We start from the raw sequence: 72,089 nt of genomic DNA, 5'->3' as shown, positions 1-72,089 counted from the left end.
TGACTTCAATGATGCTGATTTCATACATATACACTTGAGTTGTATATATTCTTATCAAATTTAATCTTATTTAAAATCCAAGCTATAGTTTTTGGAATATCAAGAAGAGATTTTACTATCGATTTTGTAATCCTCTGTGTCCCTTCTCTTAATGGGGTCATAGGTAAATACTAGGCTATAAGTCTGCTGACTGTTATAATCCTAGCCAATAACCAGAGGTCAGAATCAAATCTTTGTTTAATTATATAAACATCTCAGTAGCGAAGTTACTCTGTTTTGGACCTTCTCATTAATTATTGGTTCTTCTTTCCTCTTATCTTGTTCTGTGCTTATCACTTCTCTCCCTCAATCTACTTTTAGCAGTCTGCTATTAAGCAATTATTGATATCTTTGTTTATGTAGGCATATTACTTAGTTGTACATAGTTATATATAGCTGTTAGCATTTTAGGTGTATATAGTTTTTACTGACTGACCTTTTTGCTTTATAAATTAGTTCCATTTTTATGAATTTATGTTTGCTTTACTATAAAACATAGTAAAAGAAATTAAAACAAAAAAAAGGTTCCTAGTTTGATTTTTGGTGCCTTCTGTGCAGAGTCTGAATGCCCTCCATGTTTGCAAGGATTTTCCCTGGATGCTCTGGTTTCCTTCCACATTTTGAGACTGATACAGTTCCTTTATGCACATTACATGAGATGGTTTGGAGACTGTTTCAGTTTCTACATGCATATTACCTGATATGGTTTGTAAACTGATTCACTTTATGCATGCACATTGCCTAAGATGGTTTGGAGTCAGATTCATTTCCTGTATTCACATTACCTGGGATGGTTTGGAAATAGATTCAGTTCATGCACATATTGTTTCTCATCAGATTTCACATGATACAGATCTGGAAGTGGTTAAAACCCTAGCTATGTTCAATAAAATGAATTATCACATTATAGTCAGTCATATATCCCAATTGGTGACCTTTTCTGAGCATGCAGAATACTTTAACCAATTAGAAAAGTTAACATTTGAACCAAATATCCATATGGGTGACTTCAGCTATCCACACTTAAACTGGCAACCATTTACTGCCAACAACAAGTATGCCCAAAGATTTCTGGTCCTTGGAAATGTCAATGCACTCAACCAGATTGTCTCCCTACCCATTGATGTGTTAATCTTCCTGATCTTGTCTTCAAAAAGATTTCATCCAATCACACTAGCCTGCTGATTACCCCCTGCCTAGTCAAATCTACCCATCTTGCTGTGATCTTCTTAGCAAAAACCCGTTTTCTGGCTTTGCATAACTCCTCTATATTCAGGGATTACACTAAGACCAATTATTTACTATTTACTGATCTTGTTGAGGATCATGAATGGTGCATCTTCTAAACAAATCTAACTGAGGATACTGCCTACAGATCTGAATTTTACTCTCCTTTTTATAAACACATTCAGACATCAGTACCAGTCTGGAGTTAGCATGATGGCAAGTTTAGAACTAAACCCAAATGGCAGAACCACCTCATCAACAAACTATAATAAAAAGGAAAAAGCTCATAGACATCACTAAAAGCTGTCCAGATCATCATAAATAAAATTTAAAACTGGAAAGTAAGTCTCTCAAACATATTAGGAAATGTAAGGCCAGTTAGGAACTTAGGATTGCAACTAATTCAAAAGATAACTACAAGGCCCTCTTCAGCTACATTAGGAAGGCTAGAAGTAATCTACAATTCTGTACTGAACTTATCTCAAACGGCACCTCCTTGTCTGATCCCAAGGACATTGCTAATATTCACGCAGACAAGTTCTGTTCCAACTGCACCTCCCACCCCTCCATTATCCCCATACTCCTCCCCCTCCTGATATCAATTTGGACCCAAGTCCTTTTGACACTTTTCATGCTTCTGTGTAGCCTGACAACACCCCAGAATACCTGCTGAAAAGTGTGAAGTCCTTCTTAACAAAACCCCCTCCATCAACTTTTCAACCTGAGTCTCTCCACCAGTTAAGTCCCTGAGGACTGGACAGTTTGCAGTTGTGGTGCTGTTGCATAAAGGTGGTCCCTCTACTGACTCTGGGGATTACAGGCTCTGTTAGTCTCAGTAGTACTATTTGGAAGGTTTGGAATGTATTACATCGAAATAAACAATTTTATAGGTGACATTACTTTATATCGCTGGATGCACAACAGTATGGCTTTGTAAAAGTCAGATTGTACCTACTCAACCTAATTGAGTTCTATTAAAGGATTACTGAGGCCATGCATAAGGGGAAAACAGTCTGTACTGCTTATCTAGACCTTGCCCATGCCTTTAACACTATCCCTCATGCTGGAATTATTAACAAGCTCTCTCAACTCAAAATAACCCAGTCATATTTCTTTGGATCAAGGACTTCGGCAGGCATACACTACATACACGACAGCATAAACTTGTCTAGCCAGGGAGGTAGTAAAACCATAAGGAAGAAAGAAAAAAAAGTCCTTACAATTCCTTCCCTGTCCCCTCCCCAGTCCCTTACCCACCTGAAAAACTTGCCTCGGCTGACTTGCAAGCATGAGGGAGGGGATATGGGGGTGGTGACCTGACTGGACTTCCTTATTATTGGCTGCATCTGTAAGTGGCAGGCTACTTAATTCCCAATAAATACAGCTTCAGTCAATTGATTTTCCCTTTATTACTTTCCTTGTTACTGGCTGCTGCGTACCTGCGTTGGCTGGACTGGTGGTATTCTGAATCCCAATCCCAATTTCTGGTGTGTCTAGATCATTTGTGGTTGTTCATTCATAACTCGAGGAGTCTTGCAGCTTGCCTGGAATATTACTGTGTTTGTGGCGGTATTTTATCTGTTTGCGCACCCCATAAAGTGCATTCCTTTACCAAAATCCAATTGGTGCGTTTCTGCCATTGTGTGCATTTTTGCTTCATGCCATCTGGTAACTAGACCAAGTCAGAATCAGACGAGTTAAGGATGAGCAATGGAATGGATGGACAGAGAGCTGAGACTGAGCAGATTTTTTTACGAGGCGAGTGACAGTGACTAATCGGTGGGTTCATGATTCAGACAGTAGGTTAGTGTGTGTGTGTTTGTAACAGCAAAAATGAAACTGGGTGAGCATGTGTGTGTGAGAGAGAGAGAGAGAGAGAGACTGGGCTAAAAAGGGACAGATTTTGCAGTGTGTGTGTGTGTGTGTGTGTGTGTGTGTGTGTGTGTGTGTGTGTGTGTGTGTGTGTGTGTGTGTGTGTGTGTGTGTGTCTTCATGTGTGCATATCTGTAGAGGCAAGAATGAAACTAGGTGTGTGTGTGTGTGTGTGTGTGTGTGTGTGTGTGTGTGTGTGTGTGTTTGTGCATGTCATACCTCTCAGCTGTGTCACATCACTACAATACAAAGAAAAAAAAATCATTTGCCACAAATCCTCAAGAAATATCCTTCCCTTCAAAGCAGAAATTAGGTGTATAGCTCATTTACAAAAGCACAGGGGCTTTATTAGGAAAGCTTATCACTATTTTGGAGATGTATGCTCTCAACTAAACAGATATTTGCAGAATTTCCAGATTTTTGCCTCATATCTTTGGTCTGGTCCTCATAAAACATGTGGTTTTCCAGCTAGTTAGTGAGGATAGCCAGGTAAATAATGAGTTTCAGACTCCATAACCTTCAGAAAACGCACTCTAACCCAAATCCTGTTCTAACAACTTTCTAGGTTTATAAGAGTAACATTTAAAATCTGTCACTATTTTTGGGCCTTTGTCCCCCCATTATTTTGGGCTTTGTCCAGATTTCTTGCACAAAGAGGTTGTGAGATATGGTGATGAGAGTGTCTCTGTTTGGGTTGTCACACTAGGGGAATTAGATAGGGAATTGTGAGTCTAGATGTATATGTGTGTGAGAGAGAGAGCATGTGTAAGGGTAAATAGGTAAGTGTCAACAAGTCCAAGTGACTGTTGGTGGAGGCTTGCTTGATGCTATCTGGTGTGTGTATGTGAAAATGAGTTAAAGCCCTAAAAAGTAGGAACATATTTTGCAGAGTGTGTGTCTCTGCATATGTGCATGTCTGTAGCGGCAAGAATGAAGCTGGGGAGGGTGTATGTGTGTGTTAGGTTATGTATGTATGTATGTATGCATGTATGTGGAAGTGTGTGTGTGTGTGTGTGTGTGTGTGTGTGTGTGTGTGTGTGTGTGTGTGTGTGTGTGTGTGTGTGTGTGCATCTCTGCAGGGGCAAGAATGAAGCTGAGTGATTGTGTGTGTGTGTGTGTGTGTGATACCTCTCAACTATGCAGATTTTTCACAGAATGTCCAGATTTTTGCATCATATTTTTGCACTTTCATAAAACATGGTTTTCTGGCTAATCACTGAGGATCGTCACGTCAGAAAGTGCATTCTAATACGAATTCTGTTCTATCAACCTCCTCTTTTTATAACAGCAACATTTAAAATCTGCCCCTATTTTTTGGGTCTTTGTCTCTCCCCATTATTTTAGGCTTTGTCCAGATTTCTTGCACTAAGAAGTTGAGAGGTATGGCACTGATAAGTGTCTTTGCATGTGTTGTCATACTAGGGGGAATTAGGGAATTGTGAGTCTAGATGTGTGTGTGTGTGTGTATGTGTGTGTGTGTGTGTGTGTGTGTGTGTGTGTGTGTGTGTGTGTGCGTGTGCGTGTGCGTGTGCGTGTGTGTGTGCATGTGTGTGTGTGTGTGTGTATGTATGTGGGTGTGTGTGTGAGCGATCATGTGTGTGGGTAAATGGGTGAGTGTGTCCACAAGTCCAAGTGACTGCTGGGGGAGGCTTGCTTGATGCTGTCTGGGGTTGTTTGTGTGAGAATGAGATAATGGGCTAAAAAGTAGGGACAGGTGTTAAATGTTGCACTTATAAACCTAAAAAGCTGCTGGACTGGATGCATGGTAATATACAGTGTGTGTGTGTGTGTGTGTGTGTGTGTGTGTGTGTGTGTGTGTGTGTGTGTGTGTGTGTGTGTGAGAGAGAGAGAGAGAGAGAGAGAAAGAGAGAGAGAGAGATGATGACCTAAAAAGTACATATTTTAAATATTGCTGTTATAAACTTAAAGTTGCTGGAATAACTGGATCTATGTTAGCATGCATTTTGTGTGGGTCTGTGACAGACAGACAGATTACAAATGCCCAAAAGTAGGGACAGTTTTTAAATAGTGATTGCAAACTTGGACAGTTGCTGGAATAATTGGATCTGTTAGCATGCATTTTGTGAAGGGTATTGAATCTGGATTCTGGACCAAGCGAAACATGATGGTGGGACAAAGGCTGATAAATAGCTACAGATTTTAAATATTGCGCTTATAAACTTAAAAATGTTGCTGGAATAACTGTATCTGTGTTAGCGTGTGTGTGAAGGTGACCCAGTAATACGGACAGATTTAAAATATTACTCTTATAAACTTAGAAAGTTGGTGGAATAACTGGATCTGAGTTAGCATGCATTTTCTGTGCGTTTATATCACGTTATCAAAAGATGAAAATAGCGAATGCTAGTTCGTCGGCCCAAAAACATCTAAACATGAAAATATCAAACATTCAGAAAAAATTTGCTGCTCCGAAACACATACACACAAGCACATCAAACAAACAGCAACCACACACATACAATTAAATTCCTACATGTAACACTAAACTAAACTAAACATACACTACTATCTACCCACTTACCTTAACCCAAACCCTAACCCTAAGGTCCTTCACTATTGTACACTCACCTAACCCGCGCCCTAACCCTAACTCACTTAAACCGCCCCTAACCCTAAAGTCTATCACTATCGCACACACGCCTAACCCACGCCCTAACCCTAACTCACTTAACCCGCCCCTAACCCTAATGTACAAACAATTGCACACTTACCTGAACCCAACCCGTAACTTTCCACCACAGCGTTAAGAATAGCGAAGCCTCAGAAACGGCCAACCAAATTCTTTCCCAAGGAAAGAATTCACTGTTCTGCAGCTTCGCTATTCTTAGCGTTCACTGAATAGTGTTCAATATCAGACCCTTTTCTGTGTGGTTGGAACAACCAGATCTGTGTTAGCATGCATTTTCATGTCAACAAAGACCCAAAACTTGGGGCAGATTTTAAATACTGCAGTTATAAAACTGAGAAAATTGCTGGAGTAATTGTCTCTGTGTTAGCATGCATTTTTGTGTGTGTGAACATAGACCCAATGATAAAAGACACATTTTTTTTTAAATGTCTTTTAGAATGCTGCTGGAATAACTCGATCTGTGTTAACATGCATTTTCTGTGTAGTTGGTAGAATAACCAGATCTGTGTTAGTATCCATTTTGTGTGTGAGCAGATCTAAATATAGGGGCTCATTTAAAATACCGCTGTTATAACCTGGAAAAGTTGCCAGAATAACTGGATCTGTGTTAGCATATATTTGTGTGTGAACAAAGGCCCCAAAATAGGGGCTGATTTTAAATAATGCTGTTATAATTTGAAAAAGTTGCCAGAATAGCTGGATCAGTGTTAGCATGCATTTTCTGTGTGGTTGGTAGAATAACTGGATTTATTTTTGTGTTTGAGCAGACCCAAACATAGGGGCTCATTTTAAATACCACTGTTATAAACTGCAAAAAGTTGCTGTAAATACTGCATCTGTGTTAGTATGCATTTTCTGAGGTATATGAAAATTGCACAAAACCAAACATGAAGGGTGGGGTGGGGGGTGGGGGGCAAAGGCCCGAAAATAGCAACAGATTAAGTATTGCTCTTTCAAACTTAGAAAGTTTACAGTTTGCTGGTAATAGTTGCAGAGTTTCACTGTTTTGCACTTTGTTTTATGTAGTTCCTAGTGCACTGTAGTTTTAATAACGATGCATATTCTACATTTCTGTTGTATTATACGCTGAGATTCACTTTGGTTTGTGTTTACTGTTTAGGACATAAGTAGTACATTCATCTTCATGATTGTAATGACATACCAAAGGGAAAGCCTTTAAAAAACTGACCCAGTTCTAATTCATGTCTTGACTGTCATAGCCTTAGTCTAAGGTGCTGTGCTGTTTTCTCAGTGCTGCAGGCAATGTTGACTGAAAATTCTTGATACAAATACATCAATTGGGGAGAAGTAGTTGAACTTTTACTTGTAACATGAAGCAGCCAGAGTGAAGGACAACAATTCAGAGGTGTGTAGCACCATTAGCTTGGATAGAATTGCAGCGTAAGTGTTATAACTTGCTATCCTGTTGCTATTGCTTTAACAGATGTATAATACAGCAGAACAAGAGAAAATCCTGCCTTCTTGTGTTTGGTTCTTTTTGCATTACACTGTGGCTGTCGTGGCATCTTACATTATACTGTGGCCATTGTGGCATCTTACATTATACTGTGGCCATTGTGGCATCTTGCATTATACTGTGGCCGTCATGGCATCTTGCATTATACTGTATTTAGGTTGAGTGGTGTGGTGACCTTCTGTGTAAACATGTAAGTTGACTGCAGATTTTCCATTGCTCAGCAGATCTGATGCTGGGAAAAGTTGTTATCATTATTTTAAAACTTCTCTGGATAACCCATCCATGACTGAAATGTTGGCAAGGTAGCCTGCTTTAGGCTTCAACATGCCTGGAATATTAGATGTACTGGTAGCTAGAAATCTTGTCCATTTTCCTTGCCCCAGTAGAGAAAAATACAGTTACTGAACTTGTACTTTATTGAGCATCCAGTGAGTTTTGTATGCATTCCTGCTGCTTAGTTTCATATTAATGCCAGCATCCAGTTTGTGACTGAGTCTGAGATGTAGCTGGGCTCCACTAGCCTTCTCCATGTTGCATGACTTTGAACTACATGTGACAGTAGAACATATTTTTTGTCTACTGAAATAAAGTTCTGGGCAAAAATGAGCCCTGGACAGTCTGTTTTTCATTGGTATGTTGCCTGTAGAAACGTAAGTTTGCATTATCCTGACTGTAGTAGCAGTAGGCAGAGGAAATGTACATTTCTGATTGTGAGTTTGTGTTGTAGGAATGGAGTCTACACTGAAATGAAAACAAATATCAGGTGTACAGCAGAGGAAGGCAAAGTGTGCTCATCAGGAAGAGACAGCACAGCTGCCAGCAAGTTTAGCTGCCTTCCTGACTCGGTAAGTTAAAACCCACTGTGCATAACTGACCATCAAGTGTAAACCACTACAATGTACTGGGCTCCAAATTCAGCCTTATAATTGTGACCAGCCTTTGATAGGCAACAATAAATAATGACATATTTGGTATGTAGTAGGCCATTTTCTTACTTTTTATTCATCACTGAAACTATCAGCATTACCATCCAAGGCACTGTATAACTGAACATGTCAATTGATGGATTTAGGAAGGATCCTTTAAATGGGAGTTCAGTGCACATACAACAACGATTTTTCAAGCATGTTACTGCCAGCTTTGCTCTGATTGTCATGCATATTTTGCCATTGCTTCTGCATTATGTAGGCAGCACTTTTTGAAGGGAGAAGTGTAGAGCTGCTTATATACTGTGTAATGATTAAGGCAACATCAGGCTGGCAACATCTCTGCATTTATTTTACCAATTAAACGTGATCGCGTCAGTCATGTATTGCACAACACCATACACTAAGTGGGTTCTTTTCAGCAGGCAAGCCGAAAAGCTATTCAATCCTGTGGTATCTGCAGTGGTTTCTGATGGACAGTACAATACTGGGTAAGTTTATTTGAATGTGGAAAGCTGCAGTAGTCCTTTCATCATTCAGAAATGATAAGATTATTTGTTTTAGGCATGTCATGGAACCATCAGTGCCTGTGGCAGCAGCAGAGCTGGGTGTTTTAGACATGTACTAGAACTGTCAGTGCCTATGGCAGCAGCAGAGCTGGGTGTTGTAGGGATGTCATGGAACCATCAGTGCCTGTGGCAGCAGCAGAGCTGGGTGTTGTAGGCATGTCATGGAACCGTCAGTGCCTGTGGCAGCAGCAGAGCTGGGTGTTGTAGGCATGGCATGGAACCATCAGTGCTTGTGGCAGCAGCAGAGATGGGTGTTGTAGGCATGTCAAGGAACCGTCAGTGCCTGTGGCAGCAGCAGAGCTGGGTGTTGTAGGCATGTCATGGAACCGTCAGTGCCTGTAGCAGCAGCAGAGCTGGATGTTGTAGGCATGTCATGGAACTGTCAGTGCCTGTGCCAGCAGCAGAGTTGGGTGTTTTAGACATGTTATGGAACCATCAGTGCCTGTGGCAGCAGCAAAGCTGGGTGCTGTAGGCATGTCATGGAACCATCAGTGCCTGTGGCAGCAGCAGAGCTGGGTGTTTTAGGCATGTCATGGAACCATCAGTGCCTGTGGCAGCAGCAGAGCTGGGTGTTGTAGGCATGTTATGGAACCATCAGTGCCTGTGGCAGCAGCAGAGCTGGGTGTTGTAGGCATGTCATGGAACCATCAGTGCCTGTGGCAGCAACAGAGCTGGGTGCTGTAGGCATGTCATGGAACCATCAGTGCCTGTGGCAGCAGCAGAGCTGGGTGTTTTAGGCATGTCATGGAACCGTCAGTGCCTGTGGCAGCAGCAGAGCTGGGTGTTGTAGGCATGTTATGGAACCGCCAGTGCCTGTGGCAGCAGCAGAGCTGGGTGTTGTAGGCATGTCATGGAACCGCCAGTGCCTGTGGCAGCAGCAGAGCTGGGTGTTGTAGGCATGTCATGGAACAGTCAGTGCCTGTGGCAGCAGCAGAACTGAGTGTTGTAGGCATGTTATGGAACCATCAGTGCCTGTGGCAGCAGCAGAGCTGGGTGCTCTAGGTATGTCAAGAAACCAGCAGTGCCTGTGACAGCAGCAGAGTTGGGTGTTTTAGGCATGTCATGGAACCATTAGTGCCTGTGGCAGCAGCAGAGCTGGGTGCTGTAGGCATGTCATGGAACCTTCAGTGCCTGTGGCAGCAGCAGAGCTGGGTGTTTTACGCATGTCATGGAACCATCAGTGCCTGTGGCAGCAGCAGAGCTGGGTGCTGTAGGCATGTCATGGAACCATCAGTACCTGTGGCAGCAGCAGAGCTGGGTGTTTTAGGCATGTCATGGAACCGTCAGTGCCTGTGGCAGCAGCAGAGCTGGGTGTTGTAGGCATGTTATGGAACCGCCAGTGCCTGTGGCAGCAGCAGAGCTGGGTGTTGTAGGCATGTCATGGAACAGTCAGTGCCTGTGGCAGCAGCAGAACTGAGTGTTGTAGGCATGTCAAGGAACCATCAGTGCCTGTGACAGCAGCAGAGCTGGGTGTTTTAGGCATGTCATGGAACCATTAGTGCCTGTGGCAGCAGCAGAGCTGGGTGCTGTAGGCATGTCATGGAACCATCAGTGCCTGTGGCAGCAGCAGAGCTGAGTCTTGTATGAAGAAGTCAAGCAGTTGGCAGCCAGAGTCATGGTAGAAGAAAGTGTTCCAAGGATCTGTGGAAGGCAGACTCAAAGGTGCAACATTGGTGCTGCTGACCCAGAGGAGTACAGTCGAAGGAACATGTTCACTACATTCCTGGATAATGTCATAGGCAAAATAAAACACCAACATATAGAATGCCATCCACATTTCCTTACACTCCTGCTTTGGATTAGGAATTGACTGTCTATCAGAACCTATACTGTTAGTTTTACATTTGTTTTATTACACTGCATGAAAAGCTCTATACCTTACTAAGAATTGTATGCAATTCTATCCTACTTTTGCTACCTTCCACTTGAGTATAACTGTTTATTTTTTTATTTATTGTCTGACCATGTGACAACTGTGCTGCATTCAGGTTACTTTGTAATAAAATCTGCTACAGCCTACATGACACATGCCAGCCCACTGCAGAACTCTTCCCCTCTAATACATCATCAGAAGGCGGGGCTAAATAAAATAAAATCACGAGGTAATTGGACAGTTGCTCAGCATACAGTAAACAAAAATACCAGTTTGTTAAACTTAATAAATATAGGTTGACTCAAGTAACTAAAGTAAAAACTATAGATTTTTAGAATAAGAAAGCCCACTTTACAAGATGAGGGCATGATTATAACATAAATAAATGGTTAAAAAACTTTGCACTTACTTGATTTTAATGTAAATCCCTACATTATCTACCGGATTGCTTATTGACTACCTGACAGATTCCTGGCTGTGAAAGTTGTTTGTACGCTCTGAATGTAACAAGTGGAGTGCCACAGGGGATTTGTGCTATCACCTCTCCTGTTTGGCTGTTATTTTGCAGACATCCAAACCAAAATCCTAAAAGTGTCGTTAAGCAAGTTTGCAAATGATTGCAAGTTGGGTGCTGTTATCAGTTCATCCACTGATACCAAACAGCTCCAGCAAGGGCTGGAATGTGCACATACATGGTGTACTGAAAAAAGTTTCAAGTTAAATGCAAAAAAGTGAAGTGTAGTAGCATTTAGTAATAAAGCTGTTCCCACCTCGTTTGTCATAAATTGCTCTCCTCTTCAGACAGAAATGGTCATAAAAGATCTGGAAATTCTTCCAGGAAATTCATCTAGCATGTCTAATGAATTATGAAGGGAATATCTTAAAGAATCAAAAAAGTCATCCTACCCCTGTATTTTTCTTTTCAGACCAATCATTGAATACAGTGCTCCCTTTGATATGTAGAAATCCAAGCATTTCAGTGAACTGAAAAGGCTCCAAAAATTTCTGGCCAAGAAAATGAAAGGTCTAAAATCCCTCAAATATCCTGAAAGGGTAACAGGTCTCTCCTTAAACTCAGTAGCCTATTAGTTGCTCTGAGGTGAGCTGTATCTAGCTTTTTGAACATGAAAGACTCAATCCTATTTGACCTCCTATTTCTTTATAAAACCAGTGCTTCTACAAACACCCACACCAGAGTCCCAAATCTACACAACAAAATAAACAAGACTCATTGGAGGGATAGGTTCCTAACACAGGGTATTCCCAGCCCATGGAATAAGTTGCCACTAAAGGTCAAAGTACTATTTTGGCTGCCATTAAGGCTAATCTTGATGACCGGATGGGTAGACACAAATGTACACCAGGCTTATCATATAAGATCCTGCTCGATGTATAAAGTAAGCAGTATTAGGTGCTTGACAAGGGTGCCAACAACGTTTAAGCTTGTCAACTTAAAGATGCATATGGCTAGGCATCTTATGGTTTCCCTGATCTCTTGCCTGGTATTATTCCTATATTCCTATGTTTGTATGTTCAACATTCTGTCATGGCACATATTTGCCATCTTCCCGGCCTTACATTTTACCTTCATTGCCATGACTTCTGACAGGTCTCTGCTGCCCACGTGTACATTAACATTCACCCACCTCTCCTTGTTTGATGGACTATTCATTATAATCTGTCATTTCCCATTTCCCTTGTCCAGATTTTTAATCATCTTGTTGAATTAGTTTCCAGTCAGCAAAGCCATCTTCTGTGCCTTAGAGAGGCTCTTTTCTCCTCTGTTTCCTCCCCATGTCACTGCTACTCCTATTTATAACCTTTTAATTCCTGCTCCATGCTCCATGATGGCTTCTTCACTCAGAGTGTTGCACCTCATCATTTTACCATCCATTCTCTATATGTCCTATGAGGTCTATGCAATGTTTTCCATTTTGGCTCCTTCTCCTCTAATTCCTGACATATCACTGCTCTTCCTGGCTGCCTTTTTTTCCTCTCCTTCTCTTTATCTTCTCCTGCTTGCCTTTCCTTTGTTTTGTCCTCATATTGGGCCTGCTTACCTTCTGACTGTGCCATCAGACCCAGTGCTTATACTTTCCATTTTCCTTCTGTTCTTTCTGTGGTGCTGGTTCTCGCAAGATCACCTCTTACACTGTCTCTCATTCACAACTTGAGACTACCATTTGACTATATTTTTTTCACCTTGTCTTCATTCTCCTTGTTTTCTCTTTACTGGCTACTTTTCCCATATCCCTCCTTGACCTTATTGTTTTTTGTTTGTACTCCTCTGATAGCGTCTGCACATATCCTCCTAACTTCTGCCTGTTTTCTATCATTTCCCACCCCACCCTGTCTCCTGGTCTTCTGATATATCCTTCTGTTCTGCCTCACCTTCCCTTTCCTGCCTAATATTCAAATAACTACCATCTATATGTCCCATACTCTCCCTTGAAGCTTCCCATTTTCCTACAGACTCTACATCCATTGTCACCCCAAACTACCTAAACCAGGCCTCTGCCTCTCATGCTGAACACCTCAACCCCTCTCTTGCCCCCTTTTGTGTCCAGCTTGTACTGCTTCTTTCATCCTGTCCTATTCTTTGATTTCTGCTTTTCCTATCATTTTAAGCTTTTAATTTATTACCACATGACTAAGCTTTCAGTCTTAAGAGCTGTCAATGACTTTCTTATCAAGTACCAGCAAGTGAATAGGTATTCATGATGTAGCAGTTGAGGGATCGAGACTTTATCTGCCTTAATATCTTACTCCAAAAGAATGAAAAAAAATTCACCGTTACTTCTTCAATCTAAAGGTGGCATCTTATATACACTGCAGACAAGCAACTCGCTTCTAATTCTGTTTAGTTAAACATCCGACACAAAAATAAGCTTACTTTTTGCTTTACAGCTCACTTCAGACATTAAGAAATGAGACAAAAAATAAATAAATAAACTGAAGTTAGTAAATAGGAAGAAAATAGATATAAGTATTTGGAGCATTCACAGAAGTATGTCAATGTTTTGCAATTCGATGACACTGTGTCAACATTAACAATGTTGATATAATACCAAATTAACTAATGCCACTAATACCGAATGAACTAATGTCACTAATTTCATGAGTATACATTATCTAGCCATCTAGCCATCTATCTATCTATCTATCTATCTATCTATCTATCTATCTATCTATCTCTAGATAGATCGATGCATAGATACATTTTGTGGTTTCAAAACAAGGCAGTCGAGGCAGAGGCACTTTGCCCATGAAATAAAGGATTTTTATTGAAACAGAAGGCAAAATAGTTTAGTGATACAGATTCTACTTTATGACATGAAGCAAAAATAACACAAAAACTCTGCATTCTCTCATACTAGCTTAGGTTTAGTCCCAAAATAAACTCTAAACAGCTTCCTCTCAGCTGTATTCTCATCTGTTTCTGTACTGTCTCAGGCTCCTTCAGGCTGTCTCATCTTCACAGCACTCTTCCCAAAACTACTGTTCCAGGCATAGAACTTGCCTTGTGGTGAGAAGCCATCTTTTCTGACCTCTTGGGTCATGCGTCTCCTTTTTATATTAAATTAAATATGTGATTGCTTGTTTTCAGTATAGTTTAAGGGAACCTATGTACCTAATGTAAAGACATAGCTACCTTTTCTTAAAGAACAACATGACATTTGGTGTAAGTAATATTTATAAGACATCATTTTAACACATCATATCATTATACTGTGTATAGTATTATTCATATTTATACAACATTAACAATTCTGACACATTACAGAGTGAGAAATTCCATATGTGCTACACTGTCACCATCCATAATATTTTTTGGTTTCATCCATTCCCCCCAAAAATGGCTGTAGGCCACGGACCGACCATTGCAATCTGTTGGGTCAAAACTGACAGGTTTGATACTGAAGCTGTAAAGTTGCACTGAAAGCCTCCATTGACAAAGCTTAGTATTCCAGTCCCATAGCCTGGGTAACCACATTAGGAAGGGTGCATAATCTTTGACCACTGTACAGTTCCTGCTCCACAGATGATACTTTAAAGACCTGAATAAATGATTTAAATAAATGATAACTAATAAATTAATGAAATACTTAAAAGTGCCACCTTGATTGACAGACATTCTGCTTTTGATAGTAGAATACTTGATTTCAGCTCTGCTTAGCTTGTGGCTTAAAAAACACATAGATGTTTTCCCTCAAAATCCTGTGAAAGCACTGGCTCTGGGCCTGCTTCTAATGCATCAGTACAGACTATGAAGTGTTTACTTAAATATGGGGATGCTAAGACAGTTTACTTCATATTTTAAAGCATTATCTGACTGTGGTGTCAATTTACTTTAAAAAGCATCTTCTTCTTTGTCAGATTTCTAAGAAAGCATATTATAGATACAAAATGGGGTACATATTTCTGACAGCACCCAGTTAAGCTCAAGAATCTTTTCAATGGCTTCTTAGTACTGGGAATAGGCCAATGCCTCACTGTTTCTGGCTTTCCTTTTTGGGACCTGACAATCCCTCATTCTATTGTATATCATATATATTTTACCTATATTTTGCTTAAGTTGCGGTTGGGGGCAGTGACTGTCAACCTGGCTTGTCTCAGAGAGTCCAACACATCCTGTATCTTAGTTATATGGATGTCTCAGTCATCACAGTGTGTTATGACATCTTCTAGGTATATGACAGCATATCTGATGTGGGGCTTTTAGTATTCCACCATTCATATTTGAAAGGTCATAGTGGCAACAGGTAATGCAAAACGAAGAACAGTGGGTTCAAAGGGTTGGCTTATTTGTGGCTTCAGCTGTTAAATGAATTTGCAACCACCCCTCTGTCAGATCTAATGTGGTTAGGAATCTTACCTTCACAACCTTTCTATGAGTTCATCTACCCCAGGCAATGAGTAGCTGTGAAATTCTGAAATGCTCATTGGCTTCCTAAAATCATTAGAGAACCTGACTATTCCATCAGACTTTGGGACTAACACTATGGGGGTGTCTGACTTGCTGTTTGACTTCTGTATCATTCCTGTCTTAATCATTTTTGGACTTCCTGTTGCAACCTTTCTCACTGTGTATCCTGAATTCTGTAATGTTAATAATTTCTTCTGGAATGGTCACAATATGTCGCTGAAACAGTTTGGTTTTTTCAGGTAGTTTTGAAAACAGTTCCTTGCTGCTTAATAGACATTCTCTTATCTCAGTTCTGTGGCTTACATAGTATGTCATTTATCTGCAATGCAGGAACGGGGGCAGTTTTCTTTCTTTACCTGTTCCATCAGTTTTGTCTGTTAAGCTAACTACAGAGGTTGGCACGTGTTTCCATGGTTTCAGAATGTTGATATGGTCTTTCTGTTCTGAAATTCTCTTACTAGTCTATCTAACCCTGCTGTTTATATAGTTTATTCTTTCTCTTGTTTCAAATGGGCCCTGTCTCTTACCTAAAAAAATGTTTTCTGTGGAGGGGACCAAAATTAAAACCTGATCTCCAGCTCTGAATACCCTGCTCCTTGCATTTGTATTACATACCCTTATTGCTTAACCTGGGCTCTTTCCATGTGTTTCTGTATAATGGACATCACAACTTTCAGCCTAACTTATTAGTTGATATAGCTTTTCAGTGACACTTTTATTTATTTTTTCTCTTCTTCTCCAAGATCCTTAGATAATATCTAACAGTCAATGAAGGCACCTGCCATATAATAACTCCAAAGGGCTGAACTCATTTAAGGCTTGTGGTACTTTTGAGATGGCAAACAAGAGGTATGTTATTAACTCTTCATAGTTTTTTCATATTCCTTTGTAACTTTCTCAGCATGAGTTTTTGTTGTCAGTTTAAATACTCCACCAATCCATTTTTTGTGGGATGATACTCTGAGGTTTTAAGTTGCTTGACCTTAAAGCATTGACACAGTTGCTGTATCATACGGGGCATAAACTATTTTTTCCTTAGGTGTCCTTACACTGGAAAATAATAAGGCTAACTCATATCTAAAGAGTTATCGTAACCCTTCTTAGGAGAATAGTCTCACGGTACTTAGTTGCATAGTGTAGCATAAAAAAGATGTACTAAAACCCATTGCTGGATTTTATCAGTGGCCCAACAAATACCATAGCAATACATTTCAAGAGGCATCTCTATAATAAGCACTGGAATCAAAAGATTTTTAAAGCTTAGGGGAGGAGCCTTCTTTGGGCATATAGGGCATAAATGCAGTTTTCAACTTATTTGATTATTTCTGTCCAGTAAAACCTTGCTATCATCAGTGATTCAGTCTTGTCCATTCCTAGGTTTTATTCTAGTACATGACTGTTTACTACCCTCATTTAACCTCGTCACTAGGTTTCTGAACGGTTTCGGCACTTATGACTGTTGTACTACTACACTACTACTCCTTCTCTGCCCTTACTCTGTACAACAAAGCATTTTGTAATTCAAATAAAGAAGTAGGAAGGTTTTGTTCAGTGTCATCTTCTCATTGTGCCTTTTTAAAATGTATCCAGCATTCTGAAGGTCTGCTAACTCTGGGGTTTCTTCAAGCTCATTCTGCCATGAGGTAGAAGGCACTGATTTCCCTTCTGCCTATACACACACTACGTATTACTGCCTAACTCTACTCATATGAAAGGCAATTTATACCAGTTCTGTTTAGTGCTACTTGCTGTCTCTGCCTTGTTCATTTTTTCTTGTTTCTTTCATTTATGAACCTTATGCATAGAACATGCCATCTTCTATCTACAATCTCCATATTTTGACCCAACAGGAATATCATTAGGGTTCATAGGTTTATACTAGGCTAACGACCACTAGGACCCTTGCAAGCCTAGCTGTGCAAACGAAATGTGACCCACAAATTTGATTTATATTTGATTTATAGGGGTGATTTACTGATGTCCTCTGTCCATCAGAGACATAGGTGCCAGGCCAGGAGTGAATTTCCAATTACTCGTCCATTGGTTCAAGTTGCATTTAAATAGGGACAGGGAGAAACTCTGATTCACATGGATGGGGAGCCTGATCCAGAGAATGGGAATTCTCTAAGAAATATATCTGTCTGCCAACATGTCCTATTTATGTTGCAAGCAAAATGTTGGTCTTTTACTCTAGTAGTTCTAATGCTGTTTGTTTTGTGGATGTGCAAAAGAGTCATCAAAACAGGGGTGCATTGTATGCCAGGCAAAGATCACCTCTAAGAAGTCTGTATGACACAGAGTAAAGAGACAGGGCTTTGTGATGATCAGCTTTGGGCATTTTGTTTACTTCCTGTATTCTTTTTGTAAGGAACATTTGTGGATGTTCTGGTTGCTCTGTGTGTCTGGTCAGGTACATACCGAAGGGGGCATTATACTCTATGATGGGCCTAATGAGGGCCGAGTACAGTGGTTTGATGACTTCTCTGGCTCTAGATGTCGTGTCCTTGCTTATAAGCTGGGCAACATATATGGATTTTCCTACTACACAGAACACATGTTGGTCGAAGGCTAGGTTACTATCTGCATAAATTCTCAGATACCTGACTAGTGAAATAAACATTTAAGGTTGTTTTATTGATGATATAGTTACCCAGGGTGGTAGACTTTCCAAAAGGTATTATAATGCATTTCTTGGTACTGAGTTTTATGCCATGGCTTTGGCACCAGGCATTTGTCTATATTAGACCTTCCTGAAGGGTGTTCTTGTCTTGGGGGGATTCAATGACTGCTCCCAGTGTGCAATCGTCTACAAACTTGGTTAGCTAGAAGCCTTTGACATTGGCTTTTGCATCCGAGCAGTATATACAAAAGAGGAGTGGGCCTATCACAGAGCGCTGGAGGACTCCTCTGGTGACCAGCCTCTTTGTGGAGATGGCCTCACTGATTCTAACTTCCTGGATCCTATCAGTAAGCCTGCTAGCTATCCAGCATGTTATAAAGGACTTTATACCTAGTTTTGTAAGTTTGTTGACAATGCCTGAATGGGGTATTGTATTAAATGCTTTAGCCAGATCTAGGTAGGCATTATGCACAGTTTTTCCCTCATCCATTGCATTAGTGACCTTTTCAAAGAAGTCCATCAGATTCAGTAAGCATGACCTTTCTTTGACAAAGCCAAACTGGGATGGCTCAAGTGTCTGGAGGTCCTTGTTGATAATTTCCATGATAATTCTTTCTATGGCTTTGCAAATAAGACTAGTCAGACATAATGGGTCTGTAGTTTCCATGATCTGATGAAGGTCCTCCCTTATGAAGGGCATGACAGTCTCAGTCCTCCATTCATGTGGCACAAAGCCTGTTTTAAGACTATAGTTAAATAATGACTGCAGATGTCCTGATAAGTCATATTTTAGACTATTCAGGAGGAATCTTAGGATGTTATCAGTGCCCATTGAGGCAGGGTTCTTGGCTTTAGTGAGTGCAGCCAGTACATGTTCCATAGTTATAGTTGGAGGGGTTATATTTGAGGGTATTATTGGGGGGATGGTGAGAAGGGGGTAAGGTTGAAACTGAATTTGTTCGCTAACAGTTCACTATGTCGGCAGGCCTAGTGAATGTGGCACCATTAACCACCAGTTCAGTACATTTGTGCTTCCCTTGAGATTTCTGATATTGCTGTAGAAGGCCTTATGGTTATAGTTCACCTGGGAGGGTATCTTAACTTCATATTTGGCTTTGATTGACTAAATTAGCCTTCTTAGGTGCCTATTTACTTTGATCAGAGAGTTTTTATCTTTATGAGAATTTCTGTTCCTGATTGTTGCCATTTTTCTTTTTTTTGTCGTATATCCTGTTTAATTTGGGATGCCACTAGGCAGCTTGTTTCTGGAGCTAGTTTGGGATTTACGTCTGGTAGGTAGAGCAACCTCTCTGCAGTCATTGACATGGTTGTACATGAGTTTCTTAGAGCAATTCAGCATAGGCTGATGTGTTCTTGAGGTTTGGAGTGGCACTGAATTTTGACAAACCATCACTTAATAGCAGGCAATTTGGTTTGGAATAGTTCCTAAATATTACTGGTTTTAATGGGATTACAGAGTTGATTTTGAATTTAAAGGAGACAGCTTTATGGCTGGACCTTACCAGAGAGGATGAGACATTGGGGGAGGGGGGGGCGGTGTAGCAGTCTCCCATATTTGTAAGCATGATGTCCACTATGCTGGATCCTCGAGTGGGCATATTCACTATTTGGTCAAGAGTGTTTGTATTTATAAAGTCCAGGAATCACTATGCCTGTAGATTTAAGGCCATGTAGAATTCCCAATCTTTAGAAGGGTAATTAAAGTCTCCCATGAGTAGGGTGTTGGGTCAGATGGTAAGTGTCTTCAGTAGGCCCAAGTATGTACTAAGAGCTTCTTGGGACATGGAGGATGGCCAAAAGCTGGTTAGGATATGGTACAGGATTTTGTCTATGGTGATCTGGATCCTGTTTGACCACCCTAGAAGTATGCTTGTTATTGAAGTATATTTAGACCCCTCCACCTTTAGCCCATGTCTGCGCAGCTACTGGTATAAATATGTGGAAGGTGCTGAAACCTTTCACTGCTGAGACACTCTCTGCCACTTTAAACCACGTCTCAGTAACTGCACAGACATATATATTCTCAAGTGTGAGGAGGACTTGGAAGGAGTGTAGTTTTTTTTTATTTAGGCTTTAGTCATTGAGCAGTAACACCTTGACGTTCCATTGAGTTGATTTTGCTATGTTGGTAGGTTTTTCAGTTTGACATTGCCTTAAAAGGCACTATGGGGGTGGACAAAGCCTTAGCCAGTATTTGAAACCCAGAAGGGAAAGATGCAGACCATCCTTGGCAAAGCAATGTGGGCCTATTGACTGTATCCCCCCAAGCTGACAAATATTGGATCCTCTTAGAATAACACCAGAAAGACAGCCAGTTGTTGAAATCAATCATTTTGCTCATATTGTGGCATCATCCTTGGTAATGGTAATATGCTGCTCAGTGTCAGGCTTGTACTAGCTTGAGACACATAGTCTGAAAGCTCCATAATGTCTCTTTTCATATAGTCCAGGGAGGTACATCTTAGGTCATTAACACCTATATGGACTATGATGGAATCATACTGGTTCCTGTGGTGTAATGACTTGAGTGCGTGCGTACTTGCATGATTTGGTTAGAGGTGCATCAGTATATCTTACAACAGAGTTCCATTTGATTTGAATCCTGGGAAGTGTGTTTGCTTACTTTAGGGGCTTAATGTTTTGGGCTCCACTAAGACTGACGGTATGCGTGGTGTTAGATGTTGTTTTTCATGAGTGCCACTGGACTTCTGAGGCATAGCTTTGACAGCGGGTGACCTAGGTGATCTTTGTTGTTTAGGAAGATTACTTTTAAGTGCCTCAGCATGTTAGTCTACATGTGTGTTGTGTGCTATCTGAGATGGGGGTTGTGTCTGTGTGTGGTTATGTTCATAGTTATCTTGCCTCCTGTAAACTTTACCATCTCCTTTATCTTTTATTCTTTATGTTGCTCTTCCTTTGAATGTGAATGAATTGCCCTCTCAGTTTATTTCTCTCTTCTGTGTTGCTCTTCTGCAAAGGATTTGTTTTCAGTTTTGTTTTTTTCATTACAGGTACCTTAGATTCTTCCTTTATTTGAGGTTCCTTTCTTACACTAATGGAAATGCATTTACAACTCTGAACAAGTAATACTTCTTTAACTACACTAGTGTAATATTTCTTATTGCTACATTTTGCCCTCTGAACAGCCACCATCTGCCTAAAATTCTTCATTTTTGTGGCTGCCTGTTTATGTCTGACAGAACATTTAGAATTTTGCTCAGGTTTTATGTTTACTTCTATCTTTATTTCCCTGGAATACAGCCTTTCACTGGACAATTCCTTGTCATCAGTTCTGCTAATCAGGCTACAATAACACTTTTACGCCTTGCTTTATCATGCTTTCAGATTGCAGTATTTACTGTCTAACCCCCTTCTTTTTATAGGTTCTGATCTTGCAAGCTGCTCTGCCATAGGTTCATACTGACATATCTCTTTAAATGGTATAGATTCTTTCTTTGTCTGTATCCTTAGCCACATTTTTGTACCTTTAGGATTTTCTGATACTATGCCTTGAACCTTTTGGATTCATACGGTCTTATGAATGGTCTAGGGGTTGCACCTCCCCCCTTCTGGATTAGAAAGAGATGTATCTCTAGGCTTATTCATTTGCTGATTTTCATCCCTACACTGATAAGGTGGTCTGTGAAAAGGATTACCTTCTTCGTATCCATTCCACAAATCTATAAAGTTGGTAAAATGTTTCCATATTATCATTTAAAGCATTCATTTTGGGGATTATAGCAACAGGATGCGCTATCTTTTCAACCAGTTTATTTTTCTACTTGAATAATAGGATATTGTTTCCTATATCCATGAACAGGTACTTCAACTGCTTTTGTAGTAAGGGTATTCATTTTACATACTACTCCTTTATAAGAATAACCATACTGATGATATCTTTACACTTCCTTTTATCTGGTAAGACATTATTAATTTTGTAGTAGGGCAGTAGCAGAATGCTGACTCTTTTTTTAACAGTTAATTTATCATATTTCATAGGGTCAATCAATATCAACAGTAACATACTTTTCACTTATTGCAGTTTTCATGTGTATAACAATATGATAATTTTGTACCAAATATAGCATGTCACCTCTTTGCCCATATCTAAAGCAGAGAAAGTATGCCTACAGTTGATATTTTCTGTTTAGCATTATTAGTACAAAACCTAACTATATGACCCCCTTTCCCATATTTAAAGCAGAGTATGACTACAGTTGACATTTTCTGTTTGTTATCAGAATTTCACACAGCCTTTATCACTGGTTTAGACTGTTCAGTTTTAATAGTAGCTTCATTGCATAACCATCTTTCTACCAGTACAACAGCATTTTTAGCGTCCTTAGGGTCAGTTTTGAACATCCACTCTCTTAAAGGAGCAAGCAAAGCCCTTTAAATCTGTCAATGACTAGCATTTCTATTATTTTACTTTTAGTATGTTGATCCAGCCATAATTTAAGTACAACCCTGAAATCACATAATTGCGATTTTACTATTTTGTTAAGAGAAAATGTCTAGCAATGAAACTTTTGAGCTTGTGCCTCTAAGGTAACAACAAGCTGAGCTACCAGTGCTTTTAAATCTTATCATAGCCCTGATATTCAGTCCCTTCCCTGCCCACGAAAGCCTTTAGCAGTTCACCACTTAGCAGGCTTGATTGAATTCTAGCCCTTTCACTCCATTCCCGTACCTCCCGGTGGGCATACCATTTGAGGGCCATGGAACACACTGCAAGGTCTTCCTCCATGATTAGTTGTTTAAGAGGGGGAACTGTCATTGGCACTGCCATTGACTTGCCATCTGCTACCATCACCTCAATAGTAGCTATAGGTTGCAACAGTTGCTGTACTGTTGTCAGATAACATGGATGTACTCACACAAACAACATTCCTAGTCCACACAATGATATTGCTATCTCTACAACTATAAAAAATAAATCTTCAAATTTCAGAAAGCAAAAGGCAAGCTCAGGATCCTTGTTGGCACAGAAATGTGTTTGCCACTTTGCCCACTACACCCACCAATGTTGTATCAAAACAGGGCAACATAGGTACTTTGTCTATACAATAAAAGTGTGTTTTTATTAAAACAGAAGGCAAAATAACAGTTCAGTGATCCAGACTCTTTTTAGTCTTAATAACACACAGACGCAGCAATCGCTCATAGTAGTTTAAATTTAGTCCCAAAATAAATTCAGTAGAACATCTGTAGAATGTCTTATGCTCCTACAGGATGTCTCTTCTGTTTCACAGCACACTTCCCAGAACCACTGTTCTAAGCACAAAACCATTCTTTTTATACATTATCTAACCAGTTAATTGCTTGTTACAGCACAATATAAAGGAACCTCTCTAATACAGAGACAGTTGTGTCTTTTCTAAAATAACATTTCATTTTCTGTATAGCAATCTTTACAACATTATGCCAGTATGCACCTATGTCAGAGCAGCTTGCAAAAACAGAACCTGTAGAAAGAAGGGAGTTAACACAGTAAAATGTCACAATTTTTAACGCATCATATCCTTGGCTTTAGGTGATTGACACCCTAATAGCATGAGCAAAAATAGGAACAAGGGTTGTGGGTGCATGTATTATAGTACTATTTACAGTATTATTTACATGACATCAGTTTTAAATTCTGCGGTGGTGCAGCAGTAGCGTTGTTGCCTCACAGCAAGAGGTTCTCCCGTTCGATTCTCGGCTGGAGTGTGGGGAGTGCCTTTGGTGTGGAGTCTGCATGTCCTCCCTGCAGTTGGGTGGGTGTTCAAAAGACATGTATAAATGGGCTTGCCTTCGTTGAAGGTTGAAAGTCAAGCTGGCACCTCGGCGTTCGTGAAAATCTACTGCCAATCATTAGCGGACCGGAGTTCCGCTGTGGCGACCCCTAACCGGGAAAATCCAAAAGACAACAACATTTAGATGACATCAGTTTTGATACCTGCTAGGGTGGGGACTTGCCACACTGTGCTACTAAAAAAAAAAAAAAAAAAAAATATATATATATATATATATATATATATATATATATATATATATATATATATATATATAGGGTGGGGGTTCTACTGAGTAACTGCCCAACAGGTAAGGGAAATAGCAAAAGAACCTGAGATGTTATAAAAAGTAGGACTGAACTGAAATCCTTGGAAGAGTAGCAGAAAACTGAGCACTCAACAAGGACAGTTTGAGATGAAAAATAAATATGAACAAACCCAAAAATAAAGGGAAGAAAAAAGGCTAAAAAATAAGGACATATTTTAAATATTGTCCTTGTAAACTTAGAACACTGCTAGAATAATAGTTTTAGCATTATCATTCATTTTCTGAAGGCTGTGAAATCTGAAACTCAAATGTCTGTCATTATTTAGTGATTTCAGTCCTCAGTGATTTGCCAGAAAACTACACATTTTTGAGTAACAGACAAAAAATATGAGGCAAAAATCTGGACATTCAGTAAAAATCTGCAGTCAAGCGGTATGTTCTTCCTATTGATTGTTAATTGAGATTTAACAGAATATTGGGAATGTTCTTCTGTTTAAGCCTCATTTAATTTTCTTTTCAAGCATAATTGTTTGTTGTGCTAGGATGGTATCTTTACATTTGGCCATTATTATTAGAAGTGAAATGTTAAATATAAATGATAAAGTATAAAATCAAATACATGTGTATGAGTATCACTGTTACATGACAGAAAAATAAAAAAAATGTTCCTAGAAATGTAGCAGCAGAATGTCTGTCGTTGAGTTGTATCAGAATTAGCAACAGCCTGGGAGCCAGTAGTACAGCTGAAAGGCAATAAGTTTTCACATCTACAGGACAGCTGCGCCCTCCTGGTGGGAGGTGGCAATAGCCATTCTTACCAAGAGGGGGGAGGGGCAATAACTACTAATATTAGCGCCATTTGTTGTTATCTGTACTGCATGATGACGTGTGAAGAGCATGAGAGAAGGCATTCTGAGCATGTTCCATTCCTCACAATAGAAACTAGGGATCAGATGGAAATGAAATCTAAGGCATTTTCATCTAGCAACCTTTGGCTGCACAAATTCCATATTACTTCCATTTTCAAGAACCAGCATTAGCTTCCGAAGACTCCATTTTGTGGAACAGTATGTCTATTTAGCTACTGGTAATGACTCAGTGAATGACAAACAGAGACAGGAAAGGTACAATATAGGTTAAGCTGGAACAGCTATAGGTGAGAACTCAGTGAAAATAGCTTATTTACAACAGGAGACAGATGTATGAGGGTAAACATGTAACTGGCAATGCCTAGATGTATGAGGGTAAACATGCAGTTGGCAATGCCTAGATGTATGAGGGTAAACATGTAATTGGCAATGCATGAACACTGTAAATGTATTGCCCCCCCCAGCTTCTGAGAAGTATGGCTGCTGCATGCAAATGAACGTGTTTATGGAGCTCATAATCAGTTCATGTGCTAAAAATATAGCATTCTAATGTAGTAGGAAAACCATATGGAATATAGGAATATTCATGTCCTGACTGCGTAAGTCTGTTAGATTTTTAGACTATCTGTTAAACTCTGTCCAAATTAAAAAAAAAGAATCTGCAATATGCCACACTCCATTACTCAGTAAGTTATTCCTATTTTCCACTTTCCATGGCAATCCTTAGAAGTCACCCTTTAATCATACTATACATTGGTGAAATGTGGGAAGAAGCAGGTATCCTGCCTTGGATCTCAGAAATACTGGTGGTATTTCTTTATATAGCATGCAGATATCATGAAAACTTGATGGTCTCACTGTACAGTGACAGCTTCTCCATAGTTAGTGTTGCATGCTGGTGTGGGGCATTCCTTTCTGGCATTGTAAAGTAGATGTTCTGTAACAGTTCTGATTCACTACAGTGATCTTCACTTCACTCCCTTACTTTATTATTGTATGTTACCTAAGCAGGCTTTCTTTTCCTTATTCTCCCTGCAGCCATAAAACTCATCGCTTTCTCCCCATTTTGCCCCCTGTTGTTTATTGACCATCTTCCCCCCTTCTGGCTGATAGGCCAATTAATTTCCCATTGCTGGAGTAAATGTCGACTGGAATGGGGGCCATCATTTAAACAACCATTAGGGGTGGGCTAAGGTTTTTGCTTGCACCGCCATCCCCCCATATGTACCAGCAAATTGCCAAGGAGGGGACATACAGTGGGCTGCAAAAAAGGGCATCCTCTCCCTTTCTCAGGGGCATTTTGTCTCAAATAGCATCCACCCCTCCTCCTGAAGCATGAGCAATGATTACCCTAATCTCCACCAGGGAAATTGAACTACCCATTTTGCCCCTAAGTGTGCACATTCTTCCCCACATCCCAGATGAAGCAAGTGGGCTTTGTTCCTTCATTCTTCCCTCTCCCTGCCTGGCGTCTGCAGTATCGAGTCTGCCAAACCAATGCCAATCCCCTGGGCTGCAGTCAGGGCTCCATCCTCTGCTCCACAGAGCCAGGCCCACTTAGTCTCATTATTTTTGTGTTACTTTCCAGTACCAAGCTGAGCTATTTTAACAGTTTCCTGTGAAGCATTACGATTTGCCTGGCCAGTATTATGCATTCTGTATTATGCCTTAACGTGGCCAGCCTACTGAGGTACTTTGTAGCTCTTCTGATGGCAGTTCCATATGTATGTGTATATGACATTTGTGTTATCAATGAGTGTCTTTCCATTGATCTCTGCTGAAAATATCCCAATTACCAAAATGATCATAATGTTTTGTCATGAGATATGATTGCTCTTCCGTTGGAGTCCTTTTGTTATGTGCACATCTTGTTTGCTATTTGTTGTCACCACTGCTTACTGCATGCTAAGTTCAGCAACCTTCAGTTTTGCTACTGCCTTTTGTGTGTTTTTGGTGAAAGTGAAGCATCAGATTTGTGTTCTGGTCTTTGTCATGCCATTAAGATATTACTGTGCAGTACTGCTTGTTTTCCCTGTATGCCGAAATGCACTGAAACAGATGAAAATAAATGCACATTACTGGTATGTTCTTTTTTCTGTGATAGTTACAGAATACTGAACTACCTAATGGTTAAAAGTGAAATTGTCAGATAGCAAACAAAAATAAAATGGTAAAATAATTAACTTATAAGGATGTAATCAACTTAAAGCACAAGCAAGCCACAACATTTTGCTTTGGTTCCAGTGCTTAATCTCCGCACTGTCATGAGATTACTTCTGTGTAGCACATACCAAATTAATTGGTAATCATGTCCACAGATAACAAAATGCTAAGTTAATACTCTTCTATGGGATGCACCAAGGAGAAAGGCTAAGTTTTCATGGGTTCTAAAACTGACTACTAGTGTTACAGGATCCATGAAACCAGGGCTTCTCTGAAACCATTTTAGAGCTGTGTACAACACCTAGTTTTGTGCTTATGTTTCTTGAACCACACTGATTCATTATCTTTGACTGTAGCTCATGATGATGTAAACAAGGCAGTGGCAGAAGGGGTCATATCATGCAAGGCACCTGGCATATTTCTCAAGCTTCCATCATGTGATGTGTGTCAAAATGTGTGACAGGTAAAGAAATCTGTGACACATGATTAACATAATAATGGAAGTATAGAACACAGTGGAACCAAATGCATTCATGTGCAGAATGTATCTCTAACATGCAGCATTCTAAATCGATATGAATTCTTACTTTAGAAATCCATATAGCAGTATGGAGTATTGTCTTTTTGTTATAATACCCAGGGGGTTCCAGAATGTGTGCCATACATCAAAGCGTGGCATTGGAGAGGTATGATATCTACTTTTGAATAGGCTGATCATCTTATTTACTGTGACTGTTACAACCTTAGTAGAAAACCCCCTGAAATATTAGGTTCTGAAACCAAAAACATTAAATTAGAAGAAAAAAATTCTGCCAAACAGTAGGAGTGCTGTGTTTACTGTTTGGTTTAAAGTAATGTGTACAAGTATATTTGCGTGTGTATGTGTGCTTGTGTCTAGGTTTGTGTTTGCATATGTGCATGATGTGCATGTATACACACACACATGGTATATATATATATATATATATATATATATATATATATATATATATATATATATATATATATATACACACATATGTATAAGTATATAAATATTTAGCTCACTAGTTTAACATATTTTTATATGTATATACATATTTAGCTCACTATTTTAACATAGTGCTACCTATGTTTACATGCATAGGTCCTGAGAGATAAAGCAGAGTTATCTGTAACAACAAAAACATGTTAAGTGGTTTTCCAGAGATATGTAGTGAAGTTCAAAATGTCTGGATAATTAAAGCAGATCCCTTTATAAGTTTAAAGACTGAAGAGAGCATCTCACTCCCCAAAATTAATTATAAGAGTCTTGTCTCCAAGGAGACTCACACAATGACACTTTAATTCTGAGCTGCAGAGAGGTCATCTTTCTCTGAAACTTGTTTATGATCCTTCCTTCTGGGTATTGTAGTTTGGCATAAAAGCTTCACTAGACTTAAGCATTCAATAGCCAGTTCTATTGCTCTCAAGGGGGTTTATAGCCTTTCTTGGCATAAGAATGACTAAAAATATCCAAACTACTGCCAACGTGACAAATAACCCAAGGCTATCACATTGTGCTTTAATAACAGCTCTGTTTGCTCTTAAATTTGCATTTTATAACCCAAAGCATATACATCAAAAAGAATTATATCTAACCCAGTTAAACAGTAATGACTGGATTATTTCCCTGGAAAAATAGCAAATGGATTTTTTTTTAAGAGAGAGAGAATGATATCTGGTGTTTTTGTTTTTTGCATTCTGTGATTGTTTCTTCCCCACTTTCACAATGCTTTATTTATTCATTCTCTGGTTTCAAAACAACAACAAATAATTTCTTCTATTACAAGGTTTCTGCCTTTTTTAAGCCAAACAAGAGACAATTATATTAAACAACATATTGTCAGGTACCAAAAATACGTGGAATGGTATGATAAGAGAGTGAGCCTCAAAGAATTCTACAAATAGGCACCTTAGAATTAATGTTGTACACAAAATGACAATTTTTTTTAAATATTGTTAGCTTTTCTAGCTTTCTTAGACTTTATAGTTATATTTATATTTATACTTGTGCATAAATGCCTTATGTCAGATATTCAGATATTCAAATGACTTCACCTTGATAGGATTGCTTGCTTTTTCTCAAGGAAGCAATAATATATAATTGGGTAACTCCAAAATAAAGAAATTAATAGATTACTGATAAAGCAATTAACATGCTTGCTTATCTGTCCACCCTTTTCAATCCCTGCTTGCAATGTTAAAAGAGCTGATGTTAATGTTATATGACTACTTAAAATATTTAGCTTTTTGTTTGTTTGTTTTTCTCAACGTTTTCCCTGACACTGCTTTTATTTAACAGGTCTTCAGCCACCGACAGAAATTAATTTACAATTTCATCTAACAAAAAGATCCCACTTTCTTGAGTTCTGACTGAGCCAGACATGATCCTAAAACATTCACATCAAAAGCTGATCTTCAGGTTTCTTATATTCTATGTGATGATGATTCTTTTTTTAATAATCTTTATTGAATTATCACATATGACAAAGGCAGTCATATATTTACAGTAAACTCTCAGTTAACTGGAACCCAAGCAACCAGCAAAAAAAAAAACAAAAAGAAAAAAAAAAAAACAAAGAAATATAGTACAATTTTCATGTGTTGCACTTTTTGTGCCCCCTGCAGAAACATACCTTATGTTTTTAGACTTTTAGAGTTTTAAAAAGGAAGATAGAAATAAATTCCCCCTCTCCCCAACCTAAGAACAAGTCAAACCAAACAAATAGTATAGGGTACAGAATTAGTCAGGCCTATTTTAATAGTAACTCTCAAGCAACCAGAAACTACAGTTATCTGATCTCTACCAATTCATGTGGGTGTTGGTTAACTCAGAGTTTACTGTATATAAATGAAAACAAACCATATTGGCATATTCTCATTTGCACACATTATATATCACATACTAACTCGTCTACAGAATAAATTTCACATCTTCATAAAACAACACCCATCCCTCCCTCTCTTCAAAAATAATTTGGATAAATGGATAGGGAACCATAAATCTACTCCTGGAGTACTGCCCAGATCCCTTATGGACATAGGCAGTCTGTAAAATGACACAGGGCTCCAACACCCAAAGATCCAGTACCCCAATACTACCCCATCCCATATCTGGGGAATTAAGATATAATACTGTCATATCCTGGGTATTATTGGCTAGGTTTGGAAAGGTTCTTGCACCATTAGCCTATTAATCACCTATGAACCTATATAATCTTCTGTGCAGTCATTGTCAAATCAGCATAGCTCACCCAATTCCTGCCTTCCCTTAAACCTCATTCTTCTTCCAAAATATTATTCTGCATTTATTGTTTCCATAATTCCCATGTTTTTTATGTAATTTGCTCTTAATCTTTTCTAAAGATCCCACTTCCAGTTCTTTTATCTCTGTTGCTATATTCACTACTTCAAATACAGTTGATTTAGACTTTGATTTCTATTTTCTAGTAGTTACTTTTATGGTAGCCATCATAATTAAACTTAGCAAGGCCTTAATATCTCTAGGCAATTCAGATCCTGTATCCCAGCTCAAAAAAAAAAAAATTTCTTTAGTTACACCAATTTGCTCACCAGTATTTCTGATAGAGTAGTTTGTATGTAATTTTTAAAGACTGTCAACTAATTACACTCCCAAAAAATATGTTCCCAATTATCTCTTCCACATTACACCTCCAACATTTGCAATCTACCTGAGGAAAATTATAAAATATTTAGCATTATCATTTACTGTAATTTCTTTGAAGCATGAATAATACAATATGCTCATATGAGTTGTTCATACATGTTTTGCACCTAGAGTTTATTTTCTGTTTAGCAGATAACTACTATGACATAATTTTATGCATATATATATATGTGTGTGTGTGTGTGTGTGTGTGTGTGTGTGTGTGTGTGTGTGTGTGTGTGTGTGTGTGTGTGTGTGTGTGTGTAGGTGGGTTTATCTTCATTAACTGAAAGACAACTTACCCGAATTCCATTTTACCAACACGACTTCAATGAAACCTTGAAAAAATGAAGTCATGAAGTACAGAAGTTCTTTCACCAGGAAACAAACCACTTGGCCACCAAGGTGAACTTTACCCTTTTCCCCAGGTAGTGCAAACTCAGAGTAGGTATATTTAGTTAGATGTGTGTGGGGCAAAGGCCCCCACTTGGTTGGGTTTAATTTTTGTGCATTTTATTTTTTTAGTCTGGTGGCTAAGTGGTTTGTTTCCCAGTGAAAGAACCTTGGTGTTCATGGTTTCAGAATTTTAAGGTTTCGTTGAAGTCGTCTCGGTGAAAACAGATTTGGGTAGGTGGTCTTTCGGTTAATGAACATATATATATATATATATATATATATATATATATATATATATATATATATAAAGAATATGACCAAACTGTGATGGTGTAAAGAGATATTTAATAACACTCACTTATTTTAAAACCAAAAAATAAAAATGTAAAAGATGAGCGCTTTTGTACCAATCTAGGTACTTCATCAGATCTAAAATAAATGACTATAGCTCATTATGTGAATTTGTTGAGTATCTCAATGCTAGTACAAATTTTTTGAAATTTACTTTTAACTCTTCAAGTGAGGCCGTCTCTTTCTTGGATGTACAAGTCTTACTGACCCCTGATGGGATAGAAACAAAGATGTATAGTAAACCTTGCGGAACCAATAACATAGTACATGCCAAGAGCATGTACCCAAGATTTGTAAAAAATGTACTTAAGGGGTAGTTTTATAGGTCTGCTAGGCTGCATACAAAAGATTATGAGATGTATGAATCTTTTGAAATGATATCGTGTGATTTGAAAAATAGGGGCTATAAACAAGATGATATATCTGAAGTACAAAATGAGGTTGTCTCATATCGAGATACCTGCTCTAAATCTTATCTGAGCTCTGTTATTGAATTTGTTAGTAATAAGACTACGAATCCCTTGAGCATGACAAGAATGTGTCTCACTTTTTCTAGTGATTCATCTGATATCTTTGATGTTATCAAAAAACATTGGAAGATATTACAATCTGGCATGAAATGCAGAGAAGTGTTAGGTGAATTACCACAATCTACATTTAAGAATCAAAAATCTATAAAAAGAATGCTATGTTATAAACCAACTAGGAAAAGAGTCCATAGTTTGGGTACTGACAGGCTAGGAACTTTTTCTTGTCATCACTGTAAAATGTGTGTATATATTAACAATGATGATATGTTTGTACATCCAGTGACAGGACGTGTCTTTGAGTTAAAGGTTTGTGCTGACTGTAACACCTGTAATATAGTGTATTTAGCCTCATGGGAATTGCGTAAAATGTTTTATGTGGGAAAAACAAATATATGTTTGAGGGATTGGATACGTGAACATTTGTATAGCATACACAGAAATTATAACAAAAATGCCCTTGCCAAGCATGTTGCTTCAGCAGGGAATGATCATTATTTTAAATTTCTTGTTTTAGAGACAGGTCAGTTAAATGCTAGATGCGGGTATATAATTACAAAAACTGAATGTTTAGAAATAAAGTGGATGTTACTTTTACAAGCTACAGGCAGTAAGGGGTTAAATTAATTTATTCCTCTGAGACCTATTTTAAAGTCGCATGATCTACAACACTAATTGTTTGATGCTATTTAAGCTTGTGAGTGCTATTTTATTTTAGATCTGATGAAGTACCCAGACTGGTACGAAAGTGCTCATCTTTTACAATTTTACTTTTTGTTTTTAAAATAAGTGAGTGTTATTTATTAAATATCGCTTTGCACCATCCCAGTTTGGTCATATTCTTTATTTTTTGTTATATTTCCTGCAACCAAATTGTGCTCCATTGTTTCTGTTTTTGCCAATATATATATCTATCTATATATATATATATATATATATATATATATATATATATATATATATATATACATGCCAGATTTCATTGCATTGGTTTATTCTCCCCTAGCCCCTCCCCCTCTCAAGACCTGGAACTGGGTAATTGGGTAACATCATTTTTAAAGGTCCTGGCCACCATTTTTGTTTCCCACTGCAGCAGCTTGGTTCCCTGGAGTATGTCCCACTAGTAGCAAGTGTAATTCTCAATGTAATTTGGCTGAATTTACTTTCTTTTTAAACTGCTGCATTTTATATTTATACTATATATATATATATATATATATATATATATATATATATATATATATATATATATATATATATGGATTCACTTTATATCTCGAAATACTGAAATATCGAATTTCAGTATCTCGAGACCATGAAACCGAAGCCACAAAACACTGAAACAACAAAACCCCAAAACCACAAAATTCAAAACACCAAACAAACTGCACACACTACACCATACATACGCCACAACACCCACATCACAACATAAGCAAACAAAACTACACACATACACAACTCATACACACATAAGCCCCCATACCCCCCCTACTTATATACTAACTCCGAGATCGCATAAACAGTAAACAAAAGCAAACTCACACATGCACATTCTCCAGTCCCTCACACACACATCAAACATATCAGCACACTCACATACACTCTAACTCCCACTCAAAACCCTTACAAAACACTCACTTACCTGACATAACACCTAGATCCTGACACGCCACCACACACCATCAACACACAATCCCGGACAATACGTAGTGTAAGGTCATAACCGCAAATTCAAGATATTCGAATTCGCGATTATGAACTTTCGCTATTGTAAACATTCGGCTTTATAGTCTCGAGATGCTGAAATTCAACATTTCAGTATTTCAAGATTATAAAGCACTCCCATATATATGTGTGTGTATATATATATATATATATATATATATATATATATATATATATATATATATATATATACACACATACACACACACACACACACATATATATATATATATATATATATATTTATATATACTTTATTTTTAAACTGCTGCATTGTATATTTTTAAAAAAATAATACCACTCCTAAAATGTTGAATACTGAACTAATGTATTTCAGGAGAACGTATTTGCAGTTGGTAGCTTTTTTGTTTTTGTCAGCGTGTGGTGTTTTTTTTTCCCTTAAGTATTGACTCAGGAATTGAGCTGACATACAGTGAGATAGATACATTACAAATGGATTAGGATATACATTTAGAAATATTGTGAGAGAGAAACTTTTTTTTCTTGTTTCTGTACCAATAAGAATCTAAACACGAAAACACGAAAAACACACTGTGAACCAAGTAAGGAAGACTCTAAACACGGATTGAAAAGTGAATACTGTAATTGCCTTGTTGGTCTAAGGCTCTTACGAATGACCTTGCTACTTATAGCGTAACTTATCTTCTCAGTGCAGGTTTACCTGTATTATCTGGAATATATTTCATACTGTTATGTCTTAAAACATGCAAGTAAGTATTTTGAGTTTCCACTACTGTTACATACAATTCCAAAATGGACCAATTAACTCGTGGTTTCACTGTATATTAATATTAGATACCAAGATAGGATATTGTTAGGGGGCTTAAAGCTGATTGATTATGGTTAAGTTACAATCAGTGCACAATTTAGAGAAATATATTACTGAGCTCTCCTTATGCTTTATTTTCTCTTTGTTTTAGTTTGTAGTGGATCCTGACTTACTCTCAGCCCCCTCCTCTGTGTGAGCACAGATATTATTATTCCCCTTCCAAGTCTCACTCTTGTTAAAGGATTCCAAGAATGGAAACTACACAACATAAAGTGTTGGTGATCAATGTAGGTGCCTAAAAGAGTATTGCTGCAGCTACCCTCTTATAGTAGTGGTATTCATTCTCTGTAAGTGGGCATAATACCAGGGCCGATGGCTGCAAGCCACTTCCAAATATTCTCCCTCCATCAGCATTAATTAGAATAAATGCATTTGTTTGTGTGATAAAGACTAGAGAACATAGTGTAGATAATAAAGATGCTGTGCCTGTAACCTGTAAAAAAGAGCGACATCAATGATAGATTTTATTGTCTCTGTCTAGAAAGGCACAGTTAACAGCATTTAATAAATCTACAGATTATTCAAATCTTTCTAGAAAAGAGTGTTGTAAAAAACACAGTTTTGAATACCGACAGGTAACCCACACCAAACAAAGAACTCTGAATGACTGATTGTTTTTCTTTCCAAAATCATTTCGTACTCCAGGGGCTACCCACTCTGCTCCACCTCTCTATGCTTGGGCTCACTACTCTCCCCTACCCTACCCTACCCTATCCAGTTTCCCATCCCCCCATTACATGTGGATTTATTCCAAACAAGCCACACCCTTAAAATCAATTATCCAATCACATTCCAACCAGCACTCCATCCCTCTATCTAATATCCGTGCCCCACCCAATTAAGTTAAACCCTTACCTACTAAGACCAAACAATAACTTCAATTAATAGCAAAATCAAAACCCCCTAAGTAAAATCTACCCTCACAATAACCTCCTATTACCTTTTCACCCTTATAACCAATCCACCACACCCCCTTCCACTACAAATCACTGTACATACGGCTCATCCACAACAATCATAGAAAATTATGGTAACCTTGCAGTGCTCTATTTTCCTAATGCTAGCGATCTTAATACAACTAAGCTCTTATCACTATGAGCTTAAATATTATACACAGTCAGAAACCCCCCTTGTCCCAATTAGTCACAATCAAAACCGTCTGTTTTCAAGATATCCCCTAATTTATACAATTACTTAAATACAGACCTCACTCCATTTAGGGTACTCCCTCAACAACTTTACTCACATATATCCATGAAATATGACAAATTTCTAACCAAATCCTCAAAACAATCCTACACTTAGTATCTCAACTTATTCTTAGTGGAGATATTCACCCAAATCCTGGCCCAGTGTCTAACTTATGATTCTTCACCATTCAACAACTGAATCTACTAAACCTCCCCAGAAAATAATCTGGCTGACTAATACTTAACATAAACCTATGAAACATACTCAACAAAATCCAAGAACTCCATGCTACTCCATCACTTTACTCTCCAGACATAGTTCTAATTACAGAGACCTGGCTTAAAGCAGATATCAACAACAATGAAATACTCCCCCTGGGTACAACATCTATAGACATGATAGAAAAAATAAAAGAAGTGTTGGTATTGCCCTACAATCCAAAATAGCCTTACACTCAAAATTATTGACCATCCCCCTCCTGCTTTCAACAATGCAGAAACCCTATCAACTCAAAGAAATATACAAACATAATCACAGCCTATATTCCCCCACCCCCGGCAACAATAGTAATACATTAGAATCTATCTTACACTGAATAGAAAAGACCCTCCCCTAGTAAACAATCATAACTGGAGATTTTAATATCGACTGGTCCTTCTGTAACTCATCACTCCTTATCAAGCACATCAACCTCCATGGCTTCACCCAGATAATTCAAGCCACAACTAGAAAAGATAAAGTTACAAAAAAAGGAGTCCATCTTCAGTTGAATCCTTCCCATCTGAACTATACAATCCCACCATTCTGGATGCCTCCCAGACTCTCTTAGTGATCACCTCCCCACCTTCATTCTCTGACACCAAATAAATCCAGTAAAAGTCACCTCTTTACAACAAATCCGCTACACAAAAAACTTCAACTCCCAGGTCTTTATGTCTACACTCAAACTATGTGACTGGGAACCTCTCAAAACTGTCCCCCTAGATAAAGCAGTAGAACACTTTAACAATACCTTTTAAAACATTGTAAATAAATTAGCCCCACCTAGAACTGTCAGAATTAAATCCAACACTGCTCCTTGGCTTACCAAAGAGACAAGATCACTTTTAAAAGAAAGAAATAAAGATTGGGAAATATGACTCCACAATAAAATGGCAACTAACTGAGAAAAATATCTTGAACTAAGAAATAAAACCAAAAAGCAAACCAGACTTGATAAAAAACACACTATACTGACATTCATTCTAAACACAAAAATAATCCACACAAGTTCTGGTCTGCCATTAATAAAATTCTGCAACTAGGCAAAAATGGTATACCCTCCCCATCAATCAGTAACTCTACTGATAATATCGCTATTCAGTTTAACAAATACTTTACTGAATCTATTCTAGCCTTCACAAGCAATAACTGCCCCCTCATCCTCTCCCATCCTCATATCCTCACCTCAGAATAACAAATACTTTTCCCTACAACCAGTCCCAACAAAAACTATAAAAATACTTAAATAAACTCAAACTCACAGCCCTTGCAGCAGATAAACTTCCTTCTGAATTTCTTAAAATTGCAGCTGAATCCATATCATAACCATTATCTATACTAATCAATCAATCCATCTCTGAAAACCACATTCCTGCCCTCTGGAAAATATCTTATATAGTTCCACTCCACAAAGGAGGGAACTGTACTGAACTTTCAAACTACCAACCTATTGCCATCTTGGCACTGTTACCAAAAGTACTGGAAAGATGCATACACTCCCAGATTCTAAACTATCTCCTAGAGAGCAAACTTCTTGCCAATACGCAACATGAATTCTGCCCTAATCACAGTACTGCCTTAGCCCTTTTCAGCTTTACTAATAACATTAATCAGCATAGAAATGAATGCTACCTAGTTTCTTCCATTTTTCAGGATCTCTCCAAAGCAGTTAATACTATTTCATATAACAAACTTCTATCTTCACTTTTTGAACTAAACCTAAGACACTCCACACTTAGTTGGTTTCAGAACTATTTATCAGGCTGCAGTCAGGCAGTTAAATGGCAAAACAAACTATCTCCCCTCCTTTCTGTTACCTTAGGGGTCACACAATGATCTATACTTGGCCCGCTTTTGTTTACCATAGTCACCAACAATCTACATACAGCCACCCTTCATGCTACCTTAGTACAATATGCGGATGACTCTACCCTCATTTGTTGAGCCCCCATCACTCCAGCAACATCAAAAAATTACACAGGAATCCTTCACTTCAGTGGAATCCTGACTATGTAATGCACAGCTCATACATAACCCAAGCAAGACTAAGCTAATACTGTTTATTTTTCAAAATCCACTGATCCCCCCCATTCTTAATCACATCAAGTAACAATACCCATATTACAGCTGTCACCCAAACCAAACTTCTAGGTGTCACCACAGACCAAAACATGAAGTTGAACTTGCACATTTCCCAAACAATAAAAAAGTAAATAAAACACTCAGAACCCTTTACAGATGTAAAAAATACATTACCAACAATACTAAGAGTATTATTGCTAGAACCCATCTAGTCTCCACCCTACTGTCTGCATTCCCAATATTTACCAACCTCAACAAATCAGACTTAACTAAACTAAACACTTGTTATAACAAAACAGCAAAATTCGCAACTGATTCATCACTGCCAAGCCCTTAAACAACTATCCTGGTTAGAACTACCCAATCTCCTCACCTTTTACCAGCTTACAATTGCCCATCAGAAACTTTACCATCTGGAAAAAACCCCCCAGCCCTACAAGATATATTAAGCCACTATTCAAACAATTGTTTACTAAGATCCAGCAACAAATAACTAATTAACATTAACAGAAGTTGGAACAGTGCTGGTGACTCCCTGTATTCCAACTACATTGCAAAAATCTGGAACAGTGTGCCTCTTAATATCAGGTCCACAACCAACAAAATCATCTTTAAAAAAACTTCTCAAATCCCATCTAAGTAGTGCACGAATCTGTACATGTTCTGAGTCAAGCTAAATAACCTAACACAACAACCTAGTTCAGAGGGTGACATCCTGCATCTGCTAATATGACACATAACTCTAACCTAAGCCAGTCTAATCTGATCAACACCTTAACCCATTCCATTGAACCAGTGTTATTATGTTGTTACTACCCCACTGTGTCACTGCTCTTCTCTCTATGTCCTTTTCAGGAAATGCTATTCCAATTACATGCATTTAAAAATTTCTTATGTGCTGGATGAAGTTGAGGTGTTACAGACAAATGACAATTTCTATTGTGTTTGTATCATTTCTAAGCTCTCATGTATGCTGAATTGCTGTAATGATTATCTCTACAGGTACCTTTATTGTACCTCATTGATTTTGAAATGTCTTAGGTATACGCTGTCTAGATCATTATTACGTTACTGATTTTATATACTATTAGTAGCCACACTGAACTGTCTTGAATGCCATTGATATTATTACTGTTATTCCTATGTATATTGACCTATATACTGTTATATACTGTTATTAGTTATACTGGAACTTTTCTCCCCGGGCGTCCGCTGAAAATGGACAAAACTGTCCATTCGGACTTTCCTGGTAAACAAATGTCAAACAAATAAATAAATACATATGTATACATATATAAACAAACCTGTCAATGTGTTAACCTTTTAATAGACAAGAAGGTCAACTAAGAAAACTAAAAACTTTTGCAAATTTTGAGCAATACTTGTAACAGGACATCCAAGTTTTCCTCAGAAGAGCAAATGTGTGTGAAATATTAGTCTAGTGGTCAAAAGACACCACTAAGTAATACGAACAAAGAAGTGGTGGAAGTTCTTGTAGGACACTCAAAACTTTCTTTGAAATAAAGGGTTCTGAAAATGAAGGTGCTATTATGATAATTCCTGCTAAGGACAGGACTCGCATAATAATGGCCCATGGGTCTCTATGTAGTAGATTTGATTTGTCTATCTCTTAATTCATGTTTATTAAATGGGTGCACTCACTAGTTTCTTAAGGTCTTTTCTTAAAGTCATTTTGCATGCATGGTCAAAGAGATCATTTGAGTTTAGGGAAGTAAGGCAGAAAAAATATGTAAAGTGTTTCTCTATTCCCTAACTAACTTTGTGAATTTGAGAAGCAAGGCATGCTGTAGAATGTTCTGGAACTCAAACACATGTTCCTGATAAACATTTCAGTTAGTGAAATGTGCTCCTCCTTAGCCTATGTTTCTAGTGTTGTTCTCAGTCACATCATTTACAACAAGCAGTACACGTGCTCATTTATTGCAAAGAATCTGAAAGAGATGATAACCCTTTCATTGAATTTTGTTGTGCATTTCCCATCTTGGTCTACACTTGTCACTATAACACTTGGAGTCCACAACTCCTTCGCTTTAGTTAGTATGCAAGTAAGCACTTAGCTAGTCATCACTACAGGTAATATAAAGCAACATGCCCTCACTGATTAATAGGTAAATGACTTACATAAGCAGATCCATCTACCCTCATTGCTCTATTCACCTGTCACCAAATATCATCATGTATTGACACTGGAGATGCCCAGTCCCTTAGGATCTACTCCCAACATTGCAATATTGATATGTGTCAAATTAACCAGTGCTTTATATCTGAAACAAAGAATGTAATCTTTAAAATATGTTTAAATGTAGCCACTCACACCAACATAAAGCCAGTGCAAAGTCTTCCATTTGGAGACTCTGCTGGCTATTCGGGTCTATATTATATGCGCGAACACTTAGGTTGTCGAATACAACATGATCGACACCTATTCAGCAAATGCACAAGTCAGCGAAACCTCACAACGCAGAAAAACACATCACCAAATACTTTTACTTGGCCAACACTGTTCCACCCACTAACGAAAACAAAACACACTTCCCACTACACCGCTCGCTACATACTGCCCACCCAAACAAAATAAATAAACCACATACATACACTAACCTAAACCCTACTTCTAAACCTATACTAACCCTTGCATACATTACTTTCTATGCACTTACCTTAACCCGCACCCTAACCTTAAAAAGCTATACCCAAACAAAATAAATAATCCACACATATACACTTAACCAAACCCTACTTCTAACCCTTGCATGCATTATTATATATGCACTTACCTTAACCCGCACCCTAACCCTAAGGTCCGTAACTATTGCACACTTACCTTACGGAGCTACACCGCAGAAGGGCCAACTATGTCAAATCGGGATTTCAAATTTTCCGGTTTTCAGCATTCACTGTACTCACGGTTCACTTATTAGGTGTCGATCATGCCATATTCGACAACCTAAGCATTCGCGCTTACGATATGGACCTGGCTATTCTTATCTACCTTCCATGCGTAGTTTGTTCTAGTTAATAACTAGATATGATTTTAATAAATATTCCCTGCTTGTCTGCCATCTCAAAACCACATAAAATATGGCCATGGAAGTTTCCAGCTTTCTAATTGAAGCTTTCAAGTAAAACACTAAAATATTCTCTCTCAACTGAAGAAGTGCAGAAAAAATATTTTCCTTATTTTTTTCACATAAAATGAGGAGAGCATCACTCCCTACCTGAAATACCCAGTATGGGTCCATCATTTTGTTCTTTCCTCAGTCACAACATTCATGGCAGGAAGAACCATTTTGTTTTCTAAAGGGCTAAGAATTTGTTAGTGCTTGGTTCTGATATGGGAAAAATTAAACATTTCTATGACATTTTAAATCTTAAAACATTTTGTTTGTATTAATAGCTGTTAGTTTTACAGTTCCAGCTTTAATTCTCAGTGTAAGACTATAAGAGGATCATGTTGAAAACTAGAGGTGAAAAGGATAAAAATCACACAGATTATGAGCTTTCATTTTATCTTACAAATGTAGCTATGCAATGCTAGCATTCTTTTAATACATACTCCATTTTATTTAAGTCTGTATAGCATAGTAAAGGTACAAATATGTGCATCCAGTTTCACACGAAGTTTAGACTTTAACAATAACCAAAACAAAAACATAATTTGACTATTCGATCTTCATTGCAGTTTTAGACATTGTCAAAGAAATAAATATAAAAAAACGAACACTGGAAGCACCGAGAACAAATAAAAAGCGTAATTTAATAGTAATAAGGTAAGCGCTTTCACGATAACAGAATCGCTTCATCAGACCATAAAACAATGAAAACACTCTCACTAATATAAAAATTCAAGCCAATCAGAAAGCATCAAACCAAACTCACCCACACAGAGCAATTAAAACAATTATAACAGCAAATCAGTCATATCTCAAGACAGAACCAAATATTAATATATGCTTCATAATATACATACAAAGTGTCCCACAAAAACTACTTTTTCCTCAACCCCCAATATTTTAATACAGATTTCAAAGAAACATGTTCATTAAGCCCAGAACCCCTTTCAGATCTCATCCTCAGAATCCCCTCTAATTCAGTTGTCTCAATTCTATTCCTTAAGTCACCTAGCCTAGGACTCATATAAACCCTATCAGTAACACAAAATCTTAACTCATGAGAAATTCCTTTCTCAAAAACATGCTTATCAAGAGCATTACACATATACTGAGTCCTAATACAATATATATGTTCCCTTATGCGTACTTTAAGACTGCGATTGGTCTTCCAAATGTAAAAGGGTGAACAAACAATGCAGTGGGCTAAGTATATTATATCCCTAGTCCTACAATAAGCTCTAACCTTGAAGCCAAACCTAATACCAGTGTCTGGATTTGTAAAAAAATTCCTACTGTCAATATAAATGCAAAATCGATACCTATTGTATGGAAAAGTACCTAAGGTCTCATTAATTAATCTAGGTTTCTTAAATCTATCAGGGTAGCATGGCATCCTTTTTAGACATGTCTTATTCTTAAAAACAAAGCCTGTAATTGCCAGGATCAGTAGAGGGATGCATTTATGCAAGGGTGCCACAATACATGTTCCCCATACATCAGGGATGTAACCAATGGGGACACTCAGCCTGAAGAAATGATGGAAAACATTTTACTAGACAGGCGATCACACTTCTCAGAAAACATACAGGGATGTTGTCAGGACTCATAGAACTGATACTTCTTATTTTTTAAGTACTTAGTAGTATTTTTTAAAAGTGCCAAAAAGACTTGGTCTAAAGCAATTTCAGAATGGGAGGTGTGAGCGGATGGTGGGAGCAGATGGAAGGGTGAGGAGCATGAAATCAGAAGAGATTTTGTCCACAATAATATTAACAATGTCTTTGGAGTTAGAGAAGGTGATAAGACTAGAAATAAGTTCAGTACAGATTTATTGGTTACTTCTAAGTTTCTTCTCACTTTGTCCTCCGTTTGTACTAACTTTGAAATAAACATGACCAATATCATCTGTGAATTGTTAACTTGCTGATTCTTCACCTTGGTCTACTATTGCAATGGCATAATAGTGTCTATTTGGTTGTAAAGTAGTAATATCCACACTGGTATTACTCATACCTGTTTTGTAAGAATTTCAACAATTTACTGTTCATCTTCTGCAATTCGAGTAAATGGTCCCTAATAACAACTTCACTGTCACAACAAAGGCAGTAGTACTCGGTGCCTCCTCTATTCTGATGGCATACATATTTGTATCTTGTTTTAATTTCTCCAGGTCTTTTGGTTTTTCTAATACAATGACAGGAATGGACCCATTTCTAAGTCAAGGTCTGATTAGAGCAATGTGCCCAGAACTGCCTCCTTCTGTAGTTCATACAGAGTTACATGTATTGGTAGCATATCTAAATATGACTGTAGATTATTTTTTATTAGACCCATTGCTCCCACTATTACAATTGGAATTGTCTGAGTATCTTTCTTCCAGATTTCTCTTGTTTCTGCCCACAAATCCTGATATTTTTTGACTTTGTAAATCTGTGTACTTCAGGCACTAATCTCTGCAATTTCAATAACCAGTGCTACTTTTGTCTTTTTTTCCAGGGGCCAGTATATCGGGTTTTCTCACATCTGTTTTTAGAACTGTGGTAATGGTTGATTCCATGTGATATACACTTCATCGTCCTTTATAATGCTTTATTATTCATGTTCCCATTGCTTTTCAGCTGCTTCTATATTGTAGTCTTTGCACAATCCCCAGTGCAACAGTCTTGGCACATTATCATGTCTTTTAGTATATAGGCGCTCTGCCATGAGTGTATCACACCCATTAACTAGATGTGTGAGTGTTTCCAGTTCTTCTTTTACAAAACCTGCATTTGTCTGTTTCTCCCACCTTTTCAATAGAGTTTGTAAATTAACATATAAATAGTCCACTATCGTGGGTTGCCACTGTTAACCTTTAATCCTTTGGTTTTGATTCACCTCTCCTTAACCATTCCTGCTTTAAATTTTGGTTAACATGAGGTTGTTCCAGGAGATCTCCGTACTTGCCACTATATTTATGTAGTTTCCATCTTTCTTTCCTTTCATTTAGTCCTTCTCCTTATATCCTTTAGGTTTACTATCATTTTATTGAAGTGAACTTGGTCAAATGATCATATCATCGACTCACGTCTGTGAAAAATTACATTGCTGAATTCCGATATTGCTGAAATACATTCCAAATCTGACCTAGGAACAAGCGTTAACATGGGTCGAGATAGGGGTGAGATTTCTACTTCGGCAATATGGGAGTTCGACATTTATAACGGTCGAGTTTTGGACTTCGTGCAAAGTGGATTTGACCAAGTCCACTTGAATAAAATGATAGTAAACCTATTCTTTATTATATTCTTTAGCACATTCTGTTACTGTCTGCTTTTATTCGTCTTCTGGCTTGATTTTCATTCCCATGTGACACTGAAATGTTTGTCATCTTAGAATTCTTCTCTTCATGTTTTAAATTATTCACTATGTTTGGATCTGATGAGGTCAGCAGATAAGTATGCAGGCCCGTGATTGCAGATCTATACATGTAATCATTTTCAAGGAGGCCCATACCACCATTAGAATCAGGAAACTATAATCTTGGAATACAATGATTTGTATGTTATATCATTTGATAAGTGTGAAGCATTTTTCTTGTTTTCATGTCCAATCAATCCAGAAATATTTGGGGCCTGCTGATCACCCCAAAACCGTAAGTTAAAACAGGAAGAACAAATTGATTTATAGCTTGGACTTTATTCTTAGATGTCAAGGCAGTTTTCAATATCAGTTTTAGTATTTTGAAGTATTCCTTACTTAGCTTTATTCTTATTTGTTTATGTTTTATTTTGATCCTTCATCTATTTCCAAATATTTATACACTCTCTCCTGTTCAGGTTCCTTTATATCACATTCTTGTCCCAGGCTGATATTTTCTTGGTGCTGCAGCTGTCCTTTTTTTAAAAGTAACTTTTGTACATTCATTAATGCCAAATGCCATTCTTATATCATCTGAAAAAGTTTTAACCATTAGTAGTTGTGCTTTCAATTCTTCATCTGCATCTGATAAGCAATACAGTTTTAAGTAATCCATAAGCAAGGTTGTTGGGAGCCAATTTGTAACCATAGCCTAATCCCTTAAATAATCAGTTTAGTGGGTTAAAGGGAAGGCATAACAGCAGCACTGACAAAGAATCACCCTGGACTATCCCTCTATAAGTTTGTATTCCTGGGATAATAATTTGCCCTTTATCATGACTTAACTGCAAAGTGGTTTGCCACTTTTTCAATGTCACTGTAATGTAATTAATCAATGTAGGATATATTTTCTACATCTGTAAACATTCTTTTTTGTAATCTATCCATGCCATACTTAAATTCTTCCACTTTTTACAATTCTCTGTTACGGCTTTATTTAGTAACAAATCCATGCAACTTTCTTTTGTTACCTTTTTGTTCTATTGCCATAGCTGAGTTTTTTCCCTAAATGACTATAAAATTTGTCTGCATCAATTCCAGTGCATAGTTTGCATAGTGTTAGAAGGCAAGTTATCAGTTTATAGTTTTTAGGGTGCCTTGCAGTTTCACACTTAAGGAGGAGTATCATTTTTCTGGTTGTTAAACTAATTGCTATTAATTCAGAATGCACATATAAGTCATTCTTACTCTGTGCTAAATCTTTGAGTAAAGATGATAATGCTTTTAGCCAGAAGTTAAGTGCTGTGCTTGAGCCTGGGGTTTTCCACTTAGGAGCTTTTCTTAAATTTGTCTCAGTTTCTCTTGCTATTATGTCATCTCATTCCATATCCTCTACATTACAGCTCCTTACTGTTTCTTTTAATTCTTCTGTCCATTCAGTATCTTTGTTGTAGTCAACAGGGTCTTCCTAAATATTTCTCCAAAATTTGCTTGTTTCTTCTTTTTTGGTCGTGTTTTTATTCCTTTTGCTTTGTTTCCCAATTCTCTATAGAATCTTTTTGGGTCATCAGTGAATTGCTTATTGTGTACTTTTCCTTTATATTTTTCTCAAAACTTTCTGTGCAATATTATAAGAAAAACCTTGGTCTGTTTTGCTAATGTGTGTTGCTTTTACAACATCTACCCTTTTAAGCATTTTGATGACCTGTTCTGTTTTTTACATTCTTCTAGCAGTGATATTTCTTGTTTTATTTGCTCTATAGTTTTTTTTCTATTTGATATTTCAAGGGTGGCATTTTACTTCTTTCCTTCCTCTCGTTTGTTGCTCTACATTTTTGTGGCAGCATTTTATCCATTATTAGTTTAACTGCACAGTAATAGAGGCAGTGGTGGTGTAGCTGTTAGCACTGTTGCCTCACAGGAAGAGGGTCTCTGGTTCAATTTTTGGCTGGTGTGCCTTCTGTGCGGAGTCTGCATGTCCTCCCTGTAATCGAGTGAATTTAAAGACATGCAGGTAGGTGTGAGCGTGTGTGGGTGTGCCTTCTTTGAAGGTTGAGTGCCGGGCTGGCAACTCAACACCATAAAAATTCACTGCCAATCATTAGCGGACGGAAGTTCTGCTGTGGCGACCCCTAACCGGGAAAAAGATGAAAGAAAGACAGTTTAACTGCACAGTAATGTATTCTATTTGTTATATCACATGCATTTCACTTAACAGTCCTGGTTACTGCATTCATCAGTTTTACCAATCTTCTCACATTTGGGGTCTTACTCTCTGTAATCTATTTCTTTCATCTGTCTTAATATATCTACCCATTTCTATTATATTAACCAGGTTTTCCTGTAAATCATTTTCTTCTGGATTAAGTAGATTTTTTGCTCTCAGTTTCCTATGAGTAACCTACAGAAAGTTCCAGAAAATCGTCCTGTGACATATTCTCTTCAGATGCACCCTGGTTCATTACTGATCCCTCATATGGGAATAATGGCCCATCAATTTGCAGCATTACCTGTGTCAGCGTTGCCACTGTTTACTGCCCCTTCCCTTATCATGCAGCTTCAACTGGACTTTCATACTGGTCTCCTATAGAAAGTTCCAGAGCATCTTCATGTTGGAAATTTTCTTTAGATGCCTCCTGTTCTGCCTGTTGCCCTCTAATCTGGGGACCTATAATTCAAGCATGCTGCGACACTGCATGTGCTGGATTCTGCCCACTAAATCCTTCACTTTGCATATATCTGTTTGTTTAACTTCTGCCTTACTAATCCTCTTTAGTATATTCCCCTTTGTTTTCTTATTGTTTTGTACTGGGAAATTTTCCATATCTGGGTGTCTTTGTCTGTATTTCTCTTCATGGAGCTGCTGTTTTGTATTGATTAGTTTGGCTTTCATGTTTTCATAAATATTGCAGGTTTATATTGAATGTTCGAACATTCAAAATATTGAGTGTCATATGGTTGACACCATATGATCAGATTTTTGAATGTTCGAACGTTGTAATGGAGATCTCTGTACAGCGCAGAATGGGAGGATTTCTTTTTACTGCACTGTAGTGCGATCTCAGAGTTGGTATATTTAAAGAGCAGGAGAGTGAGGGGTGCAGCCCCCCACATGTGGGGTGCAGGGGGGCTTGTCCCCCTGCTTAAAACATTCAGGTAGGTGTTTTGTGTAGTTTATTTTTTTTAATTAGATATTCGAACTTTTGAAAGTTTGATCATATGGTGTTGACTATATTAGAGTCGATCTTTCAAAAGTTCAATTATCTAATGTAGACCCAATATTCCACCATACCAGATCTCTTCTTTCACATTTTCATGTTTCTTTTTTTATATCTTTTGAAAATCTGTGAGTTTTGTTCTTTATATTTCCATACTTTTTTGTTGTTTCTTTTTCTAGGTGGCTCAAAATTCCTTCATCCATGTAATGTTTTTCATAAATCTGCTGTTTTAATGTATACAGTTTTTTATTTGAAGCATTTGACAGATTTATCTTGTGGGCTACTTCCTCTTTCTATAGTGTGTGTGTATGTGTGTGTGTGTGTGTGTGTGTGTGTGTGTGTGTGTGTGTGTGTGTGTGTGTGTATGCGTGTGTGTGTGTGTATGTGTATGGGAGGAGGGGCCATCTTCCTCCTGAGCCTAACCTAACCTTGTTGTAGGAATGCGTCTGTATTCTGAGGATTCTACACTGCCTTTTTTCTATTCCTGGTACCAGTGTGTTCCACAGGACTGGGCACTTTGTATCTTGGGAAATGTGTATCCAGCTGTCTTTTTTTATTTTTTAACTTATCATTGTCCATGCTATATAAAATACGACCTACATATCAGTGTTGCCTTGGTGCGACTTTGTAAAAACACGATTCACCACATGAAGGCCCTCTCCAAGACTTGAGGAGGAATTTGTTTCCAACAGTGCTACTTCTTTTCTTGCTGATTTCATCTCTACATTCAGACTCCATCTTCTATATGAACAAAGACATGTACAAAATCTTAAATGTTCATATGACAAGTCTCCAAACATTCCATTTCCAATAATTTACTATGTTCATACAACTTCTTCTTATTCTTAATTATACTTTAAGCATATTCTGTGGAAAAAAATGACTTTTTAAAACAGTTTTGCCCACTCCCCACCATTACATACCTTGTAGAAGATCATCGACTGCTTTCCTTCCAGTTCTTCCTAACATGGTGTTCCCTGTATTATCCTCAACCATAGGCAGCCTGGGAAGGGGATGTAGAAACACACTACTGAGTTTCTCGCATTATCATGTATGCTACTGGGTATGCAGGAGATTTTTCTTAATGCCATAACTGGAAGGAACTGTTGACTTCATACACATCACTGCATGTAACAAATCACTTAGTTCTAGCCCTATAATGTTGAAGCATATTGCCAACCTGCATACTTTCAGCACACAGAAAGTGCCTGATTTCACACAGAAATCCCACCCTTCCCTCATGGAATGGGCAAGTTGACACACTGCAGGTCCATCCTACCTCATCCCCTACTCCTCCAGTGCCTGAGTCCCTATTCAGTCTTGAGTGATGTGGGATGCAGTCAGGGCACCATCACTCTATGCCACAGAACAGCAGATGAAAAGAAAACCGTTCAGTTATCAGTTTATGAACATTAGCGATGGAGCACAAGGAGAGCTGCCTCTTTTCATGAATCACCATGAGATCTCCCCAAGCATGTTTTAAGCTTTGATATGAAACCTCAGGCCATCTCACAAATGTGCCATGCCATTTTTCAGGAAAAACAAAATAATATATTTTTTCTCATGGAGATAAATAGTTTGTGCTTGATAGTAAAATATCATATTTAAATAAGCTGTAAGTCTTATTTTGCTCCTTTTTCATGAGGTAATAGATCATAAAAAAGAGAATAAAAAACTGAGCACAATTACTGTAAATCTCAAAAGATATGTATAATATTAAACCAACATAATCTAATAACTTTAGCAATTTCTTGAGCAACAGTCATTCTCTCTAGTCATGTCATGGCTGTCATAACTATTGTTTGAATTACTCAGGACTCAACTATATTTTTTAAGCCTAGAGAAATGACCTTCTCAACACGATTTCAAAATTGTAACTACTTTCATTTATGAGGTGGGACTGAAAAAATGTATAAAACTAAGGGAATACATTGAACATCAAAGTGGCAAATTCATATAATAATAAAGCTTACTCTAATTTTGTTTCTGTCCATATTTTTGCACACAGCACTTGCAGTATTTATACTTCTTCAGACCACCTCACAAGTATGACACCTGATATTACTGTGATCCAATCCAGAATTATTTTTGCTACATTAAACAACTTTACAGATTATCATTACTTCAGTTTACACTCTGAAAGAAGTGTTCACACACTGGAAAATGCTTTCTGATAACTGGTAAACTGCTGTGTGCTGATACTATGTAGGGTTACAAAAGTGCTTCTCAACAAATCACTTCGTAACTGAAGCAAACACAACATGAGATCCTACACAACATGACCTCATGAAAACAGATGACAAAAGAAACACTTACATTTCTTTAGTTTGGATACCAAGGCAATGAACCAGGGAGGAGAAATGAGAATAACTGTGGATTTCAATGACGCAGTTTTCTCTGTTCTGGACAGGGTTGCTAAATAAACGAATCTAGAGTGAGCCTGACACTATGGTTTATACTTATTATGGTGCATACAGGAAATGACATAATATCAGGTGCTCAGGTATAAAGAAGGATGCTGCTGCTGCAGGTGTTAGCAAAGCCCATGAAATGTAAAATCCATCACAAGTCATGCAGATATCACAGTGCTATTCTGAAACCTTTGAGATCTTAGCTTTTGAAAAAGTGAAGCTAGCTCATTCTATATGAATGAGTGGAAAGATATGTCTTACTGGAATCTCATCACAAACTTAAACAATAAAATGGTAAATACAGTTTGCATGCTGCCAGTATGTCAATCACAATGTATTATAACCTGATCCTTATTAACACATGCACCAGTAGTGTGCTTCTTAAGCCTTTTTTCAAAGAATCATAACCTAAAATATATAAGCTTTCAGGTTTAAAAAAAATGATTTTGAATAATAGGGGAAACATCTTAAATGGAAACAGTCTTTGAAGCCTTCTCTTTATTTTCTCACTCACTGTTTTATTATTCCCCTGGCCTCAGCCATCATTTTAATGAGGGCTGATTTGTAAACAGCGTCCCCATGGCTAGTTTCCTCCTTCCCTCCAAAGTGGCACAGATGCTGCCTTCAGCTGGGAGGAGCAGGCAGGCAGCAGCTATTAGCAGGAAATGTGAAGAGCAAATTAATGAAAGGGGCTTCCAGAGTACAACCAGGAGAGAAAGACACATGAGTCAATAGAAGAGAAAAAAAGAGGCAAGAGCCAGAGGCAGAACAATTGGCTCCAAGAAATCATTCACTTTGGAAGAAATAAAGGTAACTGTGCCTGTGGCAAAATCTACCCCCATCATTTATTTATCAAATATGAATAATATCATGGAGCCTTTCCTCTGGTATCAGTAAGTCTTTCAAGGCCAAAATAAAGTAGCATTGTACAGCTCCATTGTAATAAATTCAAACACATGGTAGAGTATGTGTGTATGTTTACATATGTATGTACGTATATATGCATGTATGTACACACTTCATATACACACACACATACACAATGCAATGTGACTATATGGTGCCGTGTGAGACATTCAAGCAGTTAGTATATGCACACATGCACGCGCGCTCTCACACACACACACACACACACACACACACACACACACACACACACACACACACACGCACACATGCACATACACACACACATACACACACACACACATAAACATTCACACTAAAAGATGATGATAGGTTATCTATGTGAGGCATTCAATCTGTTAATTTTAAGTTCACTTTTTTACTTGCCTTGTTTAATGCTGAATGTTGCTATGCAGTTGTCATGCTTGCAGTTTTATGTTCTGATCCAGGTCATCTTTCTAGACAGACTGTAGCCGTCTCCGTCAGTTTTTGTCTTCTGTTTTCCCTTGTGCCATACACTACCTTCCCTGGTTCTTGTGTTTTCTACGTAGGGGTCAGTCTTTAATCTAGAATTTTGCTGATAAAGGCATTTGGCATCTATTGGTATATTTCACTACTTCTGAGTTAGAGGTGATGTGTGTTGCTATCCCAGCCTGTATTCATATGGCATCTTATGGCATCTTATGCATCATTTGCATTTATTTATTTTTTATGTGATGAACCTGCTTTCATTAGTGTACTTAATATTTTGTAATTTGCTAACAAGAACACACTTATGCAGGCACATGCACACACACATGCATGCACGCACACACACACACACACACACACACACACACACACACACACACACACACACACACACACACACACACACACACTTACACATCCTTACTGGTGATGTTTCATATTGTTCTATCTGAAACTATCTGTCACGATTACTTAAAGACTTTCTACTTTTTCTTGGCTATCAGTTTGACTGTTTATATGCAATATTACTCCTTAAATGTCTCCTTCCCTGTGTGCATGACCCTGCATTGTTTTACACAGAATTTCAGCTTCCATGTTACAGCAGACTTCATCTTTTTAACCTCCATTCTAGTTGTAGATCATTTTACCAATCTATGCGCCTTTTTCCTTGTACACACATTTCCCTCTAAATCTTCAATTATGTTGTTAATAAAGGTTCCACTAGAGCATGACCTAGCAGTGTTCTTACATTTATTTTTGTCATTAAGGAATACCTACTTGAATCTGTTACATTGCCCTCTGTTGTTATAACACCAGTCCTGAAGCAATGCTTTTCTCTGTATTTTAGTTTTGTGTTTATTCACGTGTCACCATTCTAACAAATGTGGCCTTTAATGTAATATTTTTCAGTAAATCTTTAAAATGTGTTTGGTTTTAAACAGCTACTCATAAAGAACTTCTCGAAAGCCGACTTCACACTTCTAAAGACTAGTGTGGTCTCCTTTAAGGCCCCCGAGCCGACGGAAAACAGTACTCAAGCCGCTGAATCACTTACAAATGCCTTCTACCAGCACCTGCAGGACTGCATGGATAAGGCAATCCCAAGCAAAACAAAGACTCTTTGTACCAAAGGCAAGCATCCACTCTGGTGGACCCCAGCCATAAACAAACTCTACAACAAAAGGAGGAAGCTACTACAAGATAGAGCAAAATCCTTAAAAGGTAAGACACCCTTGATCACTATAAGTAAAACACTAAGAGCTCTCATAAAATCATCCAAAGCAAATTTTGAGAGAAAAATAGCTAAAGACTCAAAAGACAATCATAAGGCCTTCTTTAGCTATGTTAGAAACCTGGGAGGAAACTCCCAGATATGCTCAGAACTAGTTCATAATGATGTGAAGATTACTGATCCTACAGACATTGCCAACATACTGGCTGACAGGTTCAGTGCAAACTTCTCCCCCCCTTCCACCCCAAAAGGAGAGATATCTATACCAAGCGATTGCAGCCCCCAAACATCTCCAACGCCCAAGTGAGAACTGCTCTCTCCAAAGCAAAAACACAGCATCCATGGGACCTGATGGTGTCCCCGGCTGTGTGCTCCACGAACTCAACGAGGAATTAAACCCACAGCTAGGACAGCTGTTTAATCATAGTCTTACCTCTGGATATGTACCCAGGAGTGGCGCACTGCAACTGTGGTCCCACTTCACAAAGGCGGTGCCTCCACCGACCCTGGAAATTACCGTCCCATTAGCTTGACAAGCCTTATCTGCAAAGCCATGGAGAGGATCATAATGGACCTCATAAATAAAGACATAGGGAATTTGCAGACTTTGGATCCATCCCAGTTTGGCTTTGTCAAAGGCAGATCATGCCTTCTAAACTTGGTTGACTTTTTCAAACAGTCACCAAAGCCATTGATGAGGGAAAGGCAGTCCATACAGCCTACCTCGATCTGGCTAAGGCCTTTGATACAATACCCCACTCGGGTATCATTGAAAACTCATCAGCTTAAATGTTAACCCATACATCACAAGATGGGTTGCAAACTGGCTGAGTGACAGAACCCACAGGGTCAGAGTTGCTGGCGCCATGTCAGACTCAAAGCCTGTCACAAGTGGTGTACCACAGGGCTCAGTCCTGGGCCCACTCTTGTTTGGCATCTACTTTTCCAAGTACAAGCAAACACAGGAGGGTTATGGCTGACAAAGTTTGCAGATGACTGCAAACTGGGCCATAGTAGAAAACACATCTGACACAGATATCCTTCAGAAGGGTCTCACAGAAATGGATAACTGGTGCCAGAGCCATGGCCTAAAGTTAAATGCCAAAAAATGCATAGTCATACCCTTCGGGAAAAACAAGGTTACCCCTAGCTACCAAATAGGTGGCAATCCACTGAGTACAGAAGAAGTTATCAGGGACCTGGGGACCCAGGTTGATAGTAGTCTGTCATTCGACACCCATGTAGCTAAAGTAGTTAGGAAGACCTTCTACATTGCCCACCTTATCATGAAGGGATTCTCATCTAGATCAAGGGAGGTCATAGTCTCCCTATACTCATCACTCATCAGACCAATGATTGAATACAATGCCCCATTCGGAATGTATCTGACCCGACACTTGCAGCAGCTGGTGAGGCCACAAAAGTTCCTCACCAAAAGGATAAAGGGTCTCAAACATCTGTCCTATGCTGCCCGACTGAAAGAACTCCAGCTCTATTCAGTCGCCACCGCTTGCTCAGAGGTGACCTTTGCCTAACATACAAGGCCATGTCAAACCCAGATTTGATGAATATGCTTCACCTCAAAAATCTAGATCCGTCAGAGCCACAAGGGCGGGAGACTTAAACCTCGACACGGCTATTAATAGGACGTGCTGGAGGGATAGATTCATCACCCAAAGACTCCCTATGCTGTGGAATAAAATCCCGGTATATGTGAGGCAGAGCACCTCGCTGGCCTTGTTCAAGAGAAATCTTGACCAATGGATGGGAGATCGCAGATATACCCCAGGGATTACCTCAGTGTCACTGCTCAACAGAGGCACAGCAAAATAATGGGTATAGTTCCCCATACTAAAGGGGTGGCTTAAGCCACAAAACTATGGGCTAGGCTTGTAAATGCCCTCGGGCAGATAGCCTAGTATGAACCTATGAACCTATGAACCTATCTTTGCTTTTTTTCCTGAAAAATTATAACATCACTAAATATTGCAGAATTAAAAAGAGACAGGCACGTGTTTTCAGATCTTTTCTGTGCAGACTTTTCAGATACTGTGTAGGTATGCTGATGAACTGAAGAAAAGTATGTTAAGAGATAAATAAAGTGAAAATGTACTGCAATAAAGTATTAACAGCTACTTTTGTTTGTTTGTGAAAACATAGCCCAGGCTTAGTGATTCTGCTGGAAGATATGAGCAAAATGGGCTGAAAAAGATAACAAGGCAGGGTGTAAGGATGTAGTACTGTGTTGGCCTTGGGGTCATGGGTATTGGAAGATGACCTTCTGTTAGGAAAACTAAGGAAGTGTCTGTGCACTGGGCTTGGAAAATGCAAGGAGTCTGTTGGTCATATATGACTTTAGCATTCTCTCATCGGGTTGGACTGTGTGGAAAAGGGTTGCACATCACGTAGCTGTCTGCCAGAGAGAAGAACGGAACATAAACTGAAGTTCCTGCTCAGAGAAAGTAACATCCTTGTCTTCATGCTGATTAACGTAGTAGTGAAGGCGACCATGGGGCAACGTCCATGCTATCTGTGGCTCACAACATGGAGTAGAATTTGGTAAACTAAGGACAGTTATTGTAGAGTGCCTATTGAAATGGAATGGGAAAGAATATGGAACATTTATAAAGATTCCTATTTAAGGAAAAGTAGGAGAAGCCACAACACAGTGCATTAGGGACAGGAGATGCGGGACAGTTCTGTAGCTGTAAGGTCTAAAACTGTAAGTATACTGTAGGATGAAGAGGGCAAAGGTAGTGGAATCATGTGTTGTAATAAAGGAAAGAGCAGGGTATCTGGGGAGATAAGGCAAACTAAATCTGAAATGAAGAATAAATCTGTGAGAATTAAACAAGGCATTCCCTGGGCATGGTATTAAGAAGTGGAAGAAAAGATCTGACACTGACATATTAGACAAAGGGGGAGTAATCATGAAATGCTTCTAGTCCCAGGCAAAGTGTTTTGCCCCTACTTCCCTCCTCAAAAAGATCATTAAGCTGTACTGCCTGCTCTGAATCGGAGAGTGGGAGGGGGGGTCAAAGGGTGTGGAGCAATAAAGCAGTTATGAAAGAGGATGAAGATGAGGAGGACGTTATCAATCACATGGACAGTGAGAAGGGCACAAGACCAAAGGTAAGGGTAGTGGTGCCCACTACAATCCTTAAGAAAGGACAGATGGTAAGGCCAATTGTCAGGATGTACAGACTGCTGCTCAGGACAGAGATAATGTTGGGTGATGGGATGACTGCAAGTAACACTTTCTTATATGAAATGACAAGTGGTCAAAGAGATCCAGAAAGCTGTAGCACAGGAAGCCTGACATCATTGTTCAAGAAACTGATGGAAAGCTAACAAAGACATGCTAGAGGGGTTCTTTAGGTGAATATCTTTTACAGTCAAAGTGACATGGCTTCACTGATGAAGTGGCCTACCTAATTTAACCATGGTGAACCAAGTAAGTATAATGGATGTTTTCTACTTGGATTTTAGTAAGACTCACCTCAGTGATGCACAGATGCTAAGAGGAAAAGGCATAAATAATAAGGTCGCCCAGGAGTAATGCTTATATCAAGACCAAGTTAGAGACTGTAGAGAGGTTTTAATAAGGAAGTATAGTATCAGCTAACAGGTAGTCATCACTGAGGTACCTCTGGGGTGAGCAGTAGGCCAGGTGATATTTGCATATATGTTTCACATATTATAAATACACTATTTATTAAGATTAGCCTGGTTGCAGATGCTGAAATGGTGGCAGTAACTTCACATTAGGCATAGCTTCAGGCCTAGCCAACAGAGCAAAGATAGTTGAAGTTTAATGTTAAAAATGCATGGCTTTGCATTCTGAAAAAAAAAAAAAAAAAACAACAATCCAGCTAATGGGGGGTGGCAGCATTAGAAATGCAGAATGAGGAGGACAAACCCTGGGGCATTAAGGCAAACCCTGGGACATTAATTATGCATAGGATGAAACATTCAACCCGGTGAGGATCCGAGGTGGTCAAGATAAATATGATGCTTTACTTTGTAGATAGCAGGACTGAGTCCTTTGATCAAGCTACAGTTGGCATATGGAACATAGTTTTATCCTGCCTTGTGTGTCTTTAAATTGTGATCCTCAGAAATCATGTGCTTATTCTTATAAGAGTAAAAACAAGGGTTGCTCAGGTTCGAGACAGTGGTGCACTGTTTTGAGGAGTTTCTCTTTTTCTCTGTATTATATGACCATATATTTGGTATTTGTAAATTTTGGCTGTTCTCCCCTACACACACCCACACACACACACACACACACACAAATGCACATGCACAAGCACACGCACACACACACACACACACACACACACACACACACACACACACACACACACACACACACACACACACACACACACACACACACACACACACACACACAGACAAGGTGGGGTACAGTGTGCTTGCTCACTCAAAGAATTAGCTGTTTCTGATCCGTGTGACTGCTTTGAAAGGCACAGACATCTTTGGAACTCTCATAGTAACTCAAGCAATTTCAAAATGATCATGTTTTCAGGTCTCATACTGGAGCTACAGTTTTGTGGACTTTATCAAAATACGTATCTCGAGGTTTGTGAAAGGAGTGCAGATAAATGTGACAGAAAATATCAGGATTTTGAGTGAGTTAGTGTATAAGGAAATAGTAACAGCCTAAATAGTAGAATAATTAGAAAATAAGGGATAAGGATATCATATGATCCCACAAGAGTATAAAAGGTGAGGTGAGGTCAGTCCTAGAGGAAAGAACAGCAGCAACATGGAAGTGGCATAACTGTCTGACTAGGAAAAGTAAGTTCAAAAGTATACAAAAAGGAGCTATTTACAGAGTTAGTCAAAGGCCTCTATCTCAGTGGTGATCTGCATTGTGAAAAAGGCTGCTAAAGTGTGTAAAAGGAAGAGTAAAGGGGGTATGATTGCCACATAAGTGCTTGCTTCACCATCAGATTGACTTAAGAGGCTAGGAAGCCTCAATCTGTAGGCTGCATAGTATGATCATAATGACATTTGGCAAAATGTTTTTCCTGTAGGAATGTTTGCCAAAGGTAAATGACCAAACAAGCCTGTGCCTGAAATACTTTTCACTGGCCGAGACCATTACTGCTGTAGTATTATCTTGTCATGGAGCTGCATCAGTCCCAGTTTCAAGATGCTTAATTATGTAGATTGCTAGGATCAAACCTTCTTCATGGGGTTGGGGAGCAATGTCTACTAACATCACTTTAATCCTGAAAATATCTAGGTACCTTCAGAGTACATTAACAAAAACCAGGTAACGAATATGAAGGCTTTGGATCCCAAGCTACACATGAGGAGAGATGGGGGCTTAACACTTGCACACTCATTAAATAATTAACTTAACTCCAATGCAAATGGATTTCCAAAACAAGTAAATGTCTCTCAATTTCTTAACTGAAGAATCATGGACAAAGCCAAAAATAAATGGGGACAAAGGTACAAAATCAGTTACATTTTTTAAATATTACTCCAGTTCACTTACAATATTAATAGAGCAACATGTTTTAGTTAACAAACATTTTCTGAACAATAAGAAGCATGAAACTATAAAATTTAGCACTAATGACTAACAGTAATTCTTAATGATTTGCCAAAAAAAAAATCAAAATTTTACAAGGGATTATAAGAAGTTACTAGGCTATTGGCCCTGAAGCCCTTACAAGCCTAGCCAAGAATTTAGCCAATGTTCCAAGTCAGCAACCAATGCCTCTGTCCAGCAGGGACACAGGTAGAATCCCAGGGATGTATTTGCTGTTCCCCATCCAGTTATCCAGGTTGCATTTAAAAAGGGTTAATGAGATACTCTGCTTGACGTGGAGTGGGAGTCTATTCCACAGAAGGGGGAGTCTCTGGGACAAAAATCTGTCCTGCCAACAAGTTCTGTTGATGTCACAGACCGGGTTGAGTTTGCACATGCAAGTTACTCGAGTGGAGCTTGACTTGTGGATATGCAGTAGAACCATCAAGGTGGGGTTTGAGATTGCTTTGTATGCCAGACAGAGGTCACCTCTGAGGAGTCTGTATGAGACTGAGTAGAGGGACAGGGCCTTTAGCCTGTCTGTGTAGGGTAGATGTTTGAGGCCCTGGATTCTCCTGGTGAGGAACCAAATGAGGGGTAAAGGAATCAAACCCTGCACCATAGGAATTGCACATTACAGCCTTAACCCTCTATGCCAGATAGGCCAGGGTAGAAATATGAGACAAAAATTATGGACGTTTTGCAAAATCAAGGATTTTTGAGAGGTATGCCGCAAAGCACATTGGGCAATAAAAGCAGTTTTGGTCAAGTACAGTCCTTGATTTACTCTCTAAAAAAATTTTTTTGTCTGAAAAGTCCAATCAGTCATTGTACATCTAACATCTAAAGTTTACTATGACTGTGTTAAACAGTAAACTAACCTTTATAACATTAACAAAAAAAAATTCAAAAAGTAAGCTCTGTATTAAATTCCTTCTCATGGTCTTTGCTATATTTATATTACCTTTTTCCATATATTTATACATATACTTAACTATATTTGCAGTAATGAAATTCCTATGTACTTAATTACTAAAATAACTGCATGAAAACAGCATGTTTAGTCCCCAGGTAATCGCTGTACCATATGTCTTGATGTCCTGATACACTAAATGGTCTGGGTCATGGCTGAAAAAGGTCTGAGAAGGCTTACAAAATAAATATATATCCTAATTGTTTTTTATATCATAATTCCCTAATTAGTAGCTTGATGATTAGCATCACAGTGACAGAATATAATGTGAAAGACAAAATTAAGACATTGGCTACAAGCAGGTAGGCAAGTAGAAACTACATGGGGTCGAAAGACATTTTAATATGCTTGGCAAAAATGAAAGTAGTAATAAGAAATCATAAACATTTGAGCAATACATATCACTGATTGTTACCATTTTTGAAAGATACACCAAAATATTAGAAGGGAATTATAATATTATCCTGAGTTTGCGCTACTGACTTGTTTACTCTAGAGCCCTGATTTTGGTTCTCATTATTTATCTTAATTCTTTTTCTTTTTAAATTTCTTTTCTCTTTTTTTTCCCATTTCAACTGCTGCACCTCGTCTGTAAACCCAGAAGATGTGAGTATCAGAATTCAATTACTCTCACCATACAGCAATATTTTTTAATCAGTTGGTGTCACAGGGTGTCTTTTGGGAGGATGCTAGCTTTAAGTGGTCCACCAGCTCAATTAATTAGCAACATGAAGCCAAACTGATCAGCAGCATTCATTATCTAATCCTCAAGTTCTAATAATGTACAGCAGTGGTACGTATTGAATAGCTGTCAAGGCTGGCTTCTTTCTGGTCAGTTAGAGATGCCATTGAATCAGGCTTTGCAGAGACAGCTGAGAAGTTGTACACTGCTACATCCACAGCTTCCCTAGCACTCGCCTTGCAGATGGACTAGAAAGGCGGGAGTACACATTACCCCAGACAGTATCCATTTGCAGCAAGTTTCTACATGGATGAATGCATCACTTCTGGCAGGACAGCAATAAAGCAGGTCCAGCTGACAAAACAGCCGAGTCGGTACTTAGCTTATTTAATTAAACCAGCTTTCACTGCAAATAAAACCAAGCATCATAAACTGAAAGTGGATTAAATCTTCCAAGATTATAACTTGTAAAAAGTTATATTTATAATTCAAAATGTATTTTATTAGTTAAATATTTGAGAAATTGAAAAATAATTTTAAGGATATAGCACAAACTGTTTGCTGTTAAACTGAACTTTTTATTGTTTTGATCATTTGGGCATAAAAGCTGCTCCACAATATCAAAATTACACAATTAAGATGCACTTCTTGCAGAACAGACCACTAAAATGTATTACTGAAAACAAAACTATTTCTGCTTTTCTGCTGTTTGCAGATGGAGCTCATGATAAGTGAGTTGAATTTACAGAAAAATATGAACATGCATCTTCTGAAAGTAGTGCATCTATAAAGCCATTAAGCCTAATGGTTTCTTCTAATTGCTTTCATTCCCATGAATTTTCATGTGCACATATATTAAAATTCTGAAAACTCAAAATTCTAACTCATAAAATAAAAATGCAATATGGTGCAGTGAAAAGCAAGTCTTTACTACTATAAAATATTCAGTAAAATGAATGCTGCAAATGTCAGTTGTATGCAACATGAAAAGTGAAAGAAAATGATTTATTGCACTTTGTATAGAAGCACATTTCCACCCAAAAAGCAATACATGACTATTTTAAAAGTCTTGTCTGTTCTGGTGGCATACCTCAATTTAGTTTATGATATTTTAGTTTATGATATAAAAGTATTAAGAAACACAGAACAGTGTTACACTGGAAACCACTTATAATGATTTTAAGAGGATATAAGTGTCACTTGTTTACTATGATATGTAATTAATATATTGATGTATTTGTAACCCAGAGTAAATCTGTTCAAACAAAAGGGACCAAAATAAAAATCTGTACAGACTCTGTGTAGTATTATTGCAAAAAAACAAAAGCACACCAAAGTATGCATGGACAGAGTCTTCAACTACATTTGCATTTAGTCTAAATTGTCTTCCTCTTTTCTTTCTGTTCTCCTTTCCCTTTTTCTTGTACAACTCCTCCTGATGAAGTCAGAATACAGAAAATGTTTACTGAATGCATGTTTACTCTGTGTATATGTCTCTCTCTGTGTCTTTGTGTGTGTGTGTGTGTGTGTGTGTGTGTGTGTGTGTGTGTGTGTGTGTGTGTGTGTGTATATATATATATATATATGTGTGTGTGTGTGTGTGTGTGTGTGTGTGTGTGTGTGTGTGTGTGTGTGTGTGTGGGTGTGTGAGAAAATGTATAAAAGCATGAGCGCAGAAATATATGTGCATATTTATAATTCACATCTACACTAAACAATAAATAATAATTTATCTGACTAAAATCTCAGTTTAACATCCATTAATTTTATCTTTTTGTTTTCCTCCACTGCATTTTATGTTATCTCTGTAGTATTTGACCAACCTGCCATTATGCAGTATATTATATAGCACTATACCAAGGTAATGATTACATAATAAACGTTTACTTTATAGATTCATAGATAAGTACTAGGTTAGGCTAGCTGCCCTTGTGGGCTAGCCAATTTCCCCTTCAAAGGTGAGAATCAACCCTGTACAGTGTGTCTATGAGGTAAACACCTTAACTGTTATAACAACCTCCAACCCCAACTCTCTATAACAGTAAATTTTGTAATTGTCATCACTTAATCTTTCTCTGTTTCGCTGATTCCATTCAATCTGATTGATGTGGCAGCTCTAGTGAGAAGCTCATCAGAGATTTTTTTTTTTATTTTGACAGTGAAGTTGTTGGTAAATTACTCTTAAGTCTTCCATTTCACAATCATACATTACAGTTAGCAAAGTTCTTAACCTCAACTGTGACTCCAAAACTTTGGACAACATTCCTTTTCCAGTCAGATTCACAAAAAAATTGTAAAAGTTTAATGTCATCTCCAGCTATATCGGAAAACATCGTGACTGTGTTAATGCTCATTATTACCTGGTTAATTTTGCATCTGTTTCTACCTCATCTTCCCAGTTTATACCTGCCTTCTAGCTGTTCCAGGCTACTCCCCTATTCATTAATGTATATGAGGCTGCATGACTGACAGGCGCTTCTAGTACAATAATCCTACTTTGGATTTGAGCTAATTTTCACACAGCTCACTCCTCATTAAATAGTAGGTATGTTGTAGACTTGCACATCTCCACTCTAAATTACACAGCTCTTGCCTCTTCTTCTATTTTTCTGTAGCCAAATTATAGACCAACTCTTCAAATTGTATCCCACCTCTCTTTAAACCCCTCTGATGTATCTAATCTCCACTAAGTAGTTGTTCTCTGTAAATATCCCCTTCTATTTTATTACTAAATGCAACAAAGCAGTAAAAATGAATACAAGGGGTGGTGATATAAAAAAGAAAGTCAGTGACAAGGAAGTTAGGTGGCAAATAAAATTGAATGCGTCCATATACCCTGGAATCAACGAACATGTATCAATTAAACCTATTTTAGACACTTAGAACATATTTAAGATGAATTTGTATGTGATAGGAATTTTTAATCAATTTTTAACTATTAACTAAGTTATTTTTTATGATATTTTTTTGACATTTTTTATGATGTGTTTAAGTTTTACTAACAATATATAATAATGGTTAGGTATGCATTTAAACAGTTTATATTAGGGTAGGAATTGAATAATAAATGTATTTATAACCAACAAATGGTAATATATGTAATACACATTTTGATGAAGGAATTTTTAATAGGCACTAGCACTTTAAATACCAATTGGAGGAATGTCATGTGATGATGTATTAGTTTTTTAAAAGGAGAATATTTGGATTTCCAAGTTAGTTCTGATGAAGTCTTAATTAGATGAAAGCGCTTAACTTTTTTACTTGTGTGTGTCAATAAAGGAAATACGGTTCACATTGGATTTGTGAAGTGCTGGTGCTGTGTGAGTCTATTTGGAACAGACTGAGTGGATTGGTTTTGTTCTAAATGCAACAAAGCCTTAATCCTTTCTTTCCTCACAGTCCGTCTCATACAACTTCACTACTCACCCTTAGCCACATGACTTGCTAAATTATAAGGTTATGTTTGGCAACTAATTTGTTTAACTCAGTTTCATTTCTTGTCTGATACACTTTTGTATATCTGATGCATTTTGGTGCATAGCATTAGACAAGAGTTTTATGTTAAATTTTAGGTTCTTTCACATGACCTCATTTTTCTGCTTACTTCCATGAAGCCGTGTTTTTAATTGTACAAATCTGCATTCCAGTACTTGCATTTTGTATTTTTGGGAACTTTTCTTCCCAGGCCTTTGCTGATTCTTTTTTTTTTTTTTTTTTTTTTGGTTAGATGGACATTCCTGGTAAATAAGTAAGCAAACAAACAAACAAATAAATAAAGTTGGAGTCTACTTGACAGATTACTGAAAATTTCTTAAAAAAAATAATGGATACTATAAGGAAATATAAGTGCCTCAAAATCTTTTCAGCTTGAGATGTCCACAAAGCAAGTGATTTCTACTATACACAAGTTTTCTCTAAAAAGTGACAATTTTAAACAAAAAACAAATGCATTTGTACAAGAACATTGTACAAAGCAAACAGAAATGTTAAAAACATTAGTCTGACAACCGGAGACTAAGATACAGCACATAGTGACATCTCTAAATTAGGTAGACTGTGGATAAAAAGAAGAAGAACACTTCACATAATTTATGCAAAACCAAAATACCTGGATGATTTACAAAATTGAAGATTTTTTAGAATAGAACAAAAAGAGACAACCTAAGTATTCATGGTGCACCTAGAGAGATGGAAGGCACTAATATGATGACCTTTCATACAAGATGGCTACCACAAAAATTAAAATTGCAAAATATATTATTCCATGGGACTGTGAGTGCACACGTATCCTTCACCCATCCACCCATAAAACCAAATTCTTTAGCAAGTTCTATAATAATGAAGTTCTTTTCTTATTTGTACAAAGGACTAGTTCTCCAAACTACATGGCCAAATCCACCTATAAGGATAGGGCATAACTTAATAAAGTTTGATAATAACTATGCCTTGAGAACCATGGAAAAGTGCAGAACATGTAGGACATTAATTAAATCACTAAAACAGAATAATATCAGGACTCATTTATCATGTCCTACCAGAATAAATCATCTCTACCTAGTGTTACAAAGTCTTCAACACCTTTGATGAAAAAACTTCCAATCTTCAACAACAACAACAAAAAGGATAAATAAAAGTAAAATATTATCTTAAAATTTCACTTAGGAGATAGTCTGAGTAGGGACCCTAGAAAATGTAGTGATTTCTAAGAAATAAAAAAAAACAGAATAATTTCTGACAGTAATTTAAATACTTAAAAATAAAGATGTTTTCTTTTACTTTGCATCTTTGTATATAGGTCCTTTCAACTGCAAATTGAGGAAATTCAGAAGTTAAATGTAGTTTACTATGATAACAATATGATGAAGTTAATAGTAAAGGTTTGAACAACAGCCTATAAGTTATGAGTTATAAGTTAAGAAAATTAAAAAGTTGTATTTTTTATTAAAAACTGAAAGATAAAAAGCTTGATAAAAATGTTTATAAGGAAATTCTATGAATATGTTTAAATAACTTAAAGTCTTAACTTCATTTTATAAAGGTAAGCTGGCCTTATTTAATTATCTTGAGGGAAAAACACAGAATTCAAAGATTTGCTATAGTGCAATCATTTGTTGATTTCTGTTTTTTAGTATGCTATGTCTTTAAGACTCTCATTTGAATATAGTAAAAGGTAAATGACGGCTTAGTTTCCTGAGAAAGTTACTTTTAATGGAAAATGAACATTAATTTAATATTTAAAAGGTCACATAAGCCATGAATACAACAACTTTGAATGAAACAACAGGGTGTATTTATGCTTATATTGCACCTTAGTGGCTTGCACAACAGTCATTGACTGCTTGGATGCTCATTTGTCTTTTTTTTGCTTTTTGAAAGTTTGTTTTTTGTCTGCTGACTTTTGATATAAGGTATCCAGTAATCCACTTATTGATACTAAAGAGCAGAGCAGTCTTCCTTTACAGTTGAATTGTTGGAGAGTTTTAAAATGATCGATGGCTTATTAAATGATTTGTGTGACAAATGGACTTCTTGGGGGCTGAAATGAATGGCTGTGTGAGTGAATGTTTGTGGCTATCTTGATATGTCTGAGTGAGCTGGATGGTTTAGGTTTTCAGGCACTGCTTGATGTGTAGTTGAACTGAGCAGATTTGTGGGGGGGACAATTTGATTCACAGATTCATCGATTCATAGACTGCTACTAGACTAATGACCCAATGGGTTGGCCTAGACCAGGTTTTCCCTAAAGAATAATGATGTCATATATCCAAATAAGACACTGAGGGACAGGTATTTGTGAGCTACCTCTGTCCATAAGGGACATGGGTGTCAGGCATTGTGTTAATTTTCCATTCCCCATCCACTTGTCTACATTGTGCTTAAACTGGGTAATAGACAAACTCTTCTTCACGTGGATGGGAAGCCTGTTCCATAGGAGGGGCAGTCTCTGGGACACATATCTGTCTCTCCAGCATGTTCTGTTTAAGTCACAGACAAAATTCAGGTCCAAAGACCTTGTATTTTTGGTAGTTTTTTGACTTAACTAATATGTAGGAGATTGATAAGTGTGGGGTTTGTGGATGCCTTGTAAGCATCACCCCTCACCAATCTATAGAAGGCTGAGTAGAGGGAAAGGGCTTTAAGGCACTCTGTATAAGGCAGGTTTGTTATGCCTTGCATTCTTTTTGTAAGGGACCTTTGAAGTCTCTATAGTTGCTGCATATGCCTAGTCAGGTATATACCAAAGGGAGCATTGTACTCTTTGACTGGTCTCATAAGAGCAGAGTACAGTGGGATAACGACCTCTTTGGACCTAGATGCCATGCCCTTATTTATAAGCTGTGCAACACAAAATGCTCCCACCATCATTTGTATAGGTGGCGAGACACAGTGACAGGTAACACCAATGCTATCATAATAGGTTGTGGAAAATCATGTATCACATCCATTAGTGGTAAGGTGAATATACACTATGGTGTTCTATAGTTTTGGGGTTCAATACTGTCTGCGGCAGAAATGATGTACAACTACAGTTGCAGGCACTTATACCTTGATGGGCTATTCCATGTTGATAACGAAGAAATGTACAGTGTACATGAGCCAAAAGATGGCTGCAAGGAGGTGTTGCACTCCATATGTGTGCAGGGTTATCAAAGGTAGTGAACAAGTGACTTGTTAAAGTGTCCCAGGTCTGAAGACTGATGAGCATCTTTGGCCATGAATGTGAGACCACTCACCACCTGAAGTGATGGGCACATAGGCCAGAGCCAACAGTGTTGTTATTTCAGGAATGGTCTGCCCAGTCTGTATATACCTGACCTGAAGCAGTTAACATGTGCCTCACATAAGCACCCTTGGAGGGAATGTTAACCAGCAGTGATGGTTGCAGAACTGTCTGCTCCCTGTTTATATACTCCATGTTACTGCACAGCTGATGCATATCATCCCATAGGCTCTGTAGTTCTTACTTATTATGAAGTAGGTCATGCAGTACACTTTCCTTCTCCAGAACACTATATGTAGCAGTTGTTTGTGCCTGGATCACTGACCTGTACATACACTGATTTAAGTGATATCAGAGGCAGCACTCATACATATGCCTAAACCCCTCCCCAGTGGTATACTGGCAGATGACAAAATATATGAATAGTGTACAGACACATGGGTACCTTGTTGTGCAGGTATTGCAGTTTTAGTCTAGAGGTAGAAAGATGACATATGTGCAGAAGCTTTTTGGTGACGATGTTCTGACACAGATGCAGTGCATTATACAAAATGGACATATAATGAGTATTACTAAGTTGATACATCCCCTACCAACATTTGTGTAGTCATCACCGACAACCCATTTCCTATATCCAAGCGACTACTGGAAATGACCATCCACTCTCCCTCATCCAGACAGTGACACCAGTAACTCTTCCATCTCTCTGAACTGCTTCTGTCTTGGTGGTTCTCCTCCTGTGGTGGACATGTCCTTAACAGTGTCCTTTGAGTTGTTCTATGGTTATTCTTTACCACACCTATTGAAAAAGCCTATGTTGGAAACCCATAGCACTGATGTCCTACTCCACTGCTTGCAAAACACCACTTCTTCTATGTCCTTGTTGCTGTAGACCATCATAGTTGATAAGTACAGTAGAGAGATACATTACCAAGCATGTTGCTTTCCTTCATACTCCTGTCTCAAAGTCCACAGCCACTTTCTGTAAAATCCCGAGCCCACCGCTACTTGTCTTAAAGCATTTGCATGCAAAATGGTGCCAATGCTTTTCATCATGCTAATAAAGGCCTCATAGCACAGCAGCTATGCTGTTGAGGCTATTTAGTACACCTGTCTCTGAATCATTACCCTGTTGCACTGTGGTACCTATACTGACTGGCACAATCACATTTTTCACAGGGTTAGGGATACCTGCACAGTGTGATTATACTCCAGGTTTGTGCTGCTTATAGTGCTTTTGCTCTGCATGATGGACCATTTATAGTGCCTCATTGTAGCACAATGATAGGTATCACATGATGTTTGAACATGCATCCATGCACACAGGGCAACCATTTTGCTCCTTCAATGAAACTGTGTGAGTTAGCATGGCATCCTCATATGCTCCTGCCTGGTGTGCAAGAGAGAGTAAGATTTTCTTGCTCTACCTCCACAACAGCTTTCAGGAGCACCTGTTGAACTCATATGATGGTCCATTGTACAGGATGGATGCCTGCCATGGACTTGCCTGGATGGTGAGTGATGCTACCAGCATCATCCATTCTATTTAGCAGTGCAGACATTGATACAGTAACCTGCAGCAGTGTCACCTTGATCTGCTTCAAGAGTGGTAGGCAGAGGTGGGGGTGAGGGGGTGGGGGAGAGAGAGTTTTACTGTAAGTGCTAATTTTTTTTACTAGTCTACTAGCTGGTTCACCAATGCACTGAGTTTTTCCAACTTTATTTTACAGTAGCCTAGGATTATTCAGCCAACCTGGAGGAATGTCATGTTACAAGAGGTAAGAGTTTGTCTTCTGGCAGCAGGGTGCGTATGCAGAGTGTGAGCTATCCACTGTGAAGCTGCAATTTTATATGTAGGATATGTGTGTAGTAATATGCTTTCTCTTTTTTCTATGTCAACTGTGTGCCCAGTTCTGGTTGTGACAGAGGAAATACAGCAGTGCTTGCTAAATCTTCTGGTGGTGGGTCACCAGTGGTCAACAGATCTGCCTCTCAGCAGAGAAACAGATGTTTGAAATTGACATGAAATGCTAAACAGCGGCCTCTGTGGCCAGTATTCAAGAGGGTGGAGGCTCTTCTTCTGATATTAGCTTGGAGAGGTCCCTTGTGGTCTCCACTGGCAACTGTCGAGGCTGGTGTTATTGGAGGTATGCCAACAACTGGATGCCTTTCTCCTCAACATGCAGTGCTGTCAGATGTGACTGGCTGACTTGCTTGATCAGCAGGCCAAAACCATTTGGCCATCAGAGGTGACTGACTTCTGTGTGGATTAGCCTCTGGGACACCTTGGAGTCTGCCACACACCCTGCCCTATCCCCCATCCAGGTTTTTCCCTTCCTTAAGTGCCATTGTCCATTCTAAGAGGAAAGTGCATAGCCATTTTATTTTTTTATTGAATTTTTATTGAAAAGCTTTAAGACACTTTTACTGGATGATGTGACAGTGCATTTGCTTTTGTTCTATTCTCCATACATTGTTGTCCAGCTCTTCCCATCACCAGATGTCTACTTTTTATCTATCTGTATTCATGCACTGTGGTTCCCACCTTGTGCTTAAATACTGCCCTTGTCTGTCTGCATTTACATGTTATGTTTGTCTGCCCCTTCTTCATTCTCTTTTCTTCTCCCTCTATCCCTCTTACAACTATATCACACTACTTTATCCACCTCCTCTTTATCTTCTTATATTACAAATGGGTGTCTTTCCCACAAAAAAATGTTCTTCTTCCCCCACATGCCATTCCTTATAGTTCCCCTTATTTTTATTTTTTTTAACTTTCCTGTACCTCCTTTCCCCCCCATTTATGTGATGAAATGAGTATGCACGTAGCTTGCTGGCCCTCCTTGGCTGTCTGCCACTGTGTTTGTGGCTGTGATGTGACACATTCCTGAGTGCATGAGCTTGTGTTTCCTTGACAAGCTTGCCTGCCTTTTCTGTGACATTGGACAATCTGATCATGTGCATTTTTCTAGTGCAACTTGAACCTGCTTAATGATACTTCTTCGGTAATACAGCTTAATACTTTAGTATACAGTGCTAGTCAAGCCCTGCTGCGTGTCTGAGCAGGAATGGTGGGTATCATGCAACAGGCCATGTGATGTTTAGTGCTGCACAGCCATGAACTGCTTGTCTAGGAATCCTAGCCATTATATCCTGTGAGGTTTTATGACAGAGTCTGTAAAACACAGCTATACTATATACATTCCACTTTATAGGTACAACATGACAATTTTTTTCATTTCATTGTTTGGCCTCAGTCCTGTTTGAGCTCAGCTGCAGCTGAAGAAAATTGCATGTTGGTTCTGTTGTCTATTTGAGAACTGATGAAGTAATTACATAGACACATGTACACACACACACACACACACACACACACACACACACACACACACACACACACACACACACACACACACACACACGCACACACACACACACACACACACACACACACACACACACACACACACACACACACACACACACACACACACACACACACACACACACACACACACACACACACACACACACACACACACACACACACACACACAGATGATTAAATGGAGGGATTGCACTATATCGATAATTTAGAATTTCTTTTCTGTAGATTCAGTTAACATTGCTGGTGAGCCATTTGAATGCAGTTCTCCTTTGACTACATTCACATTGTTGATATTTAGATGCCTGTTGTTTATCATTTGTAGACATGTAGTTGTGTTACTTGTTGTTACTTGTGTTGAGCATTTGTGAGCTAGAAACTAAATGTATGATTTGCTTCAATACATTCATGTGATTTACTACTTAGTGAAAAAAGGTTTGAAAGGAAAATGGACAGCAGGGTATTAACGCTTGTAAAAGTGATAAAACAAAACAGTGCAAGAAACTTCTCCATGTGGAAGTTTTTTCAATTTTCTAATTCCTGTATGTCTAGTTAATCATTATATATTAAAAAGCAGAAAAAATGAGAAAATGATAGTAGAGGTAACAAACTTAAAAACATCCTAAATCAAAAAAATAAAAACTTATTTTGAAATATTATTAATATTATACAGGATTATTAACTCTATTAGTTATTCAGAAGTAATCCAAGCATGGTAGAGGGTGTGTTTCCAGTTGAAAATCCTTTATTAAGCACACGGACAAGTGATCCAAACAAAACAAAGAATAAACAGAATAATAGTTTCATCCCAAACTTTCCGATGAATCTACCTGCTATCAGGTATGGTGGTGGATTATTTTGTTGTAAAACAAAGTGCATTCATATACATGTTAACACATTCAAATCCCTTCCCCCATCCTTATCAGTGTGATATTCAAGCTGGTATTGCCCTACTTACTAAATGTCCTAATAATTTAAACTTTATACACTTTAAATAAAATTAATAAAATTAAATATTATGTGGTACTTCTTATTAAACAGATTATTATTAAAAAGGTATGTGAATTTATCAAAGACTTTATAATATATGGTTGGAAATATTTAAGCATTAGATCATCAAAAATATATATATTTTGGCATCTAGAAAAAATACATTGCCCAAAATGTAATCTATTTCCATAAATTATTGTTAACAAAGATCACTTTTGTCCCTCTAGACGTCTTCAGGTCTGCGTACAAGAATCCTAAAAATATATATCTACAAAAAATTTTACTAAAATTGACCAATATACATATTAAAAAAAATACAGTAAACCCAAATTAAAACAAGAATACAACCTTATAGGTACATTTAATGTGTAAGTTAAAATAGGAAAAGTACATCGCGTGGATGCTGACGGAGCAGTGCTGGCTTAAGGCTTTTTCTCATATTTCTGAAAGATTGAAGTGCCCTATTGGAATCCTAAGACCTTCCTTATCCACCCTCCAAAACCTGCCTGGGGTAGTATCCACCTGGGTTACCTCCCTGGACAAAAGCCACAGTAATCTGCTTTCTGGCTTAAGGCTTTTTCTCATATTTCTGAAAGACTGAAGTGCCCTATTGGAATCCTAAGACCTTCCTTATCCACCCGCCAAAACCTGCCTGGGGTAGTATCCACCTGGGTTACCTCCCTGGACAAAAGCCACAGTAATCTGCTTTG

This window comes from Protopterus annectens, chromosome 2.part0, assembly GCF_019279795.1.
Source record: "Protopterus annectens isolate FY-2018-M chromosome 2.part0, PAN1.0, whole genome shotgun sequence".
Classification (NCBI taxonomy): domain Eukaryota; kingdom Metazoa; phylum Chordata; order Ceratodontiformes; family Protopteridae; genus Protopterus; species Protopterus annectens.
The sequence above is the reverse complement of the archived record's forward strand: the minus strand, read 5'-3'. Positions refer to the sequence as shown.